At 35.0% G+C, this 52,749-nt stretch overlaps 4 protein-coding genes across 5 annotated transcripts; 2 read left to right on the top strand and 2 right to left on the bottom strand.

Moving 5' to 3' along the window:
* Positions 1–5,315: 5,315 nt before the first annotated feature.
* On the bottom strand, positions 5,316–10,896 carry LOC6648283 (innexin inx2). The gene is made up of 2 exons (XM_002071107.4): positions 8,981–10,896; positions 5,316–5,945 (listed from the first exon to the last, which is right to left on the bottom strand). The coding sequence occupies exon 1, from the start codon at positions 10,179–10,181 to the stop codon at positions 9,078–9,080; it is 1,104 nt and encodes a 367-aa protein (XP_002071143.1). The 5' UTR covers positions 10,182–10,896; the 3' UTR covers positions 5,316–5,945; positions 8,981–9,077.
* Positions 10,897–21,895: 10,999 nt separating this feature from the next.
* LOC6648282 (innexin inx7) lies at positions 21,896–23,703 on the top strand. The gene is made up of 3 exons (XM_002071106.4): positions 21,896–22,283; positions 22,353–23,065; positions 23,129–23,703. Exons 1-3 carry the CDS (start codon positions 22,050–22,052, stop codon positions 23,499–23,501), a joined length of 1,320 nt encoding a protein of 439 aa, XP_002071142.1. The 5' UTR covers positions 21,896–22,049; the 3' UTR covers positions 23,502–23,703.
* Positions 23,704–34,381: 10,678 nt separating this feature from the next.
* LOC6648281 (U-scoloptoxin(05)-Er1a) lies at positions 34,382–35,303 on the bottom strand. The gene has a single exon (XM_002071105.4). The coding sequence runs from the start codon at positions 35,074–35,076 to the stop codon at positions 34,633–34,635; it is 444 nt and encodes a 147-aa protein (XP_002071141.1). The 5' UTR covers positions 35,077–35,303; the 3' UTR covers positions 34,382–34,632.
* A 7,110-nt stretch (positions 35,304–42,413) lies between these two features.
* Positions 42,414–52,469, top strand: LOC6648280 (innexin inx1). Of its 2 annotated transcripts, XM_047011127.1 has the most exons (7): positions 42,414–42,756; positions 47,766–47,907; positions 47,973–48,263; positions 49,986–50,093; positions 51,174–51,329; positions 51,399–51,751; positions 51,823–52,469. In XM_047011127.1, exons 3-7 carry the CDS (start codon positions 48,015–48,017, stop codon positions 52,043–52,045), a joined length of 1,089 nt encoding a protein of 362 aa, XP_046867083.1. In that variant the 5' UTR covers positions 42,414–42,756; positions 47,766–47,907; positions 47,973–48,014; the 3' UTR covers positions 52,046–52,469. The 2 variants fall into 2 exon arrangements, with proteins under 2 accessions (XP_046867083.1, XP_002071140.1); XM_002071104.4 differs by having other exon boundaries at positions 47,766–48,263.
* The last annotated feature ends 280 nt before the right edge of the window (positions 52,470–52,749 follow it).

Here is a 52,749-nt window from a genome sequence, read left to right as displayed (position 1 = left end):
CTGTTTTTCTTAAAAAGTATAGCAGATAGAAACATCAAATTTGATTTATATACTCGTTTAGTTAGCGCGCAGAAAATAATTGTTCCAACTTTTTGCCACGCCCCCTTCCGCCCCCGGAATTTACATAAAACTGTTTTTCTTAAAAAGTATAGCAGATAGAAACATCAAATTTGATTTATATACTCGTTTAGTTAGCGCGCAGAAAATAATTGTTCCAACTTTTTGCCACGCCCCCTTCCGCCCCCGGAATTTACATAACTCTGATTTTCTTAAAAACTATGAAAGCTACCGACATTAAATTTGGTATGTAAGTTAGCCTAATAGACGCGCAGATATTGACTATTTAAAAATTTTGCCACGCCCATTTCCGCCCCCGAAAATTAAACAAAACTGATTTTCTCGAAAACTAACAAAGCTAAACTCACCAAATTTAGTATGTATATTGGCTTAGTATGCGCGCAGAATACATATATTTTAATATGTTGTCACGCCCACTTCCGCCTCCATAATTTAGAAAAAACCGATTAGCTCTTGCAATTTTTTGACCATCGCGATCAAATTTGGCAGACTAATAAATCTTATCTATTTCTATCAAACTACCAAATTTGATTGAAATCGGACTAGAAACATACAAAATATACGTATGAACGTATTTTGCTACTCGATCCATAAGGGCAGAATTGGCCGTTGGCTAGTGGCGGCGCTAGAGTGCTTGTGTGTTTGTAGAGTGAGCGAGATAGCAAATGGTATGAGGCATGTTAAAACAATTTAGTAGACATACATTTGGTTTTCGAAATTCTAAATATTTGTTTCACCTGGTGTATGGTATACCCAAGTCGGCGAGACGACTTACTTACTTCATTTTTGTCTAAAAATACCAAGATCGCATATAAATTATAATTGAAAACATCCATGCATAAGACAGAGTCTAAACCTTTTTTGTCATGTGAAGATGACAATTGATATAATCCCTAACAAAGACACAACTTTAGTTCTACTTCAATATTTTGGTTAAGTATTTCCATTGTTTAGTTCAATTTGTTTTTTAAAGAATGAATGAATAGAATACTAAGTTTAGTTAGTATTTAATTTGAGACTCAAGCAATTATTCTTAGTTGCAGTCTCATTTCCATGTTGGCCAGCGAATTGCGAGTTCAGCAAACATTCGCTGAGAAAATTACAAAATGAAATTGTTCAATTCAATAAATTGCCATTCACACAATTAACATTAGTTTTCGATGACGATTCAAATGCCCACACACTCACACATACACACACCAACTTTGGGTGACACTTTTATTTCTATTACCCGCCATTCATTCATTTATTCAGAATGAATTCCATTCCCCCCGCCGCCCTCCACTCATACTTGGTCCCTGTTGCATACTTACACTTGACTTGGTCTCGTCATCATTGTAAGTCATTGTTTGATTCAATCTTTCCTATGCTGTAATATGGTTTATTATTTTATATGTATATTTTATTGGGGGCATTGCCTGAGGCGCATTGCAGCGGCGCGGCATTTAATTCAATTTGATATGCTAATTTGCTCAACACGTTGATATTTACACTACCACTGCCACCCACATTCCCCATGGCCCACACCCCACTTTTTCCTCACCTTGCCACCTGATTCTCACTTAAAGTAGATACTAAGTAATCTAAAGCAAAGCTATGTCCCAAGATATTTGTTATGTCGAAGTTTTTTCTTTACTTTTTTGGAATTGCCACACTTTCTACATAAATTGCAATCGGAGTGCAGCTGCTAAATAGTTGATGAAGGGTTGGGATGGGGTTAGGGGTACTTGGAGTTGGAGTTGGAGTTGGCTAAGGGATTTTCTATTGAAAATTGTTGAAATTGTTATTGTTTCGATTACAGCATTTTCCTTATTTTATTTTATTTTGATTATTGATTCCAACTTATATGTTTGGATCAGTGGTAATTGTTTAATCTGAATGAATGTTACATATGTATACAAATATATACATATGTATATACATATATACATCTGTATCTAAGAATGAAATGAAAGTGGACATTATAGTATTAGTTTTAAGAAGACCCTAAGAATGATAAAATTTGCATTTTTTCCTATATGATGATTATGATGAAATGTATTATTATACCCTTGCAGAGGGTATTATAAAATTGGTGAGATGTTTGTAACGCACAGAAGGAGATGTTTCCGACCCCATAAAGTATATATATTCTTGATAAGCATGAAAAGCTGAGTCGATATAGCCATGTCCGTTTGTGCAAATCAACTTCACGCAGATAAAGTATGAAAATTGTCAGGATCGGACCACTATATCATATAGCTCTAGAGGAAACATTTTCATAAAAATTGGAGTATCCCCATGAAATTTACTAATATGATAGTTTTGGATATAAAGCATCAGATCCCGATAATCAATCAATCAATCAATCAGATCGGATAAATATAACACAAGTTACAGTCAATATAAATCGGCTCTGCTACGTCATTGCTTGAAACCCACAGAGCAGCATACACACATACACGCATACACACACACAGACACAACGCTACGTAAAATGTATGTGTATGCGTGTCAATGGCAGCATGCAGCATGAGGAAGAAGAAGAAAAAGAAATGGAAATAAGATTTGGAAGGTTTTGTCTGTGCATTGATGAATTGATGATACAGAAAAAGAGTTTGGAACATGTAAAAATATTATGGCCAAGGACTGCAAGGGTATATAAACTTCGGCACAGCTAAATTTAGCTTCTTTGATTGGGTTTATTTCTTTTATTGTCTTGCAATAGAGAGAAAATCTATCATTTCTTCAGCAAATTTCAGTTAAAGTATTGAGAGACATCATCTACATCATCGTCATCAAAGTATGAAACTCTTGGGGCTAGGGGCAAGTTAAGGCATGGCAAATGCCACCACAAACCGCATGTAGCTCCAGTTTTGCAGTTTCTTCTTGCTGCCTGCTTGCAGGACCATCTCATTTTCTCTCTCTCCCTCTTCATATGTGTGTGTGTGTGTGTGTGTGTGTGCATACCTTTGAACCTCACTTTGATGTGAGGTAATAAGAAGAAGTCAGCACTACAGGGCGGATGAGTGATCAATTCGAAGGTTTGATTGCGAGCTCACAAGGTCATAATTCGAAATTATTCGTTATTAGCGATTGATTTTGCGAATTTCTCCGAAGATCTAAAGGCAAACAAATGGTCGTGTACCACTCAGAATTAAGAGTCGTACTCGTAATATTGGCTGCAAGATCCTTCCTAAGTGCTTCGTGCTGAACCTTTGTTGGATTTGTCTCATTTTTCTGCTTAGTTTTCGGTAATCACCTGACACATTATTTCAAACGTCTTTTGAAGTACCACGACCGATCTTTTAAAGCATTTTGTCGCGATCGTTGGTAAATTATGGGATATCTAAAGAATAACAAACATTTTTTACCACTAAGTGTTTGTAGTGTTCTGTCTGTTTCTATACAAACTAGTCTTCTAATGTTTAAGTTAAAACTTTGTATTTAAGCATCTCTCTGATGCAGACAGCAAATTTGTTGGAATCGACCAGATCAACTATAACATATAGAAATATGTAGACATGTGAGAGAGACAGCTAATGTTGCGCCTTGCGCCTGTTGTGTCACAATTAGTTGCTTAGAGAAGGTTATTTGTTCAAGGAGCTACAGATAAGGAAAAAATATAAAAAAAAAAGGATTACAATATAAAAAGACTGGAAGGGTATGCACCAGTTGATCTTCTTTTGAATATTTTCCAATAACATTTTGAAGAAACGAATCAAAATCATTTTAGCACCATCTGCGTTTTCTAAACCGAAACGAAAAGTTTGCAAAATGTTGTCAAGCCATATGTAATAAGACTCTCCGATTTCTGAACATTTTAGAACCTAGACAGAATCGACTGATTGTCAGACAAAGGGAGAAACAAAACAAATGAATCAAGAAAAAAATGCAACAATTTGGCACGAGTTTTACGCTACAATAAGCAATTGGCCCTCGACACTTGGGCACTTGCAATGCGATACGACGATCGGGGGATAATAGAAGGGTCTTGGGGCAAAATTCGGATGCAGTTGCCGTTCCGCCTTAGTAACTCAAAACACACAACGATAAACGTCAGTGAGTGCAAGAGGGGTAGAGAGAGAGAGAGGGAAATCACAATTTTCTAAAATTGAGTCAGCCAAACAAAAGAAAGTAAAAAAAAAAACCAAACAAAAAACTTAAGTACTACCTACAATTATTTGAAACAAAGTTACTGATAATAATACAAGTGGCAGGCTAAATTAGGCCAAAATAGTTAGTCTGAGGTGACGCAATAGCAGATGGAATTGAAAATTAATGACTTCCATGAATAAAAAGTCGTTTTTGAAAAAAAGTTTCCACATAAGAATCGATTAGGCTTTAAAACAAAAACTAATTACAGATCTTTTAGATTTCCGTGGGCAGTTTAAGTAGTTCTCGAGGGTTTCGCTTTCTCTCTCTCTCCCTCTCTCTCTCTCTCACACTCTGTTTGTGTGTTGCCAATTACAGGATGTATAATTTTTCCCACTTTTACCTGAAAACCGGTTTCGAAAAACATTTTCAAATGCCTTTTTCAAAGAGCTTCATTTAAAATTTAGTTATTTCTTGGTTTGGTTTTTTTTTTATGAAATTAAGTTGTTCTTTATTCAGTGTTTAAAAAGTACAAAAAAAATTGTTGGAATTTCAAATCTTCTTAAAAGTTATTGCTTCGTCTTTTGATGCTTTTGTTTCGTTTTCGTTTTCTTTTTTGCTTTAATTATATAATTTACTTTTACAAAATAAGTAGATACAATTTAATGGTTTTTATTTGTTGTTTTTTTTTTTTACAGCAAATGTGAAAAACAAAATGGCTGCCTTTATTTATTAATTATAAAATGTCTTTCACGTTTTTTTTTTCGTTTTTTTCTTTTATTAAATATTGCTTTTGAGTCTTTCATTTTTGTTTTGAATTTTATGTTTTTAACTTAAAAGTTGATAAAGTTAAAAAAAAAAATTGCGCTAAACTAAAATGCCTAAAAACTAGAAATAAATGATGAAAAATCGAGGGGGAAAAAATTGCTGGCGAAAATTGCTAAATAAAATTAATTCTATTTCTAGTAATAAAATATAATAATATAGGCAATGTGTGTGTGTGTGTGTGTGTTAAAATTGAAATAAAATATTTAAATTATTTGTAGTTTTCTTTCATTTTTGTTGGAGTAAATTATTGTTTGTGTTTTTTGTTTTTTTTTTTTTTGTTTGTTTTTCTTTTTTAGTTAGTTTTATCTTAATCAATGATCACAACTCTTAGCATAAATATATATGTATGTATATATATATGTATTATGTATTCACATAATTTTATATATATATATATATATATGTATATAGGTATATGTAGAAAAATATTTAATGGTGTTATTGTATATTTGAAAAAAATAAAAATGCATGCACTTCTGTTGTCTTTTAGAGGCTTTGTTTCGATCTTTTGTTAATATATTTATGTATATATAAAAACAAAATGATTGTCGTCTTGGCACACGGAGCTCCATCTCCGTCTTCTCTCTCTCACTTCATTTATATACTATACATATATAAATATATACATATATATAGTACTATATGTTTTCTTTTCTCTTGTATTTTACATTCTGTTGTTGTTGTTGTTATAGTAAAATTATACGTGTTGTAGTAGCAAAATATTTTTTTTTTTAAACACAAAACGTTTTACATTGGAATTCGTTGATATGTGTTCTATGTATATATTTATATATATATATATGTATATATATATATATTAGCTCCCTCCAAAAGGCTCATCATTCTATACCAAAATAACAGTTGCAACCATTATTTTTTTTTTAGTTTTGTAATCATCATCATCATCATCATCATCATTATCATCATCATCATCGTGATTCTTCATTTTGATAAGCTGTGCGCAACTGTAGAAAAGAAATAAAATGGAAAATATATTTAATTTTATTATGGCTATTTAATATATATGGAGATTAGTGGGTTGTTTAGTTATTTAGCTATACTTCTCTAAATTGTCAACTAGGATCAAATATATATATTTTCTTATGTCATTGACATATTAGAATCCATTTTACTTTACAGGTACTAGAATTTTTGCAATAGAATATAGATAATTTAAGATTAAAACTCATGGGTCATAAATTTCATAGTAAAATTATAACATAATAACTTCTTCTTTAAGTCCAAATTCAAATCAAATGTTTTTCCAAACTGAATACTTAAACTAATGAAGCTTCAAATTTGTAGCTATCCCACAATAAAGAGAGTTTTTCAAGAATTATTGCATACTTTTGGTATGAATATAGGATAAACTCTAACCGAAAGACTAATATAGAGTTTTTACTATATGTTGGAATCCTAAATTCCATAATTAAGAGAGTTTTTCATGAATTTTTGCATACTTTTGGGGATGAATATAACATAAACTCTAACCAAAAGACGTAATATAGACTTTTTACTATATGTTGGAATCCTAAAACTTATGATAGATTTGCCCTTTGACTTATTTATGCTCTGTGTGCGAAAAAAAAAAAAAAAAAATGTCCATTGAGAAGTATCTTTGCTCTGTATCTAATTGAAACGAATTAATGTAATTAAAAACTATAGAAATGATATAAGTGTGGGATGTGCACACACAAGACAGAGAGAGAGAGGGAGAGAGAGAGAGAGAGAAAGGCATATAATAGATAGATATCAAACAAAAAATTCGGTGCGTATGTGGATTCTGGGAAGACAAAAAAACAAAACATTTCATTTACGTTTTCGCTTTTTTCGCGTGACTATTACTACGACTAATGGCAATCTAAATTCGAGGAGATTGGGGCAAGATGGGGGCGTTAGATTTTTAGCCTCTCATTTTGTTGTGCCTCTGTGCCCATTCATTTCATTGATACCTTCACAATTGGCGGTCATCATCATCATCATCATGATTGTCTGTTTTATTAATTGAAACTGGAGACTGAGAATGTGATCTTGCTGTGTGTTGGATAAGTGAAGGAGGGATCATTTCATCTGCCAATATATTGCGATCAAAGTGATCATCATTTAAATTAACTTATGGCAGATTCTCTTACTATATTTCTCTCTATATATGTATGTATGTGTATTATTATGCCGCCTTTGAGTGTGTTTCACTCACTGATTAGATAAGGAGAAGCAACTCAAGACTGTCACGTATGTTAGTTTGGCCTCTAACCATGTTGTTGCCTAACTTCTAATTGGCATTGTATGTACGACAACTAGAAACTAAAAAAAACAAAAAAAAGAAACAGAAACAGAAACTATAGACATTGAGCAACTCAGCGTTGAGTTGATTAGAATCAAAGACGGCAGTATCAAAAAATAAAAACCCCAAATTATATGAAGAAACTTATGAATCCCGTATGAAGAAGGGATATATCTAACTATATACTTAGTAGTTTGGTCCTTTTTAATGGCCCACATTCATAGCCCCTGCAATCATATGCAATTTTTGTGTAACTAATCAGTGATAAGTGCGAGGCTTATCAAGAAAATTTGGAAATTTCTCTGACTAACTAAATAATTTCTTGAATATCGTAACTGAGCAAAAGCAAAGCAAGTGTTTACGATATTCTGCTATCAAGGGCTGCCCGAAAAGTATCTATAAAACAAAAAACTGGAAGGCCATTTTGAAAGTATCTTTGAGATGAAAACAGATTCAAAACTTATGTATGTATATTCTGGTATTTCTTTTCATTTCTGATTTACATATGTCGATATATTTCTATGGCTTTTCGAAAGTTATTGTCTCTTTTCATTAACATAAACTAAAATAAAAAAAAAGCAAAAAAGAAAAGAAGCAGAGAAAAAAAAAGGAAAGAAAGCCTTTTTTGAATAGGCCCGGACCAGCAAAAGAATGGAGCAGAGAATCGAAAGAGGTAACACAGAACAGAACCAGAACCAGAACCATTCTGTCTTGTTGGCAAGAGGTTTTTTTTTTTTTTTTTTGGTTGGTGAAGCTGGTCAAACTGGTTCCTCAAGTGGAATCACTACACTAGCAAGGTAAAGAGGCAAAGCCAAGCCAAGGTACATACATACGTATATAGGTATGTATATATGTATGTGGGATGTACTTGATGAGTGTGAGTGGGATGGAGATGGTGGATGATGATGGGCCCTGCACGCATGCGCAATGTGCATCTCGCTTACACCCAAAGTTATGGCCGGTGGCTGCTTGCGTTACGCTTAAATGAGCCAATGGCCAGTAGCGGATTTACCACCAGAGCGGGTGGGGAAGAATTCTGAGTCCAGGAAACTTAAAAACCAATATAAATATTCTAAAAACTTCAATTGGCCCGATATTCTCGTTCATTGTATTAAAATAATGACCTAAGGGCGGTCATGACTGTAAATCCGCCACTGTCTGCGGCTGAGGCAGAGGCAGAGGCGTAAGACCAGTAGAAGTTTTACTCTCTCCCTCTCGATCACTTTTTCGTTTCTCTCCCATACTCTCTTGCTCTCTCTCTCTCTCTCTCTCTCTCTTTCTCTTAGTGTGGTTTTGATTTGAAAGCATAATTTTTATTTGTTTCTCTTTCTCGTAAGCAGTTCGTTTGTTCGTTTAATATTAGAGACAGGGCAATGGGGTCGCTTTTGGGGTGAGGAAGTGCGGAGGTCAATAATTGATAAACATAGTATTACAATAAAGGGAAAAAAAAATTAATTATACATACACACATGTATTAAAAGTTTTACATAATAAGTATGACAAAAAAAAAATAATGCATAAAATTTGTTTTTACAACTAAAAAAAACTACAAACTAGTGTCTTTTCATCTACGATTCTTATGTATACATATATATATATATATATATTTATGCTTTGTATCTCACATCTGCTAAGATCAATTATTATGTTGTGGGTGAGTTGAAGGTTGTAGGTTGAAGGGTGTGGGAAAGTAAGAAAAGAGTTAGCTCAACTTACTGGCAACACTTGCACACTGCCACGCCCCCCAAAATGGAACAAACTTCTAGCGGTTGTTTTGTAGGCTGTTGTTGTAGTTGTTGTTGTTGTTGTTTGCTTAGGCATCGAATGGCTGCTTATGGGCACTCTGTCCATCACCTCCAAATTCACGGAATAGATCGGCTATCACCTCCTTGTAGATCAATGGATCGATATTCTTGCCCAACTGATAGAGCAGAAACCAATCACCGATATTACACTTGTTGGCCACCAATTCAACTTCATCGCTTTCGGCCAAACGGGAACGGGCACGGAGCAACAGGTGACGCAATTTGGGTCCAACGACAACGGCAATGCGATAGATTAACGATATGCCCGACAATATGCTCAGAATGATGAACCAGAACCATAGGAACACATAGATTTTCTCATTGACAATATTCAGCGGCAGCACACACAATCCATCGAATTTCTGCACACTACCAGATGGACCGTATTTGTGGAATGTACATTTGGTGACCTTCGGAAAGACCCGTGCCATGGGATCGATACGCTCATCCGGTTCCATTTCAGTAAATTTCAATACATCACTGCCATAAGTGCTGAATTCACCATCCAGAAAGAAATCCACAAAATAGATCTGTCCAATCACATTGACAAAATTCAATGCCTCACAGACAAAGAAACGGAATGCATAGAAATTATGACGATTCAGATTGCCAACAAAATAATTGACCAATATCTTTTTACGATCATTTTTACACTCATCATTCACAATCGGGCTATTGAGATCCATAACAAGCATCTTAAGGCGTCCACCTTCCCATGATTTCCATAGATAACGCGGCACATAGAACAATATCGCCTGAAAGAAGAGCACGAAGCATACCCATTGATAATATTTATGGTATTTCACTTCATCCTGCCCTTCCACATGTGAACCGACGCCAGGTTGCACCACATCCCGTCCCGTTACTCCGGTCAAACGTTCCGGTACCGTGAATGTTGAATAAATCCAGCAATATGTGTCCATAACACCCAATGGTATCTCATCGACAATACAATCAATTGGATCACCAATATATTGACGTGATGTTACCAGAAGCGAGAATGCAATCAATATGATTACCGTTGCCTTATAATGCATACGAAAGACATTATTATCGATGCAGACCTGATCGATCTTAAGTAGCCCCTTAACGGAGCCGAATACATCAAACATTTTGGCACCTCAATTCAAAAATTTGGCGGTGATATATATATAATGGACAGAGAGAGGTTTCTTCTCGTAGTTCGTTGATTGTAATTCCTTTTTAATCGAATCCTTCGTTTTAAATTGTATCTTTTTTGTGTGCGAGTTTTTTTTTTTAGAGCAGCGGCTTTCGAATTGTGATCTTCTTCTTCACAGGTTGCAATCGATATTATTCACTTGTCCAACATAACTCTTCAGTTTCGGGCTCAAGAATGCACATGCAAGCAAGCACTATTAAAACAACAAAAAATTACGCACACACACACACCGCCCGCGCGCAACACACAGATGCAATTGTTGATGTTGTAGTTGTTGTTGTCGTTGGTGTGTGTCTAGGCTTGGATTTGGCAGAGCACTCTTCTGGATCTGGATCTGATCTGCCTGTGTACGCGTCTGCGTTGGTTCTTCGGGGCGCGCTCTGGCTCTTTTTTGGATGGCTCTCAATCGACCAACAACAACAAAACAACAAAAAAAAAAAAAGAAACGACGACGCGACGTTGCGACGAACCCAAAAAAAAGACTCAAGCGAAGCCGCGAAACGATGGCGGGTTTGATTTTGGTTCTTCAGGTATTAAATGTTGGTATTGCTGTTGTTGTTGTTGTTGTTGCTGCCTTACACTAAAACGCCCGTAACAGCAGCGGGCACTAAGCGCACTCTTCGGATAGAAAATACAAAATGAGAGTATCTGAGAGATACAGATACTTTCGGCCCAAAGTTTGGCCTCACAAAAGTATCTGTATCTCTGTTGTACATACTCAGTCTCTGCCAGCGTAATGGAGAGCGCTTGTGAGTTCTTTGCTTGAGTCGTTTAGCTGATAGAGTGAGAGGGGTGAAGCAGTGGCGTAGTAACGGGGGGTTTTGGGGATAAAACCCCCCCCCCCCCCGAAAATTGGTTCATTTTTTATAAAATTGATTCAGCCATTAAACCAACTCAATTGCTAGAATGCTCGATTAGTACATAGTATCATTTAAACACTTTCATTTTTGTTTATATGATACGAAAAGTTATCTTTTATATTCAAAATTTCGAGAGTTCGTGGTTTTCGACAAATCAGAAAATACAATTATTAGTCAATTATTGAAAATATCCTCCCTGAAAAATTGCTTAAAAAAGGAGTTGAAAATGGTATTGTTTCTGAAACTGTCGAAGTAATAATGGATCAATGGCCAACAGCTACTGTTTCCATAGTAATAAATGAAGTCCTATTGTGGAGACAATGTTGGATTGGGGCAGAAACTCATCCGAAGACATTCATCGACGCATTAAATCTTTGCAACGAAGGACTTTTTCCCAACGTTTCAAAATTTTTGAAGATAGGAGCAACGTTAGCTGTGGCCATTGCTAGCAGCGAACGGAGCTTTTCAACTTTGAGGCGTTTAAAAAATTGGATAAGAAATTCAACTGGAGAAGATAGGCTGAACGGACTTGCTCTAATGAGTATTAACAGAGATATTGATATCACGGTGGAAGAAGTTATCGACAGATTCGCTCAAAAAAAGAGGAAAATCGATTTGTGATTTCGTATATTTATGTTTTTCAACAGTTTTTTATGCTCCAGAATTATCAATAAATTGATCAATACTTATTCAATACAATATGATTTCAACTGTTTTTTCCACAAACAATTATTTACATGTAAATATTGTTTAGTTACTTATTAAAAACGTTAGTAGTATATTGTAGTATAAACTACAATGGAAAATCGTACGTCAAATTTTATCTTGAGATGCTCATATATATCATATATATAAAATTAAATTTTTATATTCTATACAGCATTTCAATATAAAACACCCTATACATTACACATTATCTAAGTGATTTCTCATATTTAGAATTTTGTTCAATATCTTTGATCCTAAAACATGTTAACCCCCCCAAAAAATTTTCTGGCTACGCCACTGGGGTGAAGTGTTGCAGTGTTGAGAGAGTAAATGAGTGTATGACAGACAGAGAGAGAGAGAGAGCGAGAGCGGCTCTCATTTGGGTTGTCAGGTAAACTGCTATGGGGTGGATCTTGTTTGAGTTTTGAGTGCTTTACTCTCTCTCACACTCACACACACACACACACACACGCAGATGGCAGCCTTTGTGTCTGCAGACCCAGACCTGTTTTTCTGTTTCTTTTTTTTTTATGCTTGGCGAGAGTGTGCTAAAACATGATTTAAGTTAAACGCATCCATTGTGCATGGCTGGGGGAAGGGGAGGCGGTGTATTGGGACAGGGTATTGGTTTGGTGACTCAGAAATGGATGCAACTCGCGGTACAAGAAAACTTATTATGTTCGTGCAAGTCCTTTAGCCCATGTGCGAATGTCCTTTTTAGTTTAGTATGAAAACCAGTTTCATTTCGAAAATTCTCCCAAGGACAAGCTTACCCAATTAAAGTCAACTAAAGCATACATAGATTTTATAATAAATTTTAATTGACAAAGATCTAAGCTCAGTTTTAAGATAAGTTGCACAATCTGGCAACTTTATGGAACGTATGTGGGGGGCCCACCTATATCATGCATACCATGCTATGCTCATCAAAAGTCTGGCAACTCAATTTGGCTCATAAAGCTGGCATGGTGGTAATCCCCCACTGCTTACCTCCCTCCCACCATCCATCAAGACCTAGCAAGTGCATACGCTCCATGTCTCCCCCAATATTTATTATGGCGGTACTTTTGCTCTTCTCCTTCGCTCTTTTTCTCTGTGTTGTGCGTACTCTACCCCCGCCGGCCCCCTCTCTCTCTCTCTCTCTCTCTCTCTATGGCCATCTCCCTCTAACCCTCTTGGGTGACGACGACTTCTTGGAACTCGTTGCGCTTATGTCAATTGAATGTTGGCTGAAGATGAAAGATGTTTGTAGAGCTCCAAAGGGGATAGAGGATAGGGTGGTGGGGATAAGGATTGCAATGAATAAGGGGATGGGGATTGGGAAGGGGAAGCGGCCAGAGACTGAGACTGCACAATGCACATAGCATCAACAAAGAAACAAGTACTTCTCCTCCACCCCTCCCCCCTAAGAAAGACACAGGCACCGATGCAGATATAGAGATACAAAAACCAACAAACCAACGCACACACACACACACACTCCAATGTTTGTACATACATACATTACGTTTGCATGTGTGTGTGTGTGTATATATATATAATTTATGGCTTCAAGAAGTTGCATTTTTATCGCTGCTTTTACTGAATTTTTTCGGGTAAAGACCATACACTTATACCACCAATACATACAAATACTCACACACACACACACACACACATGCATATAACTGATAATTTTCCACAATTACAAAATGCCAGAGACCAAAAGCAGACCAAACCATATACACGTACCTGACCAATTTCGTGTTTACCTGTTTAGCAATACATATGCATACATATGTGAATATCTCTCTCTCTCTCTGTGTGTGTGTGTGTGTGTGCAAGGAAGAAAAGGGTCGCTTACCTAGAGTCAATCTATGCCATCGATACATTTAGCGCTCAATCAACGATGCTTTTCCTGCCACAATTTCGGCTTCGTTTTAGCTGTTGCCCTCGTATATTATCGCTAAGGGTAAAGGTACAACAGACACACACACAAATGCAAATGTATATAGATAGGTGAATGTGTTTGTGTTTGTGTGTGTGTATATAGGCATAAGATCGTAATGGTACCTACATAACAGCCAGGCACAATCAACGATGACTACCTGTTACACTCGTTCTTGACACCCTTTAAAGGTAACTCTATGGTCTAAGGGGTATATTAGCTATCTATACTACTTAGAATTCTCTGAGAGCTTGATTCGAGCAAGTAAAGTTTACGTTATTCATGTTAAAAACGATAAATATATCGTAAAAGTTATAGTCTAAAAGTATCAACAAATTGCACTCGTTTCAAAATTTAAGAATGTGTAAAGGTACGATTTAACCCGATTCGATATAGAATCGTTAGAATCGCTGAAAACATTTAGCGCAAAGAGAGAAATTGTGCCCAGTACTTACATATATACGATATAGTAATTTGAGTTTAAATCTTGAATCACTAAAAACCTTAGGCAATTTGTGTGATTTTTCTATATATTTTTACGATCTATTAATTTTATTGTCAAAACGTGAGAGTTATATAGACTTTGAGTTTAAACCTAGCAACGATTTTGAGTCCTAAAAGTGTTTTACGATATTGCAATTTCAAGGAAAGGTTTTTATCCAACTTTAATTAAAAACTTAGTTTACAATGACTGAAAACTAAAAGCATATAGAAAAGTTTTTGAACTTATGTATATATTTACGATATATAAAGTTTGACCGTAACAATTAAATCTTGTTGCCTAATCTTTAGATACAACAACAATTTCATCAACTGTTATGAAGCTAAGTTTCGACAAGTACATAAAAAGTTATTTCTATCAGCAAAGGGTATCCCACAAGTCGTTGCCGTATGCAACTTTCCCATCTCTTTTGCCTGGCATTGTCCCTGCTGTTGCTGTTGCTGCCGCTCTGCTGCTTTTGACTAATCTCTTTTAGCCAGTTTACTGGTGTCTACACACCATCCGTTTTTAGCCTGGTCAATTGTTGGTGTGTGTGTATGTGTGTGTGACACCATTGAGACCATAAATAAAGCCTTGGTTTAAATCTTAACTATTGCCAACTATCTCAATTGTAAACCATATAGGTATGTATACTTGTATTTGTAGCACTTCAATTGCTTATCTCGACAATTTTATTTAATTTTCATGCCTATTCTTAAGTGCAGTCGCTTATACAATATAATTATAAATATACTCGCAAGTATGACACAAGGTAACACAAGAATGATGAAGAATGAAATTACCAAAGCATGTAATTGAAGTGATTTTACCATTTATGTATTTACATTTGGACTTATTTCTTTATTGTTGATTATTTAGAACTCGTTGGAGATCTCCGAAAATTATCCATAACCTATCGAGATCTTTTGAAGTAACTGAACATAACCATTTGATATAGAAACTCTTAAGTAAATTTGATTTCTTATCTTGTTTCTAGAGTTTCTTAATGACAATTTAAATAATGTTAGTTCAGTTTAGCATCTTATATTTTTCATATTCATTCGTTTCATCATCTTTTACCATATCCAAAGAGTAGGTCACAGTAACTTGAATTGATTTTGGCTGATGAATATTGAATATGGATACATATGTATATGTGTATGTACATATTCGTAGTCATATAACAATTAAAAAACAATCAAGCAATTCATTACCTGTCAAACAAGAGTAATAAAGAATAGGTTATAAAACCATTAACGAAAACATATACATACATTTTACAGACTAGACGATTTTTGAATACGTCTCGTATCTAAAATCACTGAGAGTCAGTCCATTAACCGATTGCTATAAATAACCGCAGTTCATAATTGACAATCATCGTGTATCTATAAGATTTATATACATATACATATACATACATGTATATGATGGGTATAAATCAAATCAACGCCCCGCAAAACGTCTCAATTTTTTTTTTGTGATTTTGATCCCCGCCTTCTCCATCTCAATCTCAGAATCTCTCGAATTTCGCACAAGTTTACAAATTTTTTGTTTAAACAAATCGGGACCGCAACCACATAATGAAATCTCTCAACATGATAAGACCGACAGACAAAGCCCCCCTTGGCCAAAAGCAAATATTTATCATGCAAAAGCAGTTAGACAATAGTGGGTAAGAGGCCAACTTTTTAGAGTTGCCGCATTTGCAATACCCTTTCAATTGAATGCATTGAAGCATTAGGATTTTATTGTTTAAAATATACAGTTCTTGCCAAAAATCAAGATTTAAAATGCTTAATTTTCATCAAAAATAATTACAATTTTCTCTCTTATAGATTCTATTTAACTAAATAGTTGAAGAAAACCCTAAGAAAAGGAAGCCAAATCAAAATACTAACAGATCATTATAAATTTCTCCAATGGTGGATGGACCTAATAAGTTGACAATGACTGTACATGGAACATGCTTTATAAGATCAGCAATATATGAATTTATATTTTGAACCAAGTGAACAATAATTTCGGCAAAAAGGGTATTAAAAGATGTTATAAATATTATTCATGGCAATTCCGTTTGAGGAAATACTCGTAAAGTGATTTTTGTTTCTTTTTTTTTTTTTGTTGAAAGGTTTTATTTGTTGTTATTGTTTAACGCCCGGCAATTGTGGCTTTTACTGTGCGATTTTCGTTCATCAGTTAGTCATCCCGAAGATCGTTTCAATGAAAACATAAATTCCTTGAATTTTGTCTGCGTCACAAAAAGGCCACAAGACGTGGGATCTTCATTGCGAATAGATCTCTCTTTCTCTCTTTCTCTCTCTCTCTCTCTCTTTCTCTTTAACTCAAAAAGCCATAAGCATGATTCATTTTATATGTATGTAGATATTGTGTAATGTATTATTTAATTTTTGAAATAATTGTAAGCATCCAATACCAATGAAATAACAATTTTGTTCATTGTCCTGTGTTAAGCGATACATACAAGGGCACAAATCTAGATACAATAATAATAACATTAAACAAAACCTGCGAAATCCATCTCTTATTCAATGTTCTTCCTATAATTAATCATAAGCGATATTTAAGGGAATCTCTCTTGTATTGCTTTTAATTCTGTTTGCTTTGTTTTTTATACCCTTGCAAAAAGGTATAAGTGTAAGATTGGTGAGATTATTACACATATAAACGACTATGCCAAAGTTGATCAAGATCAGGTGACTATATCATATAACTCCCATAGGAACAATCGTTCGAAAACAGTGACTTTGAACAATATCTTCGTTATTTTCTATGCTAAGATTGTAGGCCGTTCTTTCGCAAACTTTAGCCTTTTTAGATAAAACGTTTTTCCACTTTGATGGCTATAGGTAAGGAAAGAGTTACCAAAAAAGTTGCAAGGGCATACAAACTTTGACGCGGTCGAAGTTAGCCCCGGCCCTCTGGTTTTGGTATAATTCTCAACTAATTTAAGCCTTTTACTTGGTGATACTTTAAATCATATCTCAAAAAGCGTTCAAGTTAAATTACAATTATAAATTTTTAATACTATTTCACCATGATTCTCATACATTAAAGTCTTTGTCTCGTTTTTTGAAACGTTTGCAGTTCATAAAATTTGGCGCAAAGTGTTTGATTCACACATTGATTACTTTCACTTTTTGTTTTTTTTGTTTGCATCGAGTATCGTATCGAATGGCTTGGGCCATTTACTATTCTTGTATCTTGTATCTTGCTTAGATTGTATGTTTGTTTGGCTTTTGGTTTTTGCTTTTTTGCTTTTTTGCGCGCCTTGCATGAGTGGTTCGAATTTCGATTTCATGGCTGTTTGCAGTATTTAAATTTCAGATGTAATTCAATGCGATTTGGCAAAATACGAGTATGTTTGTATCCATATAGATATTGCTTATTGAGGCATTCTGTTGATGAAGCAATCAACATCATTATTATTATCATTATTATCATCAATCAATGAACTTTGTCGCAATATCATTGAAAGACAATTTTTTTCGTTGAAACGGAAGTCCAAGGAAAATCCCAAATGTTAACAAAAAAGTTGTAGCTGTAGCTTATCATTATTTGTTATTACATTTTTTTTCTTGGTCTGCTTTTTCTTGTTTTTTTTTTGTTTTGTTGGCTTTGTCAACTAACTAAAATTGTACAAATTACTAATGCAAAAACAACGTTTTAACATAGAAAACCTTACGCGCATGGTCGTATCTAAAGCAAGAGCCAGAGTGCAATCTTATCCGTCGAGCGCTTTAGTAATAAGCCCCAAATAAGAATACCTCAAATATCTCACCTTGCCTCACCTTACCTTACCTTACGCTCACCTCACCTTACCTTTGCCGGGCTATTTAGATAAGCATATGAGAGATACAGTTGACGATATCAGGCCAATCAGTGCCCACAGCTCCACACACACACACAATTCATGACGACGACTAAGAATTTACCTGGGCATCCACTAGACCAAATATTGACGTATAGCATAATATAGTGCTTTGTGTAGAAATATTATAAATGTTTGTATGTCCTCCCCTCCCCTCCTCTTAAGATAAGATTCGGCTAAGAAAACTAAAAGACAAATGTCACACTTCACTCATACTGACTTAACAAATTTGTCAGAGAAAAGCAAACACTTTTCAAAGAGTTTATAGTACATTTCCTTAATACACAAAAAAAAAAAAAACAAAAAAAAAACTACAAAAGAATTTTCTACACAAATACAAAATTTTAGTCATAAAGTTAACTAACTGACATTAGAAATTAATAACAAAAATATTTAACATTATTCGACATTTTTAAACAATTCAAAAAGAATTTTGTTTTAAGTATGAAATTTATAATAATAATCAACTTAAGGCGGGAAAAATTCAGCTTAATATTCGAATGTGAGATTAGAACGAGATCTAAATGTTTGAATTGGTCGGGAAACAAAATAGTTATGGCTAAATCGATTCAAGTGTTTATGCTGATTAAGAATATATATTCGTTATGAAGTCGGAAGAGCTTCATTCAATCTGTGGGGTGCTAGGGGGAACTTGCTCCTTAAAGTATGCAATATGCAGAAAAAGTATTGAAATTTAAAACGTTTCGTCTGCCTTGTTACTACAAAAAAGGGCTCTATAAATAATGTTTGCCTTGATGATCATTTTTTATCCACAGTACATCTCAAAACGAACTCTTGGTTTGTTTATTGCATACTTTAGGGGGCAAATTTTCACCTTTTCACAGTCCCATATGTGCCACTGATTAATGAGAGGTGAGTTAAAATTGAATTCAATTTCCCATTCAATCCAATTCTTCTTTAAGCTAAAAATATAAATTTTTCATTATTTGCTTTAGAGTATAAACTAAAATTTTTAAGAATAGTGACCTTTTTGCAAAGATTCCCCCGAGATGGTGTGCTTTTTTCAATAGATAGTCATACATACACCTACGTAAATCATTACCTACGTTAAACAGATACTAGTAAAAAGAGTGACAAAGTAAAAATAACAAACCTTTATCACTAAAAATGATGCAGACAATTTAAGAATTCACAAATATTGCTTGGCATTACGTGTGGACTCTTGGTAAATGTCATGATAAAACGTGAACCAGTATACCGTATCAGTCATAAGACTCAAAAATATCTTTAGCCAGTCAACAGAAATACAAAAAACTCACACAAAACAATAACAAGAACAAGTACAATAATTGATATCGTCTCATAAGGTAAACACATATATGTATAGAGTTGATTGACTAAGCCTAACCAGACCATATCTGTTCAGTCAGTGTCAGTTGTACACTGATCTAGGTCAATATCCACAGAGAGCAAACCTATGATACCAATATACTACCAACAATGTAGTGAAAGTGATTATGACTTGACTATACTGATTGGTCATTCTTACACTAGTATTAGGCTATATAATGCAGTTCAAGGAAATGAGAAAATTATTGAGAATATTATTACATCAACATTAAACTTACTTCCATGATGACTTTTCAAATTTCTTTAAACTTTATTAATGTCGCCATTTTTCTAAGGTGTTAAACGTTCTTAAGTTAAACATTTTAATATATTACTAATATTGCTAATTTTCTATATATTTTCTATATATATTTTGTGGAAATATAAGTGAATTTATTGGCCCATATTGAGGTTTTTCAGTTCTAAAACTTTAAAAAGCATTCTTGACCTCGAAATCTTAGATATAAATTTATCATAAATTGTTTCAAAACTTTGTAAATATATAAACATTTCCAAAAAATATATTAATTAAGTGTTGAATATTAAAATAATTAAGATACAAATGTATTACTTTATCTTTTTCTAATACTTTGATACGACTATTTCTGTTAAGGATATACAAGGTGGCGCAAAATAAATCACACTATTGGAAGATGCTCTCATTTTTGCAAATGGCCGCAAATGTCAAATGTGTTTTGACATTTGTGGACTAGACAGATACAGAATACAAGTGAATAAGCCATGGAGCGATACACTTCCCAAGAATAATTGTAAAGGACGCGTTTCCGGGTCGCTTTATTTCGCGTTTTGGCGATTTGCACTGGGCCGACAGATCGCCCGATCGCCCGATTTAACGGTCCCGGACTTCTTTTTATGGGGTTTTTTGAAGTACCATGTTCATACATCAACAAGCCTGAGACCTTGAAAGCCCTCAAGGAAATATCCGACACGAATGCGAGATGATCGACGAAGTGATGGAAAATGCCATAAAACGAGCCCGTATGGCAATCAATTGTGACGGCGCCCATTTGTCCCATATCATTTTCTCGACTTAACTCAATTAATTCTAAAAGGTACATATAAATAAACATATTCAAAAAACAGATTCGGAGTTTTTCATTTAGAAAAAAAATAAGAACCAAACAACATCAGATGCGCCACCTTGTATGTATTTATGTCCACTTGAAAGTCCAAAAAAGAGGTAATTTTTCTAAAATTTTTCCAAGGAGAACTCTTTAATATTTGAACATCGGTGGTTCATATATATAAATTTAAAGATTGGAAAAGAAGTCTCTAAAATCTAATATTATCCTATACAATTCTTCTTATTTTTTGTCTCGAAAAATAGATATTAGATTTTAGATATTAGATTTTAGATATTAGATTTTAGATATTAGATTTTTATATATTAGATTTTAGATATTAGATTTTAGATATTAGATTTTTATATATTAGATTTTAGAGACTCCTTTTCTTCCCTTTAAAGGTTCAGCAAGTTTGACAGAGCTTTAAACATTTACCTAGATGTTTTGAACATATTTATTTGATTTGCTGTACATTTCAAACATTTTGTTGAAAAGTATTTATTCAATTTGAGATGAACTTTCTGTAAATTTGAATTCGTTCAGTTCATTCAGCTTCCATTCCATTAAAGAAGTTGTTATATTTTAATTTATTTTTTTCGAAACAAAAAGTAGTAAAAACTTGGTTTGATGACCTTTTTGTCATTGATATGAATCCTTTGAAAAATAAAATTTAAAATTGGCTGACCCTTTGACTAATTTGACTCCTGCCTGCGCCTCTGTTAAAGGATCGACTCCGCATGGAATTAGCAATTACTTTGAATCAGTACTCATTTTGGATGTTGGAGAAAGGGGAATCCTTCATATCAAAGTTCTGACAATTCTTTGAATGATTTTGGTTTTGGTCTCTTTTGAGACCGCGCATTCCTATTAGTATAATCATTTCCCCCTGTCGCAATACTAATTTGACCTCTTTTGGATTACTTAAGTCAATATATATATGAGTCTCTTTCTCTCATACATTCTAGACTCAATAAATTGATAGCGTTCAATAATTTCTCGCTCTCTCTCTCTCTCTTTCCTTTTGGTGTTTATAAAATATTAAAACTCAATTTAATTATGAATTTTTGTTGTTGTATTTTTTTTTCGGTTGGTAGTGCCTTTTTTCTCATTGTACATTTTCCATTATCTTATCGTCAGCACTTTATATGTATATATATTTCTTCTTCGTTCTACGTTTTTTTTTTTTTTATTATTTTTTCCGAGTCTCGAGTTACGTTCAAAAAAAGAGTGATATAGAGAGATAGATATATATATAGAGGGACAGAGAGAGAGAGAGAGAGAGAGAAAGAGTGTGGAGTAAAGTAATCAAAACACTGAAGCACATTTGGCTATAATTGTGAACCCTGCAGTGCGCGGACAACAGCAATGTTATGAGGAGCTACGAGCCCAGTTAATACGCGTGTTAAAAATATAAAAAAAGAAAACGAAACGAAGAAACAAGAGAGTTACTTAGTTACTTAAAATTTAAACGAATAGGATTACGATTACGAAATAAAAATGCTGAATACATTCAGTTCGGTGAGGCAATACCTCAAATTTGATATAACCCGGGTGATCATTGATAATATTGTATTTAAATTGCATTATCGCTGGACCTTTGTCATATTGTTGGTGGCCACATTATTGATAACATCGCGTCAATATATCGGTGAGCATATACAATGCATATCGGACGGTGTTGTGGCTCCGGTGATCAATACATTTTGCTTTTTCACCCCCACATTTACGGTGGTAAGATCTAACTTTGCTTTCGATCTGCTTTGGATCTCACTTTTGGTTGTTGTTGTGTTTGCTTCGCAGGTACGTCATCTGAATAATACGGCTCTGGAATCGGGATCGATCTTTCAACCGGGCATTGGTCCATATAATCCACGAGAGGATACGGTTAAACGTCATGCATATTATCAATGGGTACCATTTGTATTATTCGCTCAGGCTCTTTGCTTCTATATACCCCATTTCCTATGGAAGAAATGGGAGGGTGGACGGATCAAAGCTTTGGTCTTTGGTCTGCGTATGGTCGGTCTGACGAAATATCTGAAACATGATAGCCTGAGAATTGGCAAATTGAATATACCCTCAATGGCCGAGGCCGAGGAACGAGTTGGTGTCATTAGGCGAACAATGATCGATCGCATGCGTTTGAATCAATCGTGGGGTGCGCATTTGGTATTTGCCGAATTGCTGAATTTGGTCAATTTATGTTTACAAATAATGTGGACTCAACGGTTTTTGGGTGGTGAATTCTTAACGCTGGGTATTAAGGTTCTACGCGAACGTTGGGTCGATAAAATGGATGCCCTCGATATTGTTTTCCCGAAAGTGACAAAATGTACATTCTATAAATATGGTGCGGCTGGCTCGTTGCAAGAGCACGACACTTTGTGTGTGATGGCATTGAATATCATGAATGAGAAGATCTATACAATCTTATGGTTTTGGTATGCCTTCCTATTGACCATCACAGTTCTGGGCCTACTTTGGCGCCTGCTGACGCTCTTCTGTTACAAAAAGTAAGTGTGACCAGTCGTTTATAAAAAGCAACGAAAATTGCAGCCACACTTTTTGCTTTTCAGTTTAACGTTCACAAAATGGTCTTTGTATTGGGCTAAACCTGGCAAATTGGATGAAAGCGATTTGGGTTCCGTCATTGATAAATGCAATTTCTCGAATTGGATGTTCCTATTCTTTTTGCGTACCAATCTATCGGAGTTTCTATTTCTGAAGGTCATCTATCACTTGGCTAGTGAATTTCCCGATCCCATGAATGATAACGACATCAATGCCTATCGCGATCGTAGCCATGAAGGTGCCGCCGGACCAAGTGATCCCACATCAGTCAAATATCCTGATATCAGTAAACTGGATACAGTCGATGCTCCACTTCTGCATCATCGGGCAGGAGCAACGTCAGCGCCGCCTCCAGAAGCAGGCAGATTGCCGGTTTGACAACTTCTAAACGCAAACCATCAAAAAAACCAAAAAAAAAACCAAAAACATTTTGTAATTTATGTATTTTAATTAACTTTAGCTAATTAATATTGTTTGTATGTTTATTGCTTTTTTTTTTTGAATTTTGATATTTCTGCTGTGTGTGTGTGTATGTGCGTTTTTACTTTAAAAAAATATATTTAAGTTGACTTTTTTCAAGTATTTTGCTTGGGGCGATTTGTTGTTGTTGTTTTTTTTTTTTTATTTAGATAAACGAGGTAAGCTTCAAAAGTATTTATCAATTGCAAACAAAGAGAAACCAAAAAACAATAAACAAAAAAAAAAACATATATATCTCACGTTTCAGGAAACGACTGTGACTAAAAGGTTTAGTATCTGTATCAAGTCAAGTGAATAATAGATAATATGAGAATACCGATTATTGATAATACCAAAAATTGTGAATAATATTTCCGTTGCGGAAGTTTGTATTGACATTTTTACATACTTTTGTATATTTCTCGCAAATTATTTAAATTTAATTATGAATTTGGTTTCCAAAAGATTTAAAAACATAAAAAGCTATCGATTGTTAATTATATTCAGCGATGGAAAAGGACCAGAATATAAAGAGATAATCCTTCGCTATGATATACAGTGACGGCAAAAATTTTAGAGACTTACCTTTTTTGACCTTAAATTCTGATTTCATGCGATTTTTATATAATGTTAGTGAAAAGTTTTGATATATATATTTATAGCGTTGAATTGGTCATTCTATTGAGATGATGTACCCTAAATTTTGTGGGCGTGTCTCTAATGGTTGTTTTTTTTTACAGGAATTTTGATAAAAAGCCCCAAAATTTGGTCCTGCCAAAAAAAAGACAAACTGATGGAACACGTTCGGACCCTAAGAAAAGGTTTTAGATCTGTCAGGATCCAATTTGGAGCCAATTGAAAAATTTAATTCTGTATAAGTGTACAGAGAAAACAAGAAGCGAAGTGGAGGGAAAATTAGAAATAACTTCTACTAAAAAATGAGTTTTTAAAATCATTTTAACTTTTTCATGATGACGTTTTTTTTTTCAAATTCACATCAAACAATTGTTAATGCTATTAAGGGCAAAGCTCTTTTAGTACTTCTCATAGATCCCAGAGGTTTGCCCAAAAAGCTTTGTGAATTATTTTTGTTAATTCATTTAGTTGTAAGTCCCAACTAGTTTTAGCGTTGAAGATAGGGGTAATTCTTGAAATTCTATTCTAATAATAGAACTTGGCGATTCTCAAAATATTTACACATACAACCTGCTCACCTTACTGTGCTGCCTTCTTTGACGAATTGACCTGGATGCAAGGTTTTATTTAATTCTACAAAATCTGTTGTTTACAGCTATTCAACACCGATTTCTCCCTACCTTTCCTCCTGCCTTTCCTCCTTGTAAAGTCACCTGAATCCGCCTCTGTTGATTTTGAATACTTTACATTTGATACGTTTTCAGCTTATTTAGTTATTTAATTTTTAAAGTCACCCTCTCAATCAACTGGTTTTTATTTTTAACGCCTTTTCTTGTCTGTTTTTTGTGGGTGTGGCATTTGTTTCACACACACACTTTTAAACAAAAGTTGTTTCCAAAAATATTTCTTTTGAAGGCAGTTAACCCATTTGTGTCATGTCTTGAGCTCTTGACTTGGCCTTTTCTTTTCTTTTTTTTTAATTTTATTTTTTTATAAACTCAAAATGTTTAACTGTTTGATTGGCAAGCAACTGTTTGGTTGTTGGTTAGTTGACCCAGTTTATAATTAAGTATTGCTGTTGCGGTTGTGGTTAGCTAAAAATATCATTGAAATGCATGTGCCATATATACATACATATGTACCTACATATAAGTATGTAAATTTAATTCTAATATCAAAGTCGTGCAAGCACAGGGTCTCTCTTAACTACTTTAAAGCTAAAACTACTTGGGAATTATAAATAGATGAAGCGAAAATAGAGACACATACATAGCTTACAACTCCAAAAGATGCCTTCAATCCAACAGAACAGATATTAGCATATGACCTTAGTGTTGTTTCTATATTGGCAATGTCATTTACATTTTCAACAAATTTTATTCTGCTCGGGCAATTATAACAGATTGTTTTCATGCGAAAAAGGAAGATATGGAAAGTTCTCACAAGTTAAACTTTTTGGTTTGCTTAACTTATTGTAAAAACATATATCAAATTTAGTATTTACATAGATCTCAGTTCTGTTTTTTTGTCTAAGGTTCGTCTGTCACTTTCTCAGGTTTCAATCAGATTATAGTTGTCAATATAAATCAGGAGGTTCTGATATGCCAAAAAGTGAGCTTCAGTCTTTCAGACTTACTACGTTGACCTTAGACAGTTTCTAGTTGGTCTTGGTTTGTCTAAAACTTTCTGAAGTTTAAGTTATATTAACTTAATTTTCAGTATACATGGGAAAAATACGAGAGAGAGAGAGGATCAGTCGAAATTAGGCTCTTAATATTTTAAGTCTAAATTGAACATATCATAGTATTCTACATCACATGCCAAAACCAAATTCACAAGATCTATCTTAATTTGATATACATATGTGATTTGAGCTGCCTGCCTCACGAAAACAGATTGGCAATTTATCAATTACATAGTTGCAGACACTTGTTGACACTGTTGGCTCAATGATTTGTATTGTCTTGTATTACCAAATTTGTAAATATTTTGTCATGTCAAATGGACTGGAGTAAATGCTATGTAGTTATGACACCTGCTTGCCATCACTCCGACTACTTGCAAAACAGATAGAACCGATAGAATCGTAAAAAGTAAGTTCAAGTATGTAAGTTGGCAATCTTTTTTTTTTTTGGTTTTGCGGTCATTGCCAACGTGTTTGGCAAGACATTTGAAAGGCGGTTTCTATAAGTAGCTATGCTGACCGATCTGCCACGCCTTTGATGTTGATGAACATGTGTTTTGTTATTGTAAACTGGCTTCTTTTGACTCCAATCCCCCCAAAATCCATAACCAAAAACAAATCCATTGGAGAGCTAATCAGGTTTTTTTTTCCAATCCGAATCAACCCTCGCACTCGCATAAATCTGTCACATAAGCAAAATTGAGTGTTTGCATATCAAGTGATTTCTTCTTACATGTTCATTATGGCTACTGACTTGTTGGATACCCTTCAATCAACTAAATCGATCAAAGCCAAGCCCAAATGGATAGTGAAACAATTCAGATTGTAGACTTTGAGATACTCTACCTTCTGAGTTGGTAAATGTGAAATGTGATTTGAGAAATCTATTAATCTCCTAAAGTCATTGTCGAACGTTTGGGTATGCCCTATATATACCACTCTCTTATAGATTTTTAGATGCAGGGTATAATAAAAACTCGACTCGGCATCCCAGAAAACGACTCTTTTGAAATACATTCAATAAATAATGTGTTTAGCTCACGTTTTTTCTTTCTTTTGATTTTCTTCTGTTTTGTTATGCTTTTTTGTTGGGGTTTTTTTTTTGGTGAATGACCGTTAACATTTTGGAGATCGTTTTAAAAGATCAAAGTCGATATAACTAGTTATACGGTTTCTCTTTCTCGCCTTATCTACAGCTCTATCTCACTCTCTCCCTCCATTTTCATGTCAGTTTTTAGGTCTATTGAGTTGTCGGATTTTTGTTTTCTTGGGTGTTGGACTTGAGAAATTAATTGAAGAGTTAAGATCTATGTAAGAGTCATGTATATCGTTAGATAGTTGAATGTTCAATTTGTATACAAAAAGTATCGAAATGAAAGACGAATGAAGTTTTCAATTTGAGTTGTTACAATTTGAAGGTTGATAATCTTATAAAATCGTAAAGTAAACCTCCAACGAATAAATTTTTTTATGTCAATCAATCAATTATTTGTAGAATTTTTTTTTGTAGAATTAATGTTTTTAAAGAGGCAAATTCAACTGTAAGTGTGCAATTCTTATTTTAGTCAAAAGGCAAGAAAAGTTTGATACCTCTGTTTAATTCTTTCCCATCTCTCTATCTCTCTCTCTCTCTGTCTCTCTCTCTCTCTACCTCTCTCTCTCACTCTCTCTCTCTACCTCTCTCTCTCTCTTTCTATTAATATAGAGATGGGCCTTCTTAGAATTTTTAAGCCTAACATTGAGAGCAATCGATATGAATATCGTTTACTTAAGTACACAAGGCCGCATCCAGGAGGGTGAAACAGGAGGTACTTACTTTCCCCTAAATTACAAAGTTCAGAAGCCATTGCAGGACAGATATATATCTATATATTTTAACAGTTTCTTGTGAAACTATGAACCAAATATCATATTATGTCTCATGTAACGATATTGCACGATCTCAAATGCAAAAAACCTTTTATACACTTTAAATTGGATCTCCTTTAACTTTCAACAGAAAAAAAAAACAGAGGGCCGGGGCTAACTTCGACCGCGTCAAAGTTTGTATACCCTTGCAAGTTTTATGGTAACTCTTTCCTTACCTATAGCCATCAAAGTGGAAAAACGTTTTATCTAAAAAGGCTAATGTTTGCGAAAGAATGGCCTACAATCTTAGCAAAGGAAATAACGAAGTTATTGATCAAACTCACTGTTTTCGAACGATTGTTCATATGGGAGCTATATGATATAGTTACCCGATCTTTATCAAATTCGGCACAGTCATTAGCAGATATATTAAACTAACAAATGTTTTATTTGAAAGCAATCGCGTCAAAAGTATCGAAGTTATTGACAAAAGTCACTGTTTTCGAACGATTGTTCTTATGGGAGCTATATGATATAGTCACCCGATCTTGATCAACTTTGGCATAGTCGTTTATAGGTGTAATAAACTCACCAATCTTAAATTTTACGACAATATCTCAGAAAATAACGAAGTTATTGAGAAAAGTCACTGTTCGTGACTTTGCCGTTTGTATGGGAGCTATATGATATAGTGGTCCGATCCGGCTGAATCCGAGATATACAATCCCTGCAGTATATACAAGCCTACATGCAAAAATTCAACTCTCTAGCTTTAACGGTCTAGGAGGAGTTTGCGGTGATCCAGACGGACGGACATGGCTATATGAACTCGTCTCGTCATGCTGATCAAGAATATATATACCTTATATGGTCGGAAATGTTTCCTTCTATGCGTTGCACACTTCTGACCAAAATTAATATACCCTTTTTGCAAGGGTATAAAAAGCTAATATAGGACGATTAACGTTAAAGGGTTTGTCTATCTTTATAACGATTTATCACGTCTCAAAACGATATTTGGTATTGGGAGTTGGCCAAATAAAAGAGTTTTTCGTTTTTGAATATACCCAACTTATAAAGTAACGACTCGTAGGGGAAGAAAATGAGGAAAATATGCTCCCCCAGAAACGATATTTTGTCTATTAAACTACAAAAATATCGATATATAGACCGATTTTCTTCCCCAAAGTATTAAATTTCAACCTCCATAGCGGAAATATACATCATTTATATACAAATTTTTCTAAATGGAAATGAATTTACAAGTTGTACAATTTTTGACCGCTAGGTGCGCTAAACTACAAGTGAATAAGATGATTTATCTTCTTTTTTGTTTCGAATCAGAATCAGAAATAGGAAATTACTAAACAATACTAGCTACTTATTGTTAGTCTGTTGTTAGTCAATGTGACCTCCCCTAAATTTAATTTTCTCACATATATTTTTTTTTGTACTTAATTGCATGGCCACTTTTGCCCATCTCGTCCCACCCTCCTCCCTCTCAATGGGAGGGTGGACAGCATATCATGCAAAATACCTCCAATTATCAAAATTTATGCGACAATTAACACTTTGAACTCTTATGTGAGTGTGTGTCTGTGTGTGAGTGTGTGTCTTGAGGCTGGGCATGATTGGGTGTCCCGAGTCCGAGTCCGATTCCGAGTCTCTGTCGCGGGCACAGTTCAATTAGATGTGACTCTGTCTGGATGGATGGCCTGGTGGTTCATTGGAGGTTAGAACATTGTCTGGATGTAGGTAACTTTGGAATTCGTTTTCAATAAAACAAGAAGAAAGAAAATATATGCAATTGGAACACTTGTTGCATGTTTTCGGTCTGCCAATTTCTTGGCATGCAAATTTATTTCAATTGCATTTAATTTGTGCGGATTAGCAAATGTTTGTTTTGTTCGTATCCGTAAGAGATGAGGGAGATGTCAGGAGGAGTGGGGGGCGGGGATGTAGAGAAGATGAAGCTAAGTGTATGTATGTATGTCATTTCTTTTTTTTTTTTTTTAGGGCCAAGTGGGCGTCTACATTTATTATTATAATTTATTTTATTGCCAATTGCCAAGTCGTTTTCAATTTGGTCACGTGATTTTGTGACTTGAGAATAATTATAATTTGTGATAATTCTTGGGTACAAATGTACATATATGATATAGCTTAGGCACATGTACATATGTAATTCAGAAAGAGTTTTCGTCGTAGTATAGAAAAGAATTCTTTTTTAGCAGTGGCCGATATAGGGGTAAATTTGCTCCATTAAGTATGCAATAAGAATTTACCTAACATAAAAATAAATGATATGTTCAAAAGATTCTTTATATATGCAATTTTAAAGTCGCAAGTCTCATGTAAATTAAAATTTTGTTAAAAACAATGCATACTTTAAGGGGCAAAGTTCTTTTGATCCGGCAATGCATCTATTAAAATCCTCTTTTGATACAAAATTTGACTTATAAATAAACTTGCATTGCCTACCTAACTATAAGAGTTTATATACCAAATTTGATAGCTCTAGCTCTTATATAGACTGACTTGATCTAGATCCACGCCCACTGATGATGCTTATCGAGGATATATACTTTATGATGTTAGAAAAGCTTCCTTTCGTCTGTTACCTTAACTTGTCTAAACTTCCTCTTAATAGCTTTTGATTCAGAGCTTTCAAAACTTTTCCCAATGATTGCGTATACGCCATGTCGCCGTACACCTTTGATCAATTAGGTTAGGCTGAAAATGCTAATTGTTAAAAAAACCAAGCTTCAGTTTAATATCTGTAATAATAGAATTGGCTTTTTAGTAACTTTTAGTCAAGAAAATGTTCACTATACATAATTTTATCGAAAAATGCTTCCTTCATTTGCCTGGCGCAAAATTAATTAATGGGGGTTTCTACCTTGTGGTATAAAAAAAATTGACATTTTTTTTTTTGCATTTGCAGATAGATATATGTTTCAAGAATACTGTGTAAAAATTTTGAGTTGAAATCTGTAAAATTACGAAAGTTGTCGGCCGTTAAGTGGAGCGATGTCAAGCGCGCTGGGCGACAACGCAAATTTTCAAACGCGTTTTTATCAAAACAACGTTTTTGGAGCTCATGGAAGTCCTACAGGGCGCCAAAATTAACCCATCGCTATGAAATTTTTTACGCATATTCTTTAGGATATTGTTCAGCCCTGGTAGTAGCATTGGCAAAAAATGTTAAAAATTGTTAATTTAAAAAATTAATTAGTAACGAAAAATTGGCAAAAAATAAATTTTTTTCTAAAAAAGCTTATAATTTTTTCATTTTTCATCCTTTTTTCCTTTTACTACCAGCGCTGCGGAAAAGTGTCTAGATTAAGAAAAAAATTTTCATTTTTGGATTCAGACTTCATTTGCGAACGGTAGGACTTCCATAAGGACAAAAAGGGGATGCCATTTTAAAATTCCTCCCCCATCCCCCTTTTCACGGATCGCCAAAACAAAAAAACAAAATTCTTATACATAGAATAAAGTTTTTCCAACAACTGTGGAAAATTTCATTCCTTGATCTATTATACTTTTCTCAAAAAAAAATTCTTACTAAAAAGCGCCTTTTCGGCCCAACAAGGTAGAAACCCTTAAGAGTTACTATATCAATATACTCAATAAAAATCTACATACACTCATATGAATCAGTTTCAACCGATAATAATTAAATTATAAATATAATGTTCGAATTTTCATTGTGAAATTTCTGCGCCCAGAAATTGTTTCCCCCTCCACAACAAAATATTTCACTCATTTTGTTCTTTGTTTTCATCCCAAACTAGTTCCCTTACCATCGCATCGTTCTTTGTTCTTTGTTCTATTGCATTACAGCAATAATGTGGGTGGCATTTGGTTCCTGGTTCCTTCTGTTTCCTGCTTCCGCATTACAACAAACAAACAAAAAATTCCATCCACAAAATCCACAACTCGTAGGTCAGGTTCAAGTTCATGTCGCAAGAGAGTTTAACCAAAATGTGATGAATGTGTCCCAAGTCGCAGTCTAAATACCCTTTCAGTCCTTATTGCCCTATTAGCCAGCATTAGAAGTGCTTTTCTTGTGGGCCTTTATAAACATATTATATAAACATATTAATTAGTTGTTTATTATTTTTAGTAGTTTTATTAGTTTGACATAGTGAAAATGTAGTCCTGTTAAAAGTTTCTTGAGATTAAATATTCTCTTCCTTTTGGTAAGTGTATGAAAAGTTCACTCAAAAATCTCTTTGTCTCGCATTCTGACTCTCAAACTCTCTCTCACACATACACACACACACACACACATACACACATACACACTTTGAGCGTGAGCAGGGACTCTCTCGCTTTTGCTCTCAATCTCATTTGGTCTTTCCCTCTCTTGCTCGTCAGGATCAACCCTCTGGTTTTCCCTTCGTTGTGGTCGACGCGTCGCAGCAGCCGCCGCCGCCACCGCTTAAGGAACCAGGAACCAAATGTCTCTTCTTCTTCTCTCCTTCCTCTCTGCTTCTTCTCACATCAAATAGAACCCCTCATAAAATGCGTTTTATTTTTATGTATTTTGAGCAAAAATGTTTCCTAGGAAGTTTGAAATGCATTCTGAATGGGATTCAGATTCAGATTGAGGGTTGAGCACACACACACACACACAGTGAGGGTTGTTTATTTGGTAGATGTGTGTGTGTGTGTGTGGCGCGAGTGTGTAACATGTGGCACGTTGAAAATGTTGGAAATTTTTGTTTGGTTTCGAAAATTTCTTCTTGTTTTTTTCTAGAACGTCTGGCTTTTGCCTATTTTCAGCATACGGTCTGCCGTTTTTCCCCATTTCCACATTGTTTCCATTTATACACACAGACATACATATGTACATAAGCATTTGAGTTTTTGAAATTTCTCATGCGACTCATGACACTGACCTTGAGCAGCTGCTTCAATTCGATTTTCAGTGTTTAACACCTTTGACTAAAGAGAAGAAAAAAAAAAAACTGAAAAAAAAATAAATAATAATTGTTAGACACAATAAACATTTTTCTATCTGTTCCCTTTAGATTCTATCAGCAAAATGTTAATGACCTTTCGCTTCAAAATACTCAGAAACTATATATAATATATGTGGATTCATTTACATAATACCTACGTAACTTTGATTATCAGTAAATAACAAATTTCCTCATTGTAACTAAGTGCTGGGACAGATAGTCGAAATAGTCGTCTTTATATACGTAAATTCATAAATTTGAAACATTTTTGGAGTTCTTTTTTAAAACTAATGATACCCTTGATGGAAGGGAAACATCTAATAGAAGATGGATTCTTGATTAAATTCCTCCTTGACTTTCAAAAACCTTCTTGAAATCAACCAGATTGGACTAATTTATCATATACAGCTTCTATGGAATGAAATTAAAGTTTGCACCGATTTTCATCATATAATTCATGGAGTTCCGTGATCAATAACTTTGAAGTAAAATTTCAAGGGTATAACAAGTTCGTTGCCAATGAAGGGCTTACTTCAGTCCCTCTGGTTATTAGTTTTGTTTGCTCAAAACTTGTCAATAAATTTGCTAAACCACTTAAAACACTACTCAAAGGTTGTATTAACTCGAAGTACAAAGCAAAACGAGTTGCCAACATTTTAAGTGTTTTTTTTTCTAATAATTTTGACTCAATGGTGATTGATGATGTATTTATCATTAAAGATCTTGTAGAAATCTGTTGATATAATGATACAAAAAAAGTAGAGAGTAAAAATGGATGATCTTGAAAATACTAAAGTGCAAAAAGGCCAAAAAGGCTGCGATCAGCAGAAGATATGGCAACTCCAAATTTATCGAAATATAATTATCGAAATTTTCTCATTCTTTGATCAACAAAAGAAGAAGACGATGAGAAAAAAAAAAGGGGAGGGCATTGACATTGCCAATTAACCAGAGGACTTTATATATATATATATATATATACATACTATTTTTGCCGACAACACCAACAACAACATCGACATCGACGATGACAATGTCATAAAAGTCAATTGAAATTGTATGTATGTGAGAGTTAAGAGAGATCAGAAAAATTTCAAAAGATTGCCCGAATTGGAATGTGACACCCGTAAAATGATAATGATAAGAGGTCCAAGCCATCATCTCTAGTCATGATTAGAATTGAGTCGCTGTTTACGAAGGGTTCTTACTTATACATACAAATGTATGTATAAACGATCTCGATTTCTGTGGTTTTGTCTCTTCTAGATTTTGTTTGCGTCTCGCCACTCGTCTCGCTTCATTTCATCTCAAATTAGTGCCGCATGTGGCAAATGATAGCGCCTCAAGGCGTTTTCAATTGAGACAATTACGCAATCGCAATAGTTTTTGGACTCTCTGTATGCGATGTGTGATGGTGGTCCATAATTGTACAAGCCTAACATTTACCGACATCCATATGTATACATATAGTAGATACATATAGACATGGCACAGGTTGAACATTGACGTTTAATCAAGAGCTTGAGGATTAAGAGCTTTGCCAATTACAAATGACAAAATCTATTTCAATTGATCGATGCCGCCCATACGCCCCGTTGGCCGTTGGTCTCCTCCCAATTATAGAAATATGTGGGTCACAGATTATAAAAGAAAACGTTTGGTTTTATTTTTGTTTGAGGCACTTTACTAAAGTTTAAGATCAACTTATAAAGGTATAGATAAAAATAAAAAAAAAAGTAAAAAATATATAATTATATATAGAGATTTATATGTATTTGTTTAATCATAGAGAAACAAAGCATCTTCTTTGTTTACTTTACAAAGCTATGTTGTGTGTGTCGCTCTGGCTAACACGCTTCCTCTCACTCTCTCTCACTCTCGCTCTCTTGTCTCGTCGATGTCATGCTTATGCTTAGCGTTGCCAGATAGTTGCCATTAGTAACGCCACACCCCAACTTAAGCTTGTGTAAAGTGCTGTCGCTGTCAGCTGATTTGTGCCATTGCAGCCATCTGTATCGCATGTATAGATGCAACTACGATATTCCATGCGATCGCCCTTGTTTTTCACATAATCACAATAATTGCCCAAATCCTTGGAGCTGCAGAAACGTTTTGCCCCAATGCCGCCCTCAAAGCGTCCCACATGCTTCACACAAAATGTTGCACCATGCACACTGGAACAATTCTGTGGCACTATATCCGGCTGATCGAAGCGTTCGAACCATTCGCCACATTGGAATGGGTTAACAGTATCGCTAGCATCGCACACATAACACTCGATGGCATTGCAGGTATTAATAAATAATAATAGACTAATCAATGAGCCAATATAAAATGTGAACTGTATGGATGACATTTTGGACGGACTGGATTGGATTGAATTGGATGGATTGGTTGATTGATTGCACAACACAATGTTGTTCTTGTTGTTGTTTGTCTGTTTGTTTGTTTTCGGTTGCCCTGTCTATCTATGTCGATTGAGCGTAACAACAACAACAACAATAAAACGTGGCTCAGAGAGAGAGTAGTAAATTTAGTCTCGGCGTCGTCAGCCAAATGCCAAGTGTAAGTGTATACTGAAATGCTCTGGGTTTTTTTCACCTTCATTTCTGTTTCATTTCCACACAAGCCACAAGTGCTGCTGAGCAGTGTGTAGGGAGAGCAAGACAGAGAGAGAGACCGTTCGCAGAGCCGCTAAGCAAGCTGACTGAGAGAGAAGAAGGCCTAGGCCTAGCTTCCAAAAAAAAAACACAAAAACTTCAGTTAACTCTCTGGCGCTCTCCCTCTCTCTCTCTCTCTCTTTCTATCTATCTGTTGGCTAGTTGCTAGGTTACATTTAGCCTCTAGAAAATTTCATCCTTGTAATGCCTGCTAGATGTTTATCGTTATCGTTAGCCGATTAATGATTATCGTATATCGGTTACTAACTTATTGTTGTTGGTAGCTGTTGTTGTTGGCAGCAGCAACAGGTCCACCAAAGTCTAACGTGACTCAAAATATAAAAAAAAAAAGACCAACGACGATTCTGTCTGAGTGTTTTTTGATTATTTTTATTGGAATTTCATTTTAAGTGGGCGAAGGGGGTGGTGGAGAGACGGAGGGAGGTCTAAAGCCAAACATCTTTCCTTTTTGTATGTGTAGGTAGAGATATGTATGTTTGTATCTACCTTTACTGACTTACCAACACACATACCAAACGAGGGCATTCAACTTCAACGGGGAGCGAAACAAAACGAAAGCCACTTTTTCTTCAGTTTTCAGTTGTTTTTTTTTTTTTGTTTTCTGTTGGCCAGAACCAGCTAACCAACCAACAGACGTTGAAAGAGAACCCAGGCCATTAGAGAGCAACTGAAGACACCCAAGCTTGGCATTGTCAACCGATCCCAAGCAATCCAAAAGCCCAGCCTAGTAATAAACCACAAGTTTTTCTTTATATGTACATACATACATACCTACCTACAATATGGTGTTTTTTTCTTCTTCTTCTTTTTTTCTTTGCTTTTTATGCTTCATTACCAACTTGGTAAGTTGGTAACTTGGTTCGAGCCATGAACAACCAAAAAGAATTTCACAATCTTTGCCTATATGGTATACAGTCTTCTCTCGATTTCTAAAGCACTTATATGTGCTCCTCTTCTATTATCTCCCCCTTCCACCTCTTCCCATACTACTGGACCCCCGGTTCAAATGAGGGAACACGACAATGATCTTTATTAGATTGTTCATAGTTCATGAAATGAATTCTAAATACATACATTTCATTTGATGTTTGTTTTCGAACATCATTCATTTGAGTGTCTCGGGTTCTTTACCCGTTTTTTATATTTTTTTGTTTGTTGTTGTTTCTTTATCTAGTTTAGGCTATTAGCATGCTTAACTAACTTCACATTAGTCATTCGCAACTATGTAAAGTAAGCTGAAGTCGTCTATATTAGGTTTAGTTTTGGGTTTATTTCGTCACACATTCCTGAAGGTTCCACGAAAAAGCCCCTGAACGTGTTTGGGATCGAGTTTGGAATATTCGAGATATTTCCCTAAAACAAAGATTGGTCGAAGACGTTTTCCGAGGTGTGTGGCTGAACACCTTCGTCAATTCTCATATGTGTTGGCCGAATGGTTGACGTGATGAAACAACCCAGATTCATTTGGTATCTTTTTCGTTCCTGATTTACTTTAACCTTGTCCTTGAGAGTTTTTCCAAATGTTTCTTGGGTGGTCAAATTACAATGCACAATAGATAAGAAGAAGAAGAAGAGAAAGATGAATGTCCTGTGCTGACTACGTGACGAAGGCAACGATCTTATGCAGTTTCCCATATGTTTATGTTTGTTTGGTTTGGGTTTATTTAAAGAACCATTTACCTAATTATATGTACATATGTATATTGGGCATGTACAGTAAGAACTCCCTTGCTGAAGACATATAAATGTCAAAGGGATGTTTGTCCATTGCAAGAGTTTTCACTGTATATACTTGAGACTTGAACATGCAATTTTTGTTACTTTAACCCACCCCTTTTTGTCCCCTTCATACTTTTTCCAGTGTTCGCGTTGTTGATCTTTTGCATTTGGTGGACTGCAAGCGAACCACGTTGCACTCAAATGAGAGAGATTTGTCGCTCTCTCTCGGTCTCTCTTTTTTTTCCATCTGTCAGCGCCTCATTTAAGGAAGCTGCATACACAATTACGTCCCTCTCCCATTAACTGCACACATACCAAAATGGGAAACAGAAAACCAAAAAGGAAGTTGCAAAAACGGCAGCAGCTGCCATCAGCAAGAGAGACAGAGAAAGAGAGAGAGAGAGAGAGGGTGAGCCTTGAGTGAAATTTGTATGCGTTTTATATACATTATTTGTATGTACTTCTTTTTTTTTGTTGTTGTTGTTGTTGTAAATGTCCCAAATTAAGGAATGCAATCCCGAAAAACGAACACGCACACGCGCGCGCACGCACACATAAATCAATGTCCCAGTCATGTTGCATGCACCCGCGCACGTAGCGCACACACACACACACACACACACTCTCTGAGAGGAGAGATATCGATATCTTCACATCACTTCTACCTGTGAGAAAGAGGAAGATAGAGAATACTGAGAGTATCAAGACAAACGTGACACGTTCCAAGTGAAAGGAACACACAAACACACGAAAGAAACTTAAGATCTTGTTTCTCATGTCTTTGCGTGTTTCTTTTTTTTTGTAACTTTTTGGTAATGACAACGCACTTAACTTTATTTTGTAGTTCCCCCCATCCTCCTGTTCCTCCACCTCCTCCTTCCATCTTCCTTCGTTATATAAAAATGCGCAGTTGGTTATGGCCACCATAAAAAATAAAAAAAAAAAAAACTGAACCAGTCAAAAGAGAAGAAAAACACGAGCTCACCACATGACATTTACCTTGGCTCTACATAGGGGCCAAGTCAGATCGGACCAAATAACCAAGTTAAGGGCCAAATTGGTAAGGCAAAACCTTATAAATTGTGGCCAGAAATGCGGTTACCCCCGCACACACACACTGATACACATACATAACTGTAATTTGAGATTTTGCTTGATTAACTGATACAATGACTAAATGCATGAGAATGGAGAGATTCAATAGTCTTTCTTGCAGTTCTTAAAATCTACAGTTGAACTTACCTACATATAAAGAAAAAGTTCTTTCTCACAAACTTAAAAAAAGCCTCATCAACGATCAAAATAAAAGCATAGTTTCGGGGGGGGGAAGGCTAGAATAGCAAGGACTTTATTTGAGAGGAATTTGAATATGCTGTATAAAAGGTTTTGATTAACAGTTGAATACCCTCGATTCTAAGAGCCTTTTTTTGATATTACAACTAATGGAATGACTGCCACTTACCTATCAAGCAGCCCTCGTAACTCTTTTAGACATGCCGTTCAAAATGAAAAGATACTTTCATTTGTGGTATGCATTAATACCTCATGTCATGGATAATTGTGGTGTTCAATGCAATACAGAATTTTATCATTAAACCAAGGAGAGAATATCTATTCATTTAGTTACCCATTACTGAGTTACAGAATGAAGCCGAGAAAAGAGATACATACATACAATTTATGTATGTATGTATGGAGATTTTCCTTTGATCATTATGTATTCACTACACGAAAAGTCACTCGACCATGTTGCGGCTTTCTTGTAGGTCATTAATTGGGCGACTCCCAGAGAATATAATGAAAAGAAACTTTGAAAAATTGAACAAAAGCCAAAAGAAAGAAACAAAAAAAAGAAAAAGAAAATACTAACACCATTTAAATTTTTAACTTGAGGCGGAATGGTGTGAGATTGTTGGGCGTTGGTGAAGAGTGAGAAAAGGGGTGATGGGAGAGGGAGGCAGGTCAAAAAAGGCTTACCTTTCAAAATTGTTTCTTTTTTTTTGTTGTTTTCACTCTTACCAACAAAAAGAGCTTATGCATTTTGGCCACAAAGTGGTAACATATGTAGATGAAGAAAACCATTTTTGAACTCCGATTTGTGGGCGGATCACGCGATATGTAACGTCATTTTTGAGGGAGTTACGTTACATTAGAAGAAGACTGGCTTAGACAGAACGTTACGTAGAAATTACGTGAACTTTCTTTAGAACCGTTGTTTACGTAAAAATACTAAGAGGTCACAGTGCAGAGAGAGGAAGGGTTTAATCTCTTTATATTCACTCCACTTAATCTTAATAATATTCAAAAGGTCTCTCTTCCGTCAAATGGGAAAGGGTATAGATCTAAAGAACCATCCACGAGAGGGTCCAAGAAGAAACGAGCATTGTAAAGAGCAAACACACAAAAACTGAAATTCGAAACATTAAAAAAGAATCAGTTACCATCCTCCTACTCCTCATCCTCCTCCCGCAACAGCTCCAAAAAAGAAGCCCTCATGAAGAGAAAGAATAAGTCAAGTAATCAAAAACAAAAAGAAAACTCTTCAAAATTATGCTTCAACTCAGGCTTAACCATGCTCTATCAAGAACCAAAAATCAACAATTCACACACAGAGATTTGTTAGATCATTTTAATTTAAGCTTTAATTTAATTTAAATAAACTAACTATTTGCTGGCTTGGCAATTTCATCTTAAAACCCGCTCAAAGCTGCCAACTCAAACCAAATCAAAACCAACTCAAAGTCAAAGAACAAAGACACTCGACTCTCTCAGTGCCAGTCTCAATCTCTCTCTCTCTCTCTCTCTCTCTCTGTGTGTTAGTAGTGGCTGCATTTGAGAGAGACAGAGAGCATACAAATTGGAGTGAAATATCGCCAGGCACCAACAAATAGAGAGCGAGTGAGCGAGCGAACTCGAGTTTAGTTAGAAAAAAACAAAACCAAGGCTTGAGACTGAACCCAGTGGCGTAGTAACGGGGGGTTCATTTTTTATAAAATTGATTTAGCCATTAAACCAACTCAATTGCTAGAATGCTCGATTAGTACATAGTATCATTTAAACGATGGCGCAGCTGCAATGAGTGGAGAATGGAATGGTTGTGCCACTGCAGTGATGGAAAAGTATCCGTCTGCACTTTACGTCCACTGCTCTAGTCATTCTTTAAATTTGGCCCTTGGTGAAGCGTGCGCTGTTCCTCTCATCAGAAATTGTCTTGGATCGATAAAACAGGTCATTTCTTTCTTCAGACCTTCTGCAAAACGCGAAGCTATTCTCAAGGATGCTGTTCAGACTTTGGATTGTTCAACAAAAAAAGAACGATTGAAGAAATTGTGTGAAACAAGATGGACTGAAAGACTTGATGCTGTAATCTGCTTCAAAGAAATGTTTGTTCCAATTTGTTCGAGTTTGGAAAAAATTAATGAATGTGGAAACGCTGAAAGTTCCAAGAATGCTTTTAGCTATCTACATACATTGAAAAGTGGAGCATTCATTGTGTCGATGACAATAATCCACGAAATTTTTTCTCTTACACAACCTTTAACTTCTTACCTCCAAGGGAAAAGAGTTGATCTCTCTGCAGCTGTTTCGGCGGCTGATGATTTGGCTGTTTTGTTGAAAGAAATGAGGGAAAACGTTGCATCAAAGTTCAAAAAGTTCGCTGATGCTGAAAAATTAGCTGAATCAATAGGAGAAAAAATTGAAGTTCCCAGGATTGTTCAATGTCAAAAACATCGACAAAATTACCAGAACAGCTCGGCAGAAGAATATTATCGCCAATCAATATTCATACCATTCCTCGATCACTTCATATCTTCCTTATCTGACAGATTCGTCAAACACAAAAAGACATTGTCAATTATTGAAAATATCCTCCCTGAAAAATTGCTTAAAAAAGGAGTTGAAAATGGTATTGTTTCTGAAACTGTCGAAGTAATAATGGATCAATGGCCAACAGCTACTGAGGCAACTGTTTCCATAGTAATAAATGAAGTCCTATTGTGGAGACAACGTTGGATTGGGGCAGAAACTCATCCGAAGACATTCATCGACGCATTAAATCTTTGCAACGAAGGACTTTTTCCCAACGTTTCAAAATTTTTGAAGATAGGAGCAACGTTAGCTGTGACCATTGCTAGCAGCGAACGGAGCTTTTCAACTTTGAGGCGTTTAAAAAATTGGATAAGAAATTCAACTGGAGAAGATAGGCTGAACGGACTTGCTCTAATGAGTATTAACAGAGATATTGATATCACGGTGGAAGAAGTTATCGACAGATTCGCTCAAAAAAAGAGGAAAATCGATTTGTGATTTCGTATATTTATGTTTTTCAACAGTTTTTTATGCTCCAGAATTATCAATAAATTGATCAATACTTATTCAATACAATATGATTTCAACTGTTTTTTCCACAAACAATTATTTACATGTAAATATTGTTTAGTTACTTATTAAAAACGTTAGTAGTATATTGTAGTATAAACTACAATGGAAAATCGTACGTCAAATTTTATCTTGAGATGCTCATATATATCATATATATAAAATTAAATTTTTATATTCTATACAGCATTTCAATATAAAACACCCTATACATTACACATTATCTAAGTGATTTCTCATATTTAGAATTTTGTTCAATATCTTTGATCCTAAAACAGGTTAACCCCCCCCCCCCCCAAAAAAAATTTTCTGGCTACGCCACTGACTGAACCTGAGCACTTTTTACACCACTTTCTGCCTCTGCCTCTGTCACTGTCTCTGTCTCTGGGGTATCTGAGTATCTGAGTTTGAGTCTGACTAAAACGAAACAAAATTTAAGCGACAGTGAGCAGCGTCTCCACGCCGTCGAACAACGGCGCTCGAACTCGAAAATAATTCAACTTCTGTGCGTTTCGCATTTGTATTTCAAAAAAAAAAAAAAAGATATATATTTTTCTGTTTGGATTATAGTTTTTTGGTTTTTTTTTTTTTTTTGTTTTTCGTACGTTATTTCTTGTGACAGATAGAGAGATACAATCATCAGCTGCTGCTGCCGCTGCTGCTCTTACCGCTGTTGCTGCTGCTGCTGTAGCTGTGGCTGTAGGCTGCGGTTGATGTTACTGTAAATTCTAAGTTTATTTGAATTTGTTTGGCTGCAGCGACTGCAACGGCGCGCGCGCTTACAAACCCCCGCACACACACACATACACAATAAACTCGACAACAACAACAACAACAATAACAAAAGAGACAAAAAGAACGTAAAGCGGCATACATATATTTATTTCTATTAGTTTTTTTTTATTTTTGGTTTGATTTTTTTTTTGAGCTGTGTGTTGCAGCAACTTAAAAATTTAAGAACCTGTTCTAGCAGAGCTTACAGCCTCTTGGACTGTGTCCCGGTCTCTGTGTGTGTGTGTGTCGGTGTGACGGAGTGTGGGTGTCTGTGTGTTTGAGTGTTTGCATGTGCCTATGCAAATTCATCAACAACAACAACAACAACGACGAAGACGCCGCACTGCAGCACCACCTGGCAGCTGATTTTTCGGCAAAACAACAACAACAACAACAATAAGGCGCTCATCCCTCATCATCAAGAAGCAGCAGAAGAAGAAACAGGAAGAAGAAGAAGTGCAGGAGCAGCTAACGGATTTCACGTAAGTCAATCAAAAACAACAAAAAAAGCAACACCTGATCAAAGAATGAGAATATAACTCGAGTGCTAGAGAGACAGAGAGAGAGAGAGAGAGAGAGAGATCTCGAGCATCATAGTGAGAGCTGTGAATATTTTTGTGTCATTTTAATCTGTCAAATTAAAAGATTCAATATGATTTGCTTTTATGTTTATAACCTTGAGATTAAATTTGATTAGCTACAACTGGTAAATGAATACGATAAAACTCTAGAAAATTGAAATTCCAAATTGCTGTCAATTGCTTTTGCAACTAAAATTAACAACAAGACAAAGATTGAGATCACATTTTAACTTTCAATCCGATGTAATACAGAAACGACGACAAAAAATTCAAAAAAAAAAGGATCTTCCATCTTTTTTACCTTTTAGTAAATCAAATCAAATTAGATTCAAGAATAAGTATCATAGATATATGAGATTTATCCATAGATTACCACATGGTGCCATGGCAACTCTAGAGGATTGTATATCTGTCTATCTAATTAGCATCTCTCTCTGTTTCGCTCTCTATCTATCTCTCTCTGTCTGTCTCTTCAAATGTCGGCATTCCTATGCTTTCTCTTAAGGTTTTTTCTTTGAGGGGCTGGGGTAAAGAAGGTTTCTATTACAAGAGAATACTTTTTGGTTACCTTTTTCTTTCTCTCTCACATTTTCATTTTGCTTGTCGGTCTATAAAAATCAAATAATTTATGAAACCCTTTTGCATCTGATAAACTTCTTCTTCTTAAACTTCTTCTGATAATCTTCTGTCTACTTGTCATTCTTCTCTGGAGGTTTTTCCCATTTTCTTGCCACACAATTCCATATTATGGATGTCTGATCGTATTTGTTTATTAACAAATTTCATATTTCTGACTTTAAATAAACTCATTGGACTAGGCGAAGAACTATTTATTTTACTATTTTCTATCTTCAACCTTGTATCGTTTTATGTTTTCCATTTAATAGTTTTCTAATTGCAATCCATTTTGTACTTTTCTAGTCTTATGATTTTTTATGCATTTTTTCTGAACATTAATTTTTTTTCCCATATTTTTCATGATCTCTCAAGATTTCATCATCACATTTTTAATCCTCGCCCCCCACACTCCCTCCTCTCCGCCCCATAAACTTTTTGTTTTTGAAGTCTTTCCGTTTTAGAAACTTGAGCTTTTGATTATCTTCAGAAGTTACCGCTTTTGGGGAGATCTCGCCCCATTGTAGGTGACGGAGGTGGAACCCCCTTTGTCTTTTTCCCATCCATCAATTTTTTGCCCTCAAAACGGAAATGGTCAATTTAAACAAGACGCATTGTTCGAAAGAATCGGGGTAGAAGGAGAGACATAGAGAAAAAGGTTTATGTTTAAAAAAAAAAGTTTATAGAACTTCAATTACCGTATCCCAAGAACATTGTCTACACATCAAAATGGAAAACAAGGTATTCAAAGAAAGATGAATAAATACAGAGAGGAAGACAGAGAGACAGCGGATACATGTAAAGAGAGAAAAATCTCATAGCTACAAACATAGTTAGAATAGTTAGTAGTATGACTATCTTTTTGTCTCTCTCTCTCTCTATCTCTCTCTCTCTCTCTCTCTCTCTCTCTCTCTCTCTCTCTCTCTCTCTCTTTTAACAAGAACCGATTACACACTCACACACACACACACTCGAACAGACAATGCAAGGGCAATTTCCGCTTGAAAGTGCAGCTGCTTAACAACCAAAAAATATATAAAAAAAAAAAACAAAAAAAAAACCAACTAACAAAACCACAAAGTACTCCAGAACTTAAACCAGACCGAGACCGTAATTAAGTAAATTTGGTTGTTCTTATACCATGCACCCAAGAGGGTGAAAGGGTATATTAAAGTTCATATATGTAACAGGCAAGAGGAACTATTTTCACTTCCATAAGGATCAGCGTAAACACTCGAGTCCATTTGGCTATGTACGCCTGTCTGTCCGCCTATATATGTAAACATCTAGATCTGGAAGACTATAAGACCTAGAGTCATCAAATTTGTTATTCAGACTCCTACAATATGTAAGATGATCGAGATGGTTTTATATTTTTGACACGCCCCTTTACGCTCCCACTCAATTTCATTAAAAACCGTTTGAAAATGATCCAAATTAAAGGTATAAGCGTTTTACCATTGAAAAAAATTCGCCATTAGATGCGCTAACTCGTACTCGTATGTAAGAGTGAGCGAGATAGTCTAAATTTGGTCTTAAGAATTCAAATATAATTGTTTGATATACCAAAGTCGAAGTAACGACTAAACTACTTCATGATTTTTGTTCCATGCTTACTTCTGACGTCATAAAAGTATTGAAACATTTGTGTTCTCGAAAGATTTATGTTAAGGTTAAAGCTCAAATTGCCAATGGCCAATTTTAATGCACTATTTTGTCCCGCTCACGTAAATGGCATTAACACGAACAAAAAATAAGTGACATTTGTTTGTCAAACAAACAATCTAAAACAAAATATATGAAAATGCATAGCAATTGCAATTTACACAACAACAAAATTACTTTTGATACTCTATATAGATATGGGGTATATAAGTGATTGATATGTACATACTTTGTTAGGCTAGGCAAAACACTTCAACCTCGATCCGAATTGTTTCTCTCCCTCATTAATGAAAGCATTTTTGGTTTAGGGTATCTGTTCAAGTCGGTCAAAGCAAATCGGTTTTCGGTTTCATGTTCCCTGTTCCATGGCCTTGGCAATGAAAAAATTTGCAAGCATTTTATGGCGCAATTGTGCCCAAGTTCAGTGGGCGGTATACGAGAAGGGTTGAAGGGGGGCGGGAAGACGCTTTTTGGTATAGCAGAATGAAGTGGCAGCCATTGTTGTTGGTGTTGCTGTTGTTGTCAGTGGCCAACGAAGCGTGGGGCAAGATGACAAGACAGAGGAGCAAGTGGCAAGTGGCAGGGGTGGAGACGGGGTGGAAGGTTGGCAATTGCATAAACTACGCATTAACTCAATGTCCTTTTTGTTTACTACTGTTTGGCCTTATTACGCCTTTTAATTTAAAATTATTGAAATGTAGATCCAAATAGCTCATACTGACTGTACTTTTTGATTATCGATAACAAAATAGTTATCGAATGTGAAATAATTTCAGAGATATTTACTCATAGAGTTGATTTAAATAGACTACAAACTACTTTTTGTAGTGAGTTTGATGCAGATAGAGATTAATTAAAACTATCATTAGAACTCGAAATATGAAAATTCTAGATAGTAGAAAAGCTACAAACGCTCTAAATTCGATATCGAAATATTTTCTAACCTCGAATGAAATAATTTTCAAAACGTTGAGGTAAAGAAATCATCTAAATTGCACTTGAAAGACTAGTAAACTAATTTTCCACTACAAAATTTCGTACATTTTTTTTTGAATATCGTAATACTTTCGAATATCGTAAGTGGTTTGAGTGTCGTATAAAATGTCTAGAAAACTAAGCAACTAAGAAAACTAAACCAACATTCTACAATAGACTAATACAGTTGACTCTCGTTAATTCAAACCTGCGATAATTCGAACCTCTCTGTAATTCGAAGTTATCACGAGTCCCCTACAAAATCTCTTGATATTTCAAATTTTGTCCATACATTTTTATACACTTGGTAATTGGAACGAAAAAATCATTGCTATATCGCGGTAATTCGAAATCATATGGTCAAACCCTCGATAATTCGGAGAGCTGTAACACCCCAAACGATTCTCAACTGCTTTAAAAAATCGGGGTTTGAAAAAGAAGATCAGGACAATTCTCAAATAATTATGGATATTGAAGAACCAACTATTGTACCAGTAGTTGACTTCAGCGGTGTGAGTTTTTCTGAGTATGTTGAAGTGGATGAAGATGTTGCTGTCTCAGGATCACTAACCGATGGCAAAATTTGATCTCTGACCGATACAAATGAAACGAGCAACGATGAAGGCAAAGACGACATATCAAAACCTTTGGAAGAAGTATCAGTTAAATTAGCAAGAGCCTCATTTGAGAATTTACAAAGCTTTTGCCTACAAAACGAAACTGATGAAACAGCATATCAGGCACTTTTTGTACTTAAAAAAATTATTGATAAGTCTGAGCACCAGCAATGTACCCCAAAACAAACACTTATTAATAAGTTCTTTTCAAAGATTAATTAATTGACATTGTAAATATGTAAAACATTAGCAGTTAAATAAAAACTTGATAATTCGAAGTTTCATTTACTTTCTCTCAAAAATTCGAACCATTTAATATTTTGAAGTCTCGATAATTCGAAATATTTTAAAATTCCCTTGAATTTCGAATTAACGAGAGTCGACTGTATTCGAATATCGTAAGAAAAGAACGCCCTTAAGTGGCGCTAGAGTCAACCAAAACAAACACCCAACCCAACCCACCCCAATCATTAGTAATTGCAATCGAGTGCATTGCACTCCAAGACCCCAAAGATCAGAGACACGAAGACGACGACAACTGGAACAACAATTTCAGCTCGATTTCTTTTCGTGGCTCATACCAAGTGGAGAAAAGCTTCAGTTTGATATTTAAATGGCGCATCAATTCTCTCCTGCATGACTCTCTCTGTATGTGTGTATGTGTGTGTGTGTGTGTGTGGCTTTAATTGAAATTGAAACTGTCTGCAGATTCTATTAGTTGATGTTGATTTATGAGGCAAAGAAAAAAAAAAACGTGGAAACGAATCTACTATTTGAACGGAAAAATTGAACTTTGTACACATTTTTACACACATTCTTCGGTAAACTTCAATTGAGGGCAAAACGACTGACATTCGATAAGTTTTTCTTCTAATTTTCAATCACCGAAATGTACATATTGGTACCTGAACCCTGAGAGGCAATTACCGATACGATATGAAGTATGTCGTCCACTTAACTAGCATTTTATTTGCCATTTGTCTCTCTCTCTCTCTATTTTTAAACTTTATCTTATTGTTGTTTGTTGTCTATTTCCAGTTGATATGCATCGGCGGCTGCGTTGTGTCATTGGGAACAGGAATAAGAACAAGAAGAAATTAAAAGAATACGCCACGTATTGAATTTGAATATATCACACACTACTGCCCGGAATTGAAGCATCCGCTGCAAAACGCAACACGTGAGATACGTGAAAGAAGAGAAGAGATAAGCTCTCTATATACATATATATACATATATATACAGATATTTTTTGTGACGATCGTAATTAAGTAGTGTGCCAACAAGATGTATAAGCTATTGGGTAGCCTGAAGAGCTACCTTAAGTGGCAGGACATTCAAACGGATAATGCCGTCTTTCGTTTGCATAATTCATTCACCACGGTCCTTTTGCTGACATGCAGTCTAATCATAACTGCCACACAGTATGTGGGCCAACCGATTAGTTGCATTGTCAGCGGTGTGCCACCGCATGTGGTGAATACCTTTTGCTGGATTCATAGTACATTTACCATGCCGGATGCATTCCGTCGACAGGTGAGTTTAAACCAAATAACCAAAAAAAAAAAAACACTTTGAAACCCCAAAGAAGGGACAAATGATAAATCCCAGCATCTTGAGTATTTCCGTAACTTCCTCTCTGTCGCTCTCTCTCTCTCTCTCTCTAACTATCTGTCTCTGTCTGCATAATAGAGACGATCAAGACTCTATACCGCATGTCAGTCAGAGTCAGTTGGTAGGTAGGTAGTTATGCTGGGCACGTCCGGCCCTTTTTTTCCTTCGTTTTCTTCTCATTTTTTTTTTTTTTTTGTCTTCTGCCTCTCAGATGCGTAATTTATGCTCAAGGGCCATAAAGCAATTATAAACTGGGCGTTGTCTCTGTCCATGCACCGATTTAACTACATATATATATATATATATATATACATTGCGAAATGAAGTTTCGACAACATAAAATTGAATTCCCCGCGGGGAGTGAGCCAAACTCAGCAGTTTATAGGGGGGGAGAGGGGTATACGATATGTGTTGTTTACCTCCTCCACTACCCTTCACCCCTTCTTCATCTTCTTCTTCTTCTTCATCAATCATGTCTCACATTTCAGATGAGGGCAAACCAAACAGGACAGACCACAAAGAAAAATATAAACCGAATCAAACAAAACATTATAATAAACAATAGTTTATTTTTTTATTGTTTTTTGTTGTTTTTTTTTTTTGCTGAATTCTCTGAAAAGTTTTGCTTTCTTTTCAAAATTGGAATGGGGGAGAGAGGAACACAATACAAACATTAAGATTATTAGTTATTGATCCACAGAAAAAAACAAAAAAAACGTTCAATCAATCAATTTGAATCAATAAAGTGTGAGCTAATAGATTGAACGATTACTGATACTAAACTTTATTAAAAAACTATCAAAATTTGTAATCAGAAACTTGCTGAAATCTTAAAAATAACTTTAACAAGATTTTCAAATCGAAATTTTGATTTTTCTTGAATGAAAGTTTGGATATTTGTATTCTACTAGTGAATGTCATTAGGATAATCATCGAAGTCAAACTAATTGCTGCTAAAGACTGTACATTTTCTTTTGTTAGTCACTGTAGTAGCTTCACTTAAGCTAAAATTCAAATTCAACCATCAATCTAAGCAAATAGTTAAAATTTATAGTCAGATAATCACTTTAAACTTAAAATACAATAAATAAAACGAGTTATAGTTCATTTATGTTGATCAAAAATTTGAAATTTATGTTTGGAAAATCAATTAAATCTTTAAATTTGAATTTGCAGAGTGATTGTTTGTTGTTAAAAACTTAAGTATGAAGATCTAGGTAGCCAAAAAATTTAATTTCAATCCTAAACTTAAATAAAAATCTGGTTAGATTAAGACCTATTTGATTGCAATTTATTAAGGTCGAGGTCAATCTTCCAAACGAAGATTATTTCAAAGGCAACACAAAAAGATGAAGAGTAAACATTCGAAATTTGTATTTCAAAAACTTGTTCACCTTTCAAATTTGTAAAATGAAAGTATTTCATAAGCAAAAATTCGAAAACTAAGCACTTCAGTCATCGAATTCGAACTTCTAGAGTGACTCTTTGGTGGTAGTGACTGTACTTGAAAGCAATCTAAAATATTCGAATAACTAAAGGTGATCAGCATAAGCTAAACGTCACATCATTTGAATCTGAAGTGATCGTTGGATTTGTTCGACATGAAAATTAATTCATTATTATTTTTATTGACTAATTTTGCAGGTTGGACGCGAAGTGGCTCATCCCGGTGTGGCCAATGATTTTGATGACGAAGATGCCAAGAAATATTATACCTACTATCAATGGGTTTGCTTTGTGCTCTTCTTTCAGGTAAGTGTCGGCGGAGACAAGAGAACAACTTGGTGGAAATTCAAACACAATTTGGGTGGGAGAAAGCGATATAGAGAGAATATTTCACTGGGAATCCGCTCCAATTAAGCTTAATTGAATGATGCGTAGATCTTCATTTTTGGAATTTTGGTTTGGTGTGGGGGGGATATAGACACCGATATATGTACATATGTATGTATGTATATCTCTGTATATGTTTGTATGGTTATGGGTCAATGTATTTTACTCAATCAAGCATGATTGTGGTGTGTTGCGCCACTGAATCGGACGGGGGCAAGCCGTAAACAAACCCACAACTTGTGAAATACCAAATATTATTAATTATATGCTAAAAGCCAACAACAAATACGTCACACAAGTGTCAATAGTTATAAACAATTGTTGCGGCACAGGGAGCATTCTGTAACTAACTAAGTAATCAATTGACAAGGCAGCACATCGAGATCTTCAGACAACTTTTCTTCGTTTCGAAATCTTCTGAAACATAAACGAAATACGTGCAAATGTCAATAGTTGTTTTATTTAAAACTAATCGAGAATATTTTGCAATTATCGTCCTTTTGGCTTTCGATTATCGTCGTTAAGAACTTAACTTTCAAATTTATTCCGATAAGTTTTTCAAATATAACTCAATTTTTTTGCCAACTATAAGCAAAAAAAATGATAAACAAAAAATGATTCGTTCTCAAACGTTTTCGAACTTGCTCTTGTCAATTTCGAATACAATGTCAAACGTTTTCCGTTTTCGAAGTTAAGTTCGAAACATTTTTATTCGCCTATTGTATCAGTTTTTAGAGTTGCCAAGCTTTATAATGTTTTAGGTATAAATTTCTTTTCTAAGTAGAAATCCCAACAATTATCCGACTAGTTCGACTTATTCGGAGGAATTTTCGACTCGAATTCAAAAGCGGAGAACAGGTCTCAAATCTGAATCCGACAGGATTATATGGAATCGAAAACTCGACTAGGCCTTATTCTCTTTGTAAAGCTCTGATATTTATAAGGCCATGAAATTTACATTCTAATCATATTTTTTCTCTTGTTCTTGTTCTTATCTAGGCCATGGCCTGTTATACACCGAAATTTTTATGGAACAAATTTGAGGGAGGACTTATGCGTATGATTGTTATGGGACTGAATATAACAATTTGCACACGCGAAGAAAAGGAAGCGAAACGCGATGCCCTACTTGATTATTTGATCAAGCATGTTAAGGTATAACAACTGTCTCTTAATGGTTATGTAACAATCTATAGATATTAATAATGTTTGTTTTGAATGCAGCGTCATAAACTATATGCCATACGCTATTGGGCATGCGAGGTGTTATGCTTTGTGAACATTATCGTACAAATGTATTTGATGAATCGTTTCTTTGATGGCGAATTCTTGTCGTATGGTACGAATATCATGAAATTATCGGATGTGCCGCAAGAGCAGCGTGTCGATCCCATGGTATATGTCTTTCCACGTGTCACCAAATGCATATTCCATAAATATGGTGCATCTGGTTCGCTCCAGAAGCACGATTCCCTGTGCATTCTCCCCTTGAACATTGTCAACGAGAAGACCTATGTGTTTATATGGTTCTGGTATTGGATATTGCTTGTTTTACTCATCGGCTTGATGGTATTCCGGTAAGTAATGAAGAGTGATTAGCGATCTATACCAACATTTCTTGTAATTTTTTTGTTGTATTTTTTTCTAGTGCCTGCATCATTTTCATGCCCAAGTTCAGACCTCGCCTATTGAATGCCCGCAATCGCATGATTTCGATTGATATTTGTCGCACTCTGTCACGACGATTAGATATTGGCGATTGGTGGCTTATCTATATGCTTGGACGTAACTTGGATCCGGCCATTTACAAAGATGTGATGGGTGAATTTGTCAAACAGCTGGAGCCCTCCAAATTTGATCGGACCAAGTAGAAAGTAAAAAACATAAAAAAGACAACAAACAAAAAAAAAAAACAAGCTGTATTTCCATCTAAACGAATGGCAGCAGCTACCCTTCCGATGTCTCCCCCCAATTCTTCATATATTATTTAGCGAAAATCATGACAATTCTCTACATCTCCCCTCAGCCCTTTTGCTACCGCCCCGCCCACTCCTTAACCCACAACAATTTCCATCACTTGAAATTTTAATATTTCATTTTTAATTTTTAATCAATGATCACAACTCGAATCGCTTGGCAGAATATAATATATATATATATACAATTATTTTTTTTTTCACTACAAAATGAAAAAAATCATATGGTTTTTTTTTAATTTTTTCTTAATTTTATAAAATGTAATTTAATTTCGTAGTTTATATTTTATCATATATAAACAAACAAACAAAAAAAAAAGGAAAAAAAAGAAAGAAAAATAAACAAAAAATCAACTTTTTTTTTATGAAATTAAGCTGAACCTATAATGATGATGAAAATGTGCAAAGCTTCGTACATACAAATATTATAAACAAAACAAACAAATATTGCTTTTGAGTCTTTCATACAAATATAATACAAATATCAATAAAAAAAAAAAAAAAAAAAGACAACAACAACAACTAGAAAATGGTTATATTAATTAAAAAACTATATAACCATTTAACAGCTGAAAATGCTCTATGTTAAGTTTATTGTG

Source organism: Drosophila willistoni (assembly GCF_018902025.1).
Source record: "Drosophila willistoni isolate 14030-0811.24 chromosome XL unlocalized genomic scaffold, UCI_dwil_1.1 Seg141, whole genome shotgun sequence".
In the NCBI taxonomy this organism is placed as follows: Eukaryota; Metazoa; Arthropoda; class Insecta; order Diptera; family Drosophilidae; genus Drosophila; species Drosophila willistoni.
The sequence above is the reverse complement of the archived record's forward strand: the minus strand, read 5'-3'. Positions and strand labels throughout refer to the sequence as shown.

Coding starts and splice junctions, on each gene's coding strand:
- LOC6648282 (XM_002071106.4), top strand. CDS start 22,050: ATGCTGAATACATTCAGTTCGGTGAGGCAATACCTCAAATTTGATATA. Junction 22,284..22,352: donor TCACCCCCACATTTACGGTG/GTAAGATCTAAC, acceptor TTTGCTTCGCAG/GTACGTCATCTGAATAATAC. Junction 23,066..23,128: donor ACGCTCTTCTGTTACAAAAA/GTAAGTGTGACC, acceptor TTTGCTTTTCAG/TTTAACGTTCACAAAATGGT.
- LOC6648281 (XM_002071105.4), bottom strand. CDS start 35,076: ATGTCATCCATACAGTTCACATTTTATATTGGCTCATTGATTAGTCTA.
- LOC6648280 (XM_047011127.1), top strand. CDS start 48,015: ATGTATAAGCTATTGGGTAGCCTGAAGAGCTACCTTAAGTGGCAGGAC. Junction 48,264..49,985: donor CGGATGCATTCCGTCGACAG/GTGAGTTTAAAC, acceptor CTAATTTTGCAG/GTTGGACGCGAAGTGGCTCA. Junction 51,330..51,398: donor ATTTGATCAAGCATGTTAAG/GTATAACAACTG, acceptor TTTTGAATGCAG/CGTCATAAACTATATGCCAT.
- LOC6648283 (XM_002071107.4), bottom strand. CDS start 10,181: ATGTTTGATGTATTCGGCTCCGTTAAGGGGCTACTTAAGATCGATCAG.